Source organism: Agelaius tricolor, unplaced genomic scaffold (genome assembly GCF_023055355.1).
Source record: "Agelaius tricolor isolate 1412-34295 unplaced genomic scaffold, bAgeTri1.0.p SCAF_2, whole genome shotgun sequence".
NCBI classification, from domain to species: domain Eukaryota; kingdom Metazoa; phylum Chordata; class Aves; order Passeriformes; family Icteridae; genus Agelaius; species Agelaius tricolor.
The window spans coordinates 59,990,672-60,062,760 of NW_027269262.1; positions in this window are offsets into that span (position 1 = coordinate 59,990,672).

A 72,089-nucleotide genomic window follows, 5' to 3' on the forward strand; every position below is an offset into this window, starting at 1 on the left:
CACAGATGCAGCTGAACTGCCTCACATCCCCCACATAACCTGAACAGCTAAAACCACTGTCCTCTGGGGGCAGCTGTGTCTCAGGTTAGCAAACTGATGAATCAGGTCCTTCTTCAGGTGAAAAAAAATTATGAAATACGTAGACATTATGATAACAGAGCTGCTGTAAATACTTGAAATGCTTTTGTGAAAGGTGATTAATTTCATTTTGACAGAGAGACAGAAGTGAGCTAGAGACAAGCATTGAATTTTCACACACCTTGAGGATGCTTGTATGTGAAAAGTTGAAGTCCACAGCTGATTTAAATTCTTTTGTTTTTGATAGTTCTTGATATCAGATTAACCATTGTTAAATGATGAGCAGAACTGTGAGATTGGAAATTAGGCTATATATATATATTTGCATGTATAAACACACATTAAATGTATCAATTCAGATGTATGCTCTTTTGTCTTTGGTATCCCTTGAGGACATTACTCTACAGTTATGCTGTCCTAGATCAAGTGAAAACAAACTGTTTTATTTCTTTAGTGAATAGAAAATCAACCAGGATTTTTCTAATTATTGGACTCCATGAAGTCAAGAGAAATCAAATTAAGTGCACAAAAACTGTGTCTGTTTGTATGGTTCAGCATTCAGTGGATGAAAATGTAACAGCCACTGTTGAAAGGTACGCAAATTTAGATTCTCAACTAAACTTGCTAAGTGAACACCTTTTTTTCTTAGGTGCTTAAAAAGTCAAACAATTTTTTAAAAAACCTGTCAGTTGGAAATGGTAAATCCTCAAGTAAAAAAGTTTTACTGGATCTGACAGCTTCTGAGATTTATAGGCAATAAATGAAAATCACCTCTTTTCAGATTGATTGCTATTTTTATAGCAATTTTCATGAAGCTAGATGAAAGAAAATTGAAAATCTGCCGCATATTCTCTAGTTTTGTGAGATACCAAAAATGTTGCATTTTGTATTTTCATGACTTTTTTTCCTTTGTGTCAGTAGGGACAATTTCTCTCACACGCTTAATCTCAATCTTCTAAACAGAAGGCAGATAATTTATCTAAAAGGCTAAAAAGTCTTTGATTAATAACCATGGGAATTGCAGGTATTAAAATCACCCCCAAGTGACCCCATATTGTTCCATGAATCCATTAGAAACTTATTCCGAATTACAAAGAAAAATTAATTAAAAAGTATAAGGAATACAGAGCTCAAATAAAGTATGCTCCCCTGAGTTCACATGAAGATCTATATGCATGCAAAATGTCATAAAATCAGATTTAATTTACAGTATAATTTTATTCCTCAACAACAAGAGGAATACAAGATCAGCAATTTTTGTATTTTTTTATTACTATTGAGTTCTTCATAACAAGCCTTCCCATTACAATGACTCTTGCATTAATGTCAGAGAAAGAGGGATTAGAGAGAAGAGACAAATATACTTTGGAAAGTTGGAATTGTAGCAATGGATGAATCCCATCTGGTTTGGTTGAATAGAATAATAATCTGTAATGTTCTGGTCTTGACTTCAGTGGATGAGCAAAATTTTAAATGAGTTGTAAGGAGCTTTACAAAGAATTTTTGCAAGTTTTACTTATGTATGTTTTGTCCTAATTTTATAAATATTTTGCTTATGCTTGTTTTTCCCAGCCTGTTCACTTTTCTAAGTAGGTCATGACAATTTTCAAATGTTTTTTAGATGTTTGGAAAACAAGCTAGGTGCCAAAAATGGGCTTGTGTTCCCCATCTCTCCTGTGCCTCACGCTTCAACATTACAGAGGAGTGGTTCTCAGCCCTGTTCATTTTCAGGAGTGTGCAATCAAAATGCTTTCTATGCTTCCTAAGGGCCTTACAGGGTTTTCTTAGGGTCTTGCAAAAAATTGCAGACTAAGTGTGATGTCTAATTTGTAAGCCTCTTTGAAAATCCTGGCCAGACACCCATGAGTTAAATCACTTCATTTTGTAAGTGGCTGTGACGGTCTTACTAGGGAAAGAGCTTGTTTAAATCCACCCTGCTGGGGCATTTCTGTGTGTGAGTCTTTCAGTGCTGTCCTGCACAGAAGGTGGCATCTTGATTCTTGGTCATTAATGCCTAAATATGGTTAAAACTACCCAAATCCTAAAGAGTACTAGTGAATAATTAGCTTGAACACTAAGAACAAAAAATGTGTCTGGTATTTGCAGACATGTCAGAAGTGCAAATACAAACCAGCTGAAAGAATACTGCTGCAATACTTCTGGTGTAGTGTGAAAAGTATTGTGAAATCACAGAAGAGTTGAGGTTGGAAAGAACCTCTGAAAATTCATGCAAGGTCAGCTACAGAGGGTTGCTCAGTCTATGTCCACTTAGGTTTTGGATATCTCCAAGTGTGAAGACTCCACATCCTCTCTGGGTGATCTATGCCAGTATCTGACTATTCCCACAGTAAAATAGTTTTTTCATATGTTTCATATGTTTCAGGGGGATTTCCTTCTATTTCAATTTGTGCTCATTGCCTTTTGTCTTGTCACTGAGCACTCATGAGAAGAATCTTTCTGACTCTTCTTCCTTCCTTCCCATCAGATATTTCTGTATGCTGATAAGACTCCCTGCACTGTCTCTTCTCCAGGATGGCCAGTCACAGTTCTCTTATTCTCATTGTATGTAAGATGCAGCAGCCCCTTAATAAATTTTGTGCATTTCACTGGATTCTTCTCCAGTATTTCCAGTGTCAAATTTGCACAGCAGACAGCAGTGACTAAAGAGGAAGAACCACATGCCTGCACCAGCTGGCATTCCTCTGCCTAATGCAGCCCAGGATAGCTCTCACCTTCTTAGTGGCACGGGCACAGTGCTGTTCCTGTTCTGCTGGTGTCCAACAGGACCCCCAGGACCTTCTCTGCCAAGCTGCTTTCCAGAGGGGTGCCTCCCCAGCCTGTGCTGGTCCTGGGCTTGTTCCTTTGCACTTCCCTCACTGAACAGCATGAGATTCTCAACATGTCACTTCTCCAGCTGTTGAGGTCCCTCTGGATGGCAGCATGACATCTGGGGTATCAGCCACCCTTCCTAGTTTTGTATTGTCTGAAAACTTGCTGAAGGCTCACTCTGTGTCAGTGACTAGGTCATTAATGAAGATTTTGCAGCACTGATAATATAACACTTTGCATTATCTATGTCTGAGTACACAACTAGTGCTGTGGATCACAGCCTTTTGAGACCCAATAAGCAGATATTTGTGTGCTGCACTATGGCTGAAGACCAAGCAAGTATGCACAGGTTATGGGATGAATTGCTGGATGAATTCAACAATTTCTTGCTTGCAAAGCTTAAAGGTTATAAACATATATATAGTAAAAGCCTGTGGTTTTGGGGTTTTTTTGTCAATGCTGTCATTTATGTTATGAAAAAAAGTGGTACTTTGGAAGCATGCTAATTCAGAAAACAAGCATACAAAATTTGTCAAAACAGGTGCTATTTATATAATTAAGGATTGTGAATTCATTATCTTTTTTTTTACCAGACTGCTCTGAACCCAGAGCAAATTTCTTTTCATTCCTTCTGGTGCATGTTATAATTCCTATCTGGATCTGTTAGAACCATGCTTAGAGTTATATGTCATGATGCTTTCATCCTTATACTGAAAATTAATTTGAAGATGCAGCCCCACTTAAGCTAGACTAAATTGCTTGCAGGGTAAGATGTTAATCAGCAAAAGCCAGAGTGCCAGAATCTGGGTCATTCTTAATAATTTAGGATTAGACTGTGTGGCCCATGTGAGTCAACAGCACATTGTACCATCCCAGAAAAAGGAGGTTTGTGTGCCCTAATGAGCTTGCTCCTTGCTGCTGGTCAGCAATCCTTCTGGTCATGTTGTTCCAGACACATACTGCTGGCTGGCTCTAGCACACCAAAAAATGGAGGAAAGACTGCAAATTTTACCCAGATCACAACCACTTGCTCTCTACTTCCTCTCATCCCTGACCCCAGAAAGAACAGTAATTTCATTTTTATTTGGAGCCATATGCTGAATGCCCCCAGGATATGACACTCTGAGAGTTAGCAAGGCTTCCAACTCTCAGGTGTGAGAAGTATCAGAAATGTGGCATGTCCTGGACTCAACCTTAGTGCAAATAAATGGCAGAAAAATCTAGCTGTACCTCAATTGTTGAGCTGGTGACACGCTAGAATGTCAATTATCCTGAAATCCACCAGAATACCCAGTCCACATTTCTGACATCCAGGAAGGCATAGGAAGTAACACTTGCATTCTGCTCACCATTACTTGCAGAGGTTACAATTACAAGGTTTTGTAAGGAGTCCTCATCAGCTCCAGTTAAGGAAATTCTTTCTTTAATTTCCTCAGTGTCAACCCATGGCAGTGTTTGATTGTGGTAACAATCCAGAATGGACCTTGGATGACACTATTTCCCGGAATCTGGATGTGTGACACCATCATCAACAACATCTTGTGATCTGTGCTCTACTCCAAATTGACTGACTCATTTTATATTATTTAGAATAGGCCAGTAAGGAGCAGGGAATGAATGTGAACAACATACAAATCAGCCATACTTCCTCTTTTTTCACCTTGGCATCAAGGGACAATGAAATTACTGCAAACTATGGGTGCTGCTATTAGGACTGAGAAAATCTGTGTGGGGAGAAGGAGGCAAACAAAATTAAAACTCCATGCATGACCTCCCCTATATTCTCCGTGTCTATTTTTTTTTTTTTTTCTTTTGTGAGAAATCAAACTCAGCTTTCAGACAGATAATCACGTGCATCAGACATTTGACCATCTCAGATACCTATGAATTGGGAAATGGTTCTGGGGCATCTCCTCCTCTTAAAAACTGCAGGCTCCAGAAAGTTGTGAAACAACATGAATGAGGACAAGGACAGGGAAAGTTAAAAAGGAAAAGGAAAGTTCCACATTCTGATGACTGAACATCAAACTGACAAAAACCAAATGTTTACTCAAGACAGAAGAGATAGCAGCTGCCTGGAGCATTTTCCTCGGGTTTTCTAAGAGCTAAAAATAATGCTGTGTGTTTTTTAGCGCCAAGTTAACTACAAAACAAAAACCCATAACTGTTTCAACTGCTTTGCACGTGCTCCCTCCTCACTTTCACAGGCACGGCATCCCTCTTCAGATTGATTTTTAGCTGCTTGCAGACTTGGCTCTTGAGTAGACTCTGTTTCTCCTCCTCCTCTTAGTCATGTTTGTCAGGAAACTTTGAAGTTGTTTTGTGTTTCTGCAGCACCACTGCCCATTACCTGGCCCCTGAACAGGCTGCAAGGACAGGCAGCATTCTGAGCCATCTGGAAAAGTAAATTCCAATAGAATAAAGCCCAGGGCTTCAATGCACAGAATAAAAAGCTTTCCCTGACTCAAAATACAGCCCTAGTTTCTGTATGAAGTCCATTCCTCTGCAGTCAATTCTTATTATATAACAGTCAGTTGAGTGTTTCTCCTGTATATCAAACTCAGCTTTCAGAGGACTTTGTTCAGATGACTCTGAACAATAGTTATTTACTGGATGTGCCTTGGCAGCCTCCCTCTAAATCAGCAGAAAGAAACAGTTGCTCTTTTTTCTCAGTATGGGCACCACTGTGTTTAAGTGCCACATAGTCATTTTCGCTACTTATTTTATATTGCTTTTGAATGAGTCTGTGAATCCAGAACCTTCTACCCTTATTTCTTTCTGCAGCATCAGCATTTTAATCTATTGCACTGACAGTAATGTGTTGGCTTTCATTCCAGGATCCTGATTGTGAAAACTCCAGATGTATGAATGAGGGCAGTCACCTTGAGAAGTATTCCTGAAGTCTGGCAAGGACAGGCTGCACAATCTGTGCTGTACCACAGCGGCTGAAGATTTTGGCTGCCATCCTCTGCAGGGAAACGAAGGCACAGAGATGCTAAAGGACACATCCCAGTTTTATAATTCTCTACATGTTGGAAGTAGGACAGGTAAAGACTCCTTGTAAAATGGGTTCACTTTTAGCAGTGATCTGCTTGAATCCTCCATAGTTTTAAACCTCAACATCTCAAAAATCCTTTATGTAGGACCCTGCCTTAGGAGACACAGACATTATATCTGAAAGCAACTAAATCCAGGCTGGTGCCTGGCAACCCTTTTGAAGCAGTAAAAGCTTTCAGTTCAGTATCAGCTAGAAACAACTTGCAAACTTAAACTGCAAGGTAACTGTGATATTCAGTACTGAAGTATTGCCTAGGATGGATTTGTCCTACAGTGGGAGCTGCACACTTTGAAACTCTTCTTTCCTAGAAAATACTGTAGCCATGTCAAAAGCTCCAAAAGGTAGGGATCATTGCGTCCAATGAAATTATTTTTTAAGATCCTTTCTGTCTACTTTGGTGTCTGCCCTCAGAGAATTGAAAGGTCTGTGTCCCACCAGGTAGAAAATTATTTGACTTTGAATGGGAGGCAGGACTTCACATGTACCCCTGTGTCTGCTGTTGTCTTTTCATTGATGGTAGGTGTCTAGTTAAATAGGGGGTATGATGAAGATGAAGATGTAGGTGGATGAAGGTGACTCTACTAAGGCAGTCCACAGGGACACTGTCTTCCAGGTTTTGTTTTTTTATGATACCTTGTTAGTGCCAAGGTGCTTCAAGTGGAAGGCATGTAAATAATCTCTCCGGATTTTCCTAAATTGTATTAAACTTAGGAAAAACAAGAAATGCACTTATAAACAAAGCAGCTGAACAGACTCATTTCATTTTTCAAAAATAAACATACAACTGTAGCCCGATGGTGCTATGGAAATGGGAAGGACTTTTCTTTCTGATTTTGCTTTTCCTTATGCTTCACTGATTTCAATAATACAGTGAAAAGAGAAAATGACTTTACATTTGTCTGCTATGTGGTGCTGGCTGTCTGTGACTTACACAAATACAGGCAGCATTAAAAATTATCATGAGCAGGGCAAAATTTAGTGTTGCCTTGAGCTTTTTGCATGATGCAGGTTTTACAACTGTTTGATTCACTCAGACAATTACCAAATGTTTTGGTAAACTGTGTATCATGTTTGTACATAAAAAAATGACCAGGCATAAAAGAAAGAGGGGAATGAATTACATATAAAACAGACTGAGTTGCTGCTGTGGAATTTTCCAGTGCAGCATGAAAATCCTATTAGGATATTTATAGGAGCTGAAATAATACAACTTGGAGAGTTTTCCACTGGGCAAAACAGTCATTAGCCTTGATTCCTCTTTTTCATGTACTTAACTTTGAGCAATCCCGTTTCTGTTCGTCAAAGGAGGTGTTTTAACTTGAAGTGTGTGAGCAGGAAGACTTGCATAACAAGGATATAGTCTTTTAGGCTCTAGAGGTTTTTGGGGGGTTTTTGTTTGTCTAGATTCTTTTTTGTCATTGTTACTTTGTTTTGGTTTTCTAATGTTCTTAGTGCTTTGCTGACCTAGAAACTAATTCAAGGAACTAACAAAACTGAATAGCCTTGTTCAGTGAACCAGGCTTGCATAAACTCATTTCACACAAGAAGGAGTTGAAGATTGTACAGTACATGTGGATCCCCTAGACCTTTGTTTAAATATACTCTATGCAAATCACAGACTTTGGCTTCCTAAATTTGAACTCATGCTAGATGATTGGACAAAGAAAATTGCTTTGTTTTGTGTTAATCCAAAGACAATTTTTGGAGCTGTCAGCATTTAAGGACAAACAAGTTTTACTCAGGCAAAAGGTTTTGAAAAGTTAAAAACAACCAAAAGGTAAACAATTGGTTTTTTTATTACTTTTTGTTTTCCATGGAGAACATTCTATGGACTAGAGTATGACAAGAGTTGACTTTAAGAGAAAGAAATATTTGACCATATGTTTTAGTTGGTTGTTGAATAATTTTCCCTACCCAGTGTTTTCTTCCTTACATGTAAATTCTGATGATTTTATATTTGCTTCTACTACTTTTGAGAAGCAGTTATACAATCTAACAGATGATTCAAGAGTTTGTATTTTTCTCCCATACAATTAAATATTTTCAGAACTCCAGAATTCCCAAGCATCAGAACTCAGACTGTACATGAAAATGCCAGCTAAAAAACATAGTGGAAAAGCTCATTTTTGCAAGGCTCTCCTTTATTTTTTTTTTCTTTTTTAGAAGATGAATGCTGTGAAATGCTCAGCATCACTTTTCCTGAAAAAGAAAATGAAATTCAGGAAGGTGGATCAGGAAAACAGCATTCTCCTGCCACAGGTCTGTATGTCCTGGCATGTATATAGTTGAGACTGAGTGTGATGTGTGCTCTGTAACAGTGATACAATAGTGCAAAAGCCAAAACTCTTCTGTGGCACTTTCTCGTGAGATTTTAATGGACACTGGATCTGGCCTCTATGCTGAAGTCCAATCTAATGTGGACTCCTCTGAGTGAAACACTGTTTAATTAGTCAGGTGATATATTAGGATAGATGTTCTCAAGGTACAGATGGACAGGAGCATGCATCCCTCATCAGTCTCACTGCACATTAGAATCCTGTGCCTATCCATCCTTGCTGCTCCCACCCATGCCTTTGAACTTCTACCATTAATACTTGTCCTCAGTTCCAGCTGAGCTTCCTTGAAACTTATTGCCTAGAGCAAATGTTGCACCTTGAGATACAAACCCAAAACCAGCTTTTGCTCTCTTAAATCATTTATGCACTGATGTATTTCTAAAATCAGACTCTGGAGAGTGAATTCTGCAAAATACACTGTGATACTTTTGAAGGCTGTTGAAGGATTTTACAAATATATTTGGGGATTTATTCCTTACAAACTGTGTAATCTCAAATTAAATAGATACTGTATTAAGGCATCAAAGCAACAGCTTTAATCTGTTTTCCCCATTTCCATAGTTTAAGACCTGAGCTTTATCAGAAAGAACTGCTGCTAATGACAGCCTAACTTTCACTATATATTTTCTCTTGTTTTTGCCTCCTGTATTTATCCCCCATAACCTGTTCAACCTATTTGTAAAGAGTGACAGTTTGGCAGGTGTCTAAGAGAGAAAAAGAACAAATTAATTTGTTTTGTACAGCCAATCTACATATCTGAAAATCTGCACTGTGGAAATGGTACCTGGTAACATGGCAGAAAAAAATTACTGATGTTTCCCTGCACTATGGATCAGATGGAAGTTAAAAAATATTTTTGTAAGTGCATTTGAATGATTAAATGTGTATGTGTCCATGTGTTAATTTATAGGTTTTTCCAAGGTTTGTGACAGACGGCACTGAAATTCATGTTCTTGTGGCTGTCTGTAAAAGTGATCTTGATACTAATATGATTTTCCCCTGCCCACAGAGCTGGCAAGTAGGGAACTTTGCCCCACAGTTCTCATTTGCAAGTGTGGCAAAGGCCAAATTGCTTTATAACTTCCCCCGGTACATAGCAGGTCACATTTTGAAACATCTACTGCAAAGCTCCTGGAGCACCTTTTATTCTGCCAGTTTATTTGGGGAAGGTTCTACAGGGCAGCATGCACAGCCTTGGCAATCCAGAATACCTTACAGGTTGTTCTTTATGCATAAGGTTTGAAACAGGTGAGTGAGGATACCATATGGGGATATGTGAAATGAAAATTTATGGAAGAACAAAGGGACTTCACCCTTATTTGTAGATTCTTTGAGGCCTATGCTGATGTATTTCAAACCCCAGCATCATTTCAAGAATACAAATGTTGAGACTGTGTGATTAGAGAAGTAGATCCTGTTTTCTTGTGTGCAATTTTTCTTGTGTTTAGCTTGACTCTAATGAGGGTGAACTTTTGCTCATTTTGTTTTGAATCTGTTTTGATGGTGTTTTATAGTACCCCAAGCATCTCAGCCATGCCAATGGGGCTTTATAAATAAGTTATTAATTATTATTTGCGTGTATTAAAAAGGAGAACATCTTCAGAAGCAAAAAGTATTTTCCCACTTAGAATTGCTTTACTAGAAGAAGTCTGATTAGTAAAAGGTTTCATTAATATTTAACTGCTTTTAGGATGATTTAACAGCAGTAATCAAACAGAGAAACTATCATTATGGTATCTAGCTCCTCTCTAAAGGCTCTACTAGCAAGTTCTCTGCAGGACACAGATGGTCTGTGGGCCAAGGTTTCAGAACCAAAGAACCAATCAATTAGGAGAAGTGAGACAACACCATTCAGTCATTTTGGAGAGCTCATTCTTTCATTCACAGAACTCTGACACTGGTTTCTCTTTAAAAAGAATAGCCCCTTTAAGAAAGACTTTTAAAAGCAATCATTAAAAGCAAGCAATCATCAATTCTCACTGGAACAAAATTTTATATATCTTGAAGTTTCTGAACAGAAAAATTGTTTTGATGTTGTTTTGGGTTTTGTTGTATGTGAAACCCAGGCAGGAAAACAACGAGTGGACTTTCTGCTTTATGAAAGCAGAATAAAGTGCTAATCAGCTCAAGGCACCTATGTTGGAAAGCTTCTATGCAAATCACTGTTTGGTTCACTAATAAATAAAAGGAAAGATTTAAACAAAAATTTGATTTATCCATTTTGTACTAACTCTCCACAAGCTGACCTATTACAATTATAAACAATGGGTAAATTAAAAGAAAAGGAAAGAAAAAGTAACAGAAGAAAAGGGTAAGGAAGTAATAAAGAATTCTTAAGAAAATAGAAAGCATTAAAGTATTCATATTAGAAAAAATGCGAGTAATTTCTTTCAGAGACTACCCAAAGTATTTTAAGATTCTGTTTTCAATGGCTTCCTTCTGTTTGGCTTTCAGTTTGTTCCTGTATACATCTCATGATAAGTTGCAAGCCAATTTGACCTTATAACATGGTGAGTATGGCCCAGCATCCTATGGGATCAAGGAGTTATAGGTTCGTTTCCACACTGCTGTTTCTTCTACTTGTGTGTATATTTAGATTCCTGCTCATGGTTCTTTTACCTAAATTAGAGTAGATTTGAATACAACAGAATATTATGAAGTTTGGGACACTTTCCATATTGTTTTACTTTAAGTGGTTCTTGCTGTCACAATGGGCACAGACCATTTAACATTGTGCTTTGTCATGCAGGAGCCTAACCTGAGAGTCTGGATTGAGAGCAGGATATTTTTTTCCAAGCCTGCCTTAAAACAAGGCAGTCCTGCCTTCCCCAAACTGGCCATGGAGGATGATTGCCCATGGCTGCTTGTTGCACAGAATAATGTGCTATTTTGGAGGGAGTCTTCACTTTTCTCCTGCTGCATTCTCCTCCCTGCATTGTACTGTCACCTCTGACAGTCAGCAGGACTAGGGCCCAGGCAGCCTGTGAGAAACCTGCTCAGGAAGGGGAGAGTTTCCCAAGCAGCTGTCTCTATACCTTTCCTTCCTTTGGGGAAGAATCAGTCATCTTTCTCCAACTTAAAAAAAGTTGAATCTGAGTGTCCACACTAGAACGTAGTATTCAAGCTGTCTGACCAGGTGATGTAGAAAATTAACTCACTAATTTCCTAAATGTTCCCCAAAAAGTAGCATCAGTTACTTTCTCTTTCGCTCTCTCTCCTCTCTCTCACTAACAGTCATGTTTTCAACTGCTTAATAATTCAGACCCATTTCTGAAACTTATGGTATCTTAGAAAAACCCTACACTATTAGTATGCACTTCTGTTTCAACAATTACTAATGCTTTACCTCTTGCTTCTGTCATGAACTGATTTTTCTTTGGATGCTGAAGATGTTCCTCAATTTCACTTTTTAATTTATCCCTATAATTTTCACTGGCAAGACGCCAAGGAATAGGATGACCCCCTCTAGAAGAAATAGTGTTGACTGTCTCTGAAGTTTTCTTGGCATTATGGTCCAAATCCCACATTGGCTCTGGATCAGCTATTCAAGGTAAGGAACAAAGAGTACACAAGAAAATAATGGATATTAAACATTTTCCTTGGCTTTGAATGCAGAGGGATTTTGCTTTCTGAAAACTAAGTGTTGAGTCACTTTAACCTGGTGGGATTCTGATATGCCCAGAAATTTTTCCCTGGATTTGTTGTCCAAAAAGCTTTTTTTCAGGAGGAATTAGTAATCTGAATCTTTCATTTTTACATATTTCACTTGCCTAATCTTAATTACCCATAGCAGAGTTACAGGACGTAGAAGGAAACCTTTGGTAGCTTTCCTGGGAGAGCCTCAAGAAGAGAGAGCTGAGCTGTGCCCTGCAGCCATTGCCTGCTCCTGTATGCTCCCAGATCAATAACAAAAAAGGTGCAAAGCCAGTTGGCCACCAGGGCAGCAGCATCTCTCCCCACTAATGAGGGTGACCTTTCCACCCACTGCTTCACATGACTGAAATCAGGGGAAATTAGTTTACTCAGACCAGAACTTATATAACTGGTGATGCTCAGGCTGAAATTCCTGCTCATGGTGTGATGAATGCATTGTGGATCTATTTGAAAAATTGTAGAAATCAGACTGAAGATAAAAGGATTGCAACTGAACCAGCTAGATCCTCTGTAGTTTCTGACAGATAGGTGAAGAATAATGATGTCTCCAAAGCGTCTGTCCTTCCGTTTGGAGAATTACACATTTAACTGTAAAAAATCACTGCTGCTGAACCAAAGGTCCTGCTGCTTACACCATTTACAAAGGCCCTTAAAATCATGGACGAGAACACAGTTCTGTGAAGAAAGGGAGACTGCTGTGTGGGTTGAAGGGTAACATTTAAAAGCTTTTCTCATCCCAAAGCAGCCGCGTCACTTCTCATTGGCTGCTATACTCAAGCTTAAAAAAGGGACCTTGAGATATTAATTATGTATCCAGCTAGCTATTTAATCAATTCACTCAGTACTAAACTCTTATATAGTAGCTAATATATTTATGGAATGCTGTAAATATTTTAAATAAAAATAAAGGGAAATTTTATGCCACTTTTACATTACCTTATGCAACAAAAATGTATCATCAAAGAAAAAAAATCAGTTTAAAGTGTTACATTAAGTTACAAACTGAAATGCACGCTTTTTCTTACACAGGACTACTGTTTTAACTTGAAATATAAATGAGCATATTATTTATTATAAAGGCAAAATGCAAAATAAAAAAAGGATTCAAGGAAAAGTTCTCCTTTATCTTTTTTAATCCATGAAGTCACCATTTTTTAAAGGTAAGTTTTAAAAGGAATTTTTCCATAACTTGCCTTTCAGAAGTTATCTTTTAAAATTTTCCATAGATAGCAAATAGTCTTAGTGTGCGTAACTGGTAAAACACATTGTGATGATTTTTCCCTTCAAATACTTTAAAAAAAACCCCTGCAGGAATGCACAATGCAAAAGACCTAATTTTATTTAACCCAAATGCAGTTATATCTGGAACTATACAAACAATAAATGGCTTTTTGGTAACCGCTAGAAAAGTTTACATTTTTTTGTTCTATAGAGTTAATTCCCACAAATGGTAATTTAGAAAAAATATAAGAAATTGATAGAGTCACTATACTTTAACAGTAGTGCCTTTATTTTTTACCCTTGGGATCTATTGAATCACAAAAGCTTTAAATACTTCAAGTTTTCTACATATGGTAAATCTGTGTCTGACCTTATTGGTTCATAAATAATGAGGATACATAGCATTTTTCCCTTTAAAATTCACGTCTTTTATGAGTTTAACATAACAATGTGTTCAGGGCACTAGACTACCTTAAGGGTTGTCTTCAGGTGAATGTGTAAAAATATATCCTTATTTTAGTTAAGAACAAAATCTATAGTTTGATGAAAGTATGTCCTAAAACCTCATTGTTAAAAAACAACACTAAATGAACAATTCAGAACAGAAAATTTTCTTGGATCAAGAAAAACAAGAATAGGATTTTGACTTAGATATTGGCATTTGATGTATACTTCTCAGAGTGACAGACTGGAGGAGCCAAAAGCCAGCTTCACTTTAATCTACCATTGCACAGCCAGAAGGTCCCTTGAAACAATGATCAGAAACAAAGCTCTACTCTGTACATTTGATATTGTATCCCACTTCTTTCTTGAGAGCTTTCCAGGCTCTGCAGCTTTCTCTGACCAATACCTACTAGGTGTTTCTGATAAATTTAGAAACTCCAAACATAAGCTGATAGACCATAACTTATAATATTAGAATACTTTTGGTAAGTGGATGGTGTCCTCCTGCATTTCCAAGACCTTTCTACTGGCCATTATGTCTTTTTCAAACTTTAGTTGAACTTCTTTCTCAATAAATCTCATATTAAATAGAGTACATTCTGGTAGCTTTTCTCTTCCCAGATATCTCATATTTTGGGGCTTTTCAAGGACAGTAGCACCCATCAGTCTCTTTCTGAATCTGCCTCTTATCCCAAGGACATACTGGTTTCCCATCTTGCATTGATTGTCTTGTCTTCAGACTGTTCCACCAGGGTAAGAACCATTGAAGTTGGTCTTTACTGCCCCTGCTCTGGATGAAGTATGCCTTGGTCCTTAAGCAGATACCTCATCCACTGTAATATCCAGTGATGCAGGAATTTCAGACCAACACACCTAGAATCCATAGCTTCTCTGCACACTGTATCTATTTTACATTTATACTTGGTTTCTCAGACTGCATTCTAGTGATTTATTATTCCCAGGGAAATTTGGAGAGATTAAAGAGGTGACAGGTTACAAGGATACTTCTCGCAAGTTATCAGTCAGCTTTGGGCCACAGAGGCCCAACTACAGGAAAATTTCACAATGCTTGGCTGGCTGCACTTAGGACTGCTACAGAGGTCTCCTGAAAACTTGTTAATTAGGTATAGCCAAAATCTCTGGCAATCTCAGATAGAAAGCACGGATGTGTACGTGCAAATTAAAACAAATGTAGAGTATATAGCTTCCATAAAACAAAAACAATTAAAGAGTTGTGATTTTTTTTCTGCCCTGTGAAATCCAGAAAAAAACCCCAAAACAAAATGCATCAAAACAAACAGAAATTGAACTGTAAATCCATATCACAACATGCCTTATGAGAGAGAAATGTATAGCAGTAGTGTACAGGTGTGCCACCAACAAGAGGTTTCAATTGCATTTCTCCTGTGGAGGAGACTGCAGACAGTGCGTGAGGTGCAAAATTCTGCTTATCTACCGAGTTTGGTGAGCACTGCACAGTGACCCTGCAGCCAGGATCATCACCTCTCAGCCTGGAATGTCGTGTGGATATGCCTGGAATGTTATGTTATGTGTGTCATGTGGGAACATGGACCTTTGTTCCTCTTGGCTTGACCAACATGTTCAGTGTGTGGGTTGCTTGCTCAGCGCATGACATGTAACGGAAAGGCCAAGCCTGTCTGTCACAATCCAGGAGGCGCGTGGACACATCCAGGAAGTGCAGGGCCAGTGGAGTGTCACCTCTCTCTGATGGCTGCACTGACCCCTGCCACTCTGTGTGACCAGCAGTGCTGGTGGGCTGGCAGTGTGCTACCCTGCAGCTGGGCTCAAGTGTGCGAGGTCACTGGGCAAAGGAGGCTGAGGACACCTGGCCGCAGACTCCCAGCAGGACCGCTCTGGTTGTATGGAGCAGTGGGATGGAAAAGCCAGCAACTCCAGGCCTATCAGTACCCAAAAAGTTTTGATAGCTTCACCAAAAGGTTTCTGAGCCCCAAACAAAAAGATGAAGTCACATCACAGCACCTTCAAGAGTCAAGCATGGCACTTAATAAGTCCAAGTGCTGAGTCTTGCATTTTGGCCACAGTAATCCCCTGCAGCAATAATAAGCTGGACAGCGCCCAGGTGGAAAGTGACCTGGGCGTACTGGTCAAGAGCTGACTGAACATGAGCCAGCAGTGTGCCCTGCTGGCCAAGAAGGCCAAGGGCATCCTGGCCTGCATCAGGAACAGTGTGGCCAGCAGGAGCAGGGAGGTCACTCTTCCCCTGTACTCGGCACTGGTGAGGCCACACCTTGAGTGCTGTGTCCAGTTCTGGGTCCCTCAGTTTGGGAAGGACATTGAGAGGCTTGAGCACATCCAGAGGAGGGCAACAAGGCTGGTGAGGGGCTTGGGACACAAGCCTTGTGAGGAACGACTGAGGGAGCTGGGGGTGTTTATCCTGGAGAAAAGGAGACTCAGAGGTGACCTTATTGCTCTCTGAAACTTCCTGAAAGGTGGCTGTAGCCAGGTGGGGGTTGGTCTCTTTCTCCAGGCAGCAATTGACGGGAGGAGAGGACACAGCCTTAAGCTGGGCCAAGGGAAATACAGGTTGGATACTAGGAGAAAGTATTTTATGGAAAGAATGATAAAGTTCTGGAATGGTCTGCCTGGGGAGGTGGTGGAGTCACCATCCCTGGATATGTTTAAAAAAAGGTTGGATGTGACACTTGGTGCCATGTTTACTTGAGGCTTTAGGGCATGGGTTGCACTCAGTGTTCTTGGAGATCTCTTCCAACCTAATGATTCTGTGATTCTGTGATTCTATGTTCCCCTTTGGGCATTTCCCTCATCATCAAACAATGGTGAGGTGTTACCTCCTAAAACTTGAGCCCTAATATAGTTTGCCTCACTTATTTCTCTTCCTTATCTGTAAAAGCAAAGCAAACTAAAGGCAGCTGACAGCCTTTATTAAAATAACAATATAAATCTAAATTTATAATAAATAACCATTTAAATATGAATTTAAAATAAACTTTTAAATTTATATATGAACTCTATCATAAAAATTAAAATCATGAGTATTATTTTCCAAAATTAAAGTAACAATTATGCATGATTTGGGAGTAAAAAAATATTTTTACCATATTTTTTCCCAATTCTTTTTTTTCAGGATGAAATTAAAATATTAAGAAAATTGATTAAAAATCAGAAAAAATCTCTCTACTTATAATATTTTTTTCTTTTTTGAATGAATGAATGAATGATAAAAAAATTTCTGAAATCTGAAACATGGAATAGATAATGAAATAGCACTTTTAGGTTTATAGTTGTTGCTAGATATGAGGATAATTTTCCTGAAAATCAGCTTACTTTCTAATTTTCTTTGTTCAGACCCCATTATGTTTTCTTTACTAGGTTTTGGACAACAAAAGAAAAGGAAAGCAAATAGCTTAGCTGCTCTCACATAAACGGGTGCTTATGAAAAACACTGTGTTTCCATTCTAGCTGCATTAATATGGTACAGTGCTTTTCCTCTTTACATACATTTAAAAGGGAAAGTAAAGTCATGTCAAGGATTTTTTTTCCCCTTGCTGTGGAAAAGTGACAATACAACTGACAAGCAGAACTCCACTACATAGTTGACGACTGTCAATTTTATAGTTATCTTCAAAAATTTCTACCATAGCCCTTTTATCAAGAAGTCAGCCCTTCTATCTCCCTGCTCTGGTGTATTTACAACTTAAAAAAATTTCTAAGGTATTACAAAGAGTCCTGTAATGACATCCATATGAACACTAGTAGTATATTATGAACTCAGAAATATGGGGAATGTCCAAAGTGTAATCCTGTTTAATGGTATGCGTGGTACAGTATCTTTAATTATATGTGTTGATGCAGAAACACTGTTACAATAAAACAAAATGATGTTGGGATTGAAGCAATCCTATGACATCTTTTAGACTTCTCTTAGTGGAGCTACTTCATCTCAACTGGAGTAACTCACTTAAGAGGCAACAGTCACAGATGGAGCTGACAGCAATGCTGATTTACATAACATAGTTCTGTGTGTGACACTCTGAACTGGGGATACACTGATAAGAGGAATTGATTTTGTATTAGTTATGTGAGGAACTTTGAGAGGACAAGCTTTGCAGAAGCGGTCTATAAATCACTAGGAAAAAAAGCAAAGTCAGCAAGCAATCTTCCTTGGCTTTATATTTATTTGTTATTTGTTTAATATTTTAGGGAATTCTGCAAATCAATGGACTGGTGCAGAGCAGTTCTCCAAAGTCCTTTTTGAGATGAGTAAACAGTTGTCTGGGTATAGCTCTTGAGATCTTTGTTCCTCTTTGTAACAAGCATATATATACTAAGACCAGAATTTGGCAGTGATTTGAGAACCTAATGGAACTTAGACATTTATCTTTAGTCTTTAGGTACTGTATTTACATTAGGCACCCTGCTTGCATCTTTAGGTGTCAAAGTGTTTCTTCAAATGTGAAAATATTTTGTGAAGGTTTTTGAGGTGCAATTTAGTGAAGTTCAATGAATATATGAATTGATTTTGAAGTTCATATCCATTTGTGCTGACCGAATTCATCCCATCAATGTTTGTGGAAAGAACCAAAAAGATATTTGGGTATTCATGTAACTTTGAAAAAAAGCAAAAATGGGACAGCCCATTTTTAGTGTGTTATTTCTTGTTATTCATTTTTTGTTCAGGTTACTAAAAATCATTCACATAAAAACTAAATGTTAAATTATTATACACACTCACAGACCTTCATTTATGGTCACTACTCTGCCACATACGTGCCTGTCTCATGTCCCCTGTGGTCTTTTGACAGGACAAATTTGTGTTGGTGCCTAATCTCTCAGTGAGTGTCTGCTCTGTTATGTGCACAAAGTATCTGGCCTCAGGTGCTTCAACATGAATCACTTTTCCCATTGACTTGGTCACCAGCCTATCTGTGACAATAGGCATATTTTCAGTTGGAATTAAATGAGCACAGGTGCTATGAACCAAGAAAAAGATGTCCTAAAGTGTGTTACTAATTATTTATACACTTCATCAAAGGCTCAGTGCTCTTGCTGTGGAACTCATAATCCTTGTCTAGCCATGGCCATATCCATTTTTAACTTTTCCTTTTTTTTTCATAATAGTATTTTAGATAAAAATAATTGGGTACTTAAATATTTCTAAAGCTAGCAATTAAAAAATACTTTATTGCATAACCAATATATCTTATGATGAATACATTATGGCAAAAGAAGACTGCCAAGCAGTTCACAAATTAGAATCCAAGTACAAGTGCCATGTTCTCTGCATACTCCTTAAAACAGCCCAAATCTCTTTATTGTATTATTGATATCACTGATGAGACAGTAGAAACATGGTCATTTACTATGAATTCCATGTTCTGTAAATCCCAACCAGAGGCAAAAATGCTTTTAAGCTGGATAAGTCTCTATAACAAAAATCTAAAACTGTTTTCATATCAGGGAAACCAATTCTGTGTTTACAAGGAAGGCAAGGAACTGTGGCACTCTCCATGAAGTAGATCCACTCCTTGTGGGTCCCTTCCAGCTCCATATATTTTGTTATACTATGACAAGCACAATTATGTGTTATATTTTTTACTTGTTATATTTGTTATATTTGTTATTTGAGTCCACCAGTTGTATCATTATACATGCATAGTTATATTCAGCATAAGCTCCTGACCTGTAATGGCTGGGTTATTTCAAAATGTTAAGGAACAAAACTTACCCATCAGTGGTCTAAATTGCTATCAGAATGAAAGAGTAATTTGTGATAGGAAAGGATTTTGAAACAAGGTGAACTCACTCTCTCACCTTCTGTAAATTGCTGCGGAGCAATTACAACAGACCTAACTATCTGAGGACACAGTAAGGATTTGTGGGAGATAATTAGTAATATGAAATATTCAGACTACATAATTCCCACTTAAAATACCTCAGGTGGTCTGCAAAACTTTTTGGAAAGGCTAACAGCTGAGGGCAGTTTTCATTTAACCACAACTGCACTACCCAGGGCTCTGTAAAAGGGCCTTGATATGTAAAAGAGTAACCATATTCAGTCTTATGATAAGAATATTTAAATGCACTGCAAAGATGGGGCATGACTCGGTATCATAGTTGCAAGAGCACCCAGCAGGTCAAAACTTGAGTCTGACATCTGCTTTCAGGATTACTAATGCATTTTTTACCACGTGTGGTACATAATAGATAGGAACTGTCTTTGAAGGCTGGGTTAGACTCCTGTTCCCAGGCCCTCTGTTTCCTGACCCTGTGACTCTTATTTTCTGTGGAGCAGATTTGGCTGAGCAGAGAGGATAAAGTGTGTTTCCCTGCAGTATTTCTCCTCCCTTCAGCATTACCCCAGCAGTAGCTCTCTTTAGCCTGATAACACTGCTGGCTGATGACTCTTCTGGCAAAGAGGAGGATCAAGCCTGACTGTCTCCCATTCACTTGGGCATAAACCATAAGGCTGGACTGGGAAAGAAGAGCTAAAATCAGCCATTCCCCCCCGATCTTGCATTGCAATTGTAAAAGTCACTTTTTGGACTGAAAACTGGTATCTCCCTACCTTCAGGAGGGTAGATGAAGTACTTCTCCACAGCCCTGAATAAGGGGAAAACATATCCTTTTGCTTAGAATTTTGAACTGGCAGACTTTGAGCACCACACATTGCACAGTCTGTACATGTATGTGATATTGTATCTTCTCTTCTTAGCCTTATTGGAGGGGTTTGCGTTCTGTTCTAATATTCTGTGTCCCCTTGTGCACTGCCTAGAGACCTTAAATGCCTGTTGGGCAGAAAGAGTCCAAATACTAGAAAGATAGAGATACCATCTGAGTTAGCAGCCAGAGCCACATCCCCAAGAAGCAGCATAATCCCAGCTCCTGTGAATTCACTAGGACTGACTTCATGAGGTTGCTTCAAGCACCAGGCATGGTGCTGTCCTGCACACCTAAACATCAGCTAAGCTGATGCAGTTGGTGCTTTAAAAAACATAGAGAGGTTGGAGGTAACACTTAGGTTTTACTTAAAGTATGAAGAACTCTGAAATATAACTACCTACCATGAAAAAAGGCTAACTTCTGGAAAACTTGCTCTTTTCTTATGTAAACCATGAGAAGGCTATTAGAGTTTTCCTCTTTTTTTTTCTAGTCTCCTTATAAAAGGAGTGGTGTGCTTAACTAGACACACAACCTGTCAGGGTTAGAGTTGATCTGTAGTTATGGCTACTAATTTTCAGAGAAAAAATTCTGAGGGGAAAAAATTCATGCTAAAAAGGAGAACCCATTAATATAAATATATCAGGACTTCAGTATTTCACAGGAGAAATTTTTTCTGGGTTCATTAGAGGTTTTTATATTGGCTTCAGCCTAGTTTCCAAAGGCTAAGCACAGCTTCAGGTGCTGTTTTGGAGGAAAGGCAGTGCAATGCTGTCAGAAGGACTTCCAGGATGATGAACGATTTTGGCAGAGTATGCAATGACTCCCGGAACAGCCTTGCTAAACATCCTGACACAAAAACATTCCTTCTTGCATTTAAATATGGTTTGGTTTCCTCAGGTATTACTCATCATCTTTTCATGCATGTAGTGATCTTATTTGAAATGATAACATTTATGATAAAACATTATTTCATCTCACTAAAGTATACGTCGATGAACTCTTCACATTCAATCATGTGAAGGATTATGATTAAAAATTAAAACACATATTTTCATGATTAGAATCTACTTCTCTCTTGAGTACTTACGAACTATGTGACATTTTTTTTATGACTGGGGAAAAGAGCTTGCCACTGGAAACAGAGAGTACTCTAAGGAATCTTCTGGACATCATTTTCTTTCAAAGTTTCTTAGTCAAGATATTTAGCACATTTCAAACAGTTAATGAAGAATTAAGCAAGTACCCCTGGCTGTCCACTTACATTTTTCTTGACTAAAAAATCTTGAGGCAGAAGGTTATGCTAGTAGAAGATTTGTCATGAATTATTTTGACTTGAGTGAATCATTGGTATGAATTCACGGATGGAGTGTGGTATGATGGTCTCTACCAGTCACACACCTCTGTATCTGCTTGGTGTGTTCCAGTTTCATTTCTTGATGTGACATAGAAAATAAGAACTATTCCAAAATCCTCTAAGAGAAAGCCACAGAATTTCCATCACAATAAAAATCTGATTATGCGAATTTAATGGCACAGATTCAAAATATGGATTCCTGTCTGGACTGTCATAAACATAACACACTCTTGGAACATGATGGGTAACTGAACAGTTTGCACAGCATACATGTATTTTGTTTGGTTTGGGGTTTTTTATGTAACTGTACTGTTCCCATTTTATGAGTAAATTTTTTTTTAATTCTTTTATCTTGAGTTATCTTTGTGTTTTTTGAGACTGGAAATAATTTCCATCCAACTGAAAAACCGAGTTATAAATAACTAAAGATCCAGTAATGTTTTTTCTCTTTATTTTTTTTTAATTAAAGACTCATATGTAGACAGGTCCAGTGGAAAAACTCAGGCTTTAAATAAAATATGTAACCATAAGCAATTCTTTATGCTTCTGATTCTTTGTACACGATAGCCAATTAGTCTGCTTGTCTGTATCTGAATGACGCAATTTGGAATGCTGGAATATTACCTTACTTCCTGATGACTGAGAGCGAATTTTCAAAGTGGTGCATGAGATACAAGGGTGTAAATCCAGTTAGTAGCTAATGGGATTTTTCTGCACCTCCTGTTTGCCACACTGAGAGAACCAGCCTTGAGATTTTCAATATCTGTATTTGTCCAGAGATGACATCTTGTAAATACAGACCCTTCTCAATTGGCCAATGACCTGTGTTTGATGGGATAAACCCATAACTACTGAATTGATCTTTCAGATATCTAGCGCTGTCTCCTAATCCTTTTCTGTTTTCTACTCTATTCCTCTCTCATAAGAAAATGAGACACCTCCATGCATCACCATGAACATCAAAGAAAGTGGGACACTGACATATCAACTTGAGTAGTTTCTAATTTCCCTGGGTAAAGAAACTCAGGATATGCTTACACACATGCCTCCCTCCAAGAATACAAATAGTCCTATTCAACTAGGTGGGATAGGGGAGCATGACTAAATGTGTAGAAAGGAGCAGATAACATTTCAAACCCTTAAAATATTTCCTGTCATAATAGACCTGATAGACTTTACTAATCTGGTTGCTTACCAGAGGTATTTTCATTCTGTATTAAATTAAATTCTGTCTGTGTGACTCCTGCAGATGCTACAGAAAATTGGCTGAGGCAATTAATCATTAGCATCTATGTCTTCAGAGTCATCCTTAAACATTTTCTGTTTCTTGTTCTTCTAATTCTTGATATTCCCTTTGCCACAGGAAAGTCAAATCTTTTATTTCTTGAAAAAAAAACACCACATCACAAAAAGATCTTGATGAAACCAAAAACACTGAGTTTCCAGCACAGGAAGGACATCGACCTTGTTGGAATGAGACCAGGGGAGGCCACAAAGGTGCTTAGGGAGATGAAGTACCTCTCCTACTGGGATTGTTCAGGGTGACCTAACTGAGGCCTTCCAGTACCTGAAGGGAGTTTACAAGAAAAATGCAGAGAGATTTTGCGAAAACGTTTAGTAACAGGACAAGGAGGAATGAGTTTAAACTGAATGAGAGTAAGCTCAGATTAGATATCAGAAAGAAATTTCTTACTTTGAGGGTGCTGAGGCAGTGGAACAGGTTGTGCAGAGACGTTCTGGATGTCCCATCCCTGGGGGTGTACAAGGCCAGCCTGGATGGGGCTCTGAGCAAGCTGGTCTAGTGGAAGCTGTCTCTGACTAAGGTGGGGGGGTTGGAAATAGACAATCTTTAAGGTCTCTCCCAACCCAGGCCCTTCTATTGATTCTATTAAATAGTTGCCATTGGATAATTCATATTTTAGAGAAAAAAAATCCAGTGTATTTGTTTTAAATGATGTATAGCAAAGACATATTGGGAACATACATAAAATAAATGAGTGACAGGTATACCTTGAAATATATGTAGGCAGGCTTCCCTCATAACTCCTAATGAAGGACTTAAACTTTCAAGTGAGACCTAAAAATTTCACTGAACCTGACCAAGGTTCCAGCTCTAAAAGTTAAAATCAGTTTATTTTACACATTCAGAATTTTTTAATTACTTTTTTGCAGAGCAAAGCATCTTTCTTTAAAGTATTTGCATATTTATGCTTATTAATAATTTCTTCTTTTGAGGGAAATGAAATTTGTTTGTTCTAATTTAATTTCTTTTCAACAGAATAGGGAATTTCTTTTTCAGATCAAATATCTGAAAAAAAATTCATGTGCACCATGTACACTTGCTGTAAAAATAACTCTTGTAAGAACTGTTTTGCTCATGCTTTAGAAAATACTTTTTCTAGGAACTGTGGAGTAAAACCTATTCCTTAACAGTAAGAAGAAAGTATAATGATAATATCATGATAAAACTTGCAACCATAGTGTTTCCAGCAGTGAAATACTTCTTCTTGTTAAATCACTGTGGTTGTCACGACCCTCTATTTTTCAAGTTGGTAAACATTAGGTCACTCTTTCCATCAGCAAAACTATTGTTCTGACACATAGAATGTATTCCCAAAATGATTCAGCAAATCAGCGTCAATACCACTGAGATCTCCTGGTCCTCAGTTCATCCTGACTACATAAAACTTCCCTAAGTAAAAAAAAAAAAACCAAAAACAAACAAACAAAAAAAAAAAAGTTAAAGGAAAAAATGTTGTTGCATTCTTCCTGAGCTTCCTCAGTATCTTCTTAGAAAAGTAATGAAGTAAGAGGACTGCTGTGAAAATTTTCTCCGTATTTTCACCCAATTCTTTAGGATATTTGCTGGTAGCTTAACTTCTTGTGACTTCTGTTTCATCCAAGGTTTGAGGAGGTGGTGAAAACATGAGAAAAGAGGAAACAGGGTGCAAACAGCTTAGAGTAATTCATTGAAATTATGCTTCTAATAACAATGATAAATGAAAATATTCAATAATTTTGAGACATCTGTCTGGCAACTAGGTGCTCTGGAATTGCACATGATTGCAGATGTTGCTGATGATTACCTGAGAGGAAAAAAAACCAAACAAAATGCAGAGATTTTGGGGAAGTTAAAAATTATTAGATATTTTCTTATGAATGTCAACTTAAAAAGAAGAAAAAAATAATTGGGGATTGGGGAAAATGGGTTCAAACACTATAGAAGGTTTCTGATCAGTCCTGTTCAGTTCAGTTCTGAGGTCTCAGCCAAATAACCAGAGGCTGTTTCATGGTTATACATCCTGCAATTACAGTATATCTTGTCAGAGCTCCCCTTGATATCAGTACCTCAAAGTTTCAGGCTGAACTCTGCCTCTTTGGGCACAAATTTATGGTGATCACAAGTAACTCCTCTGAACCTCAGTTAAAGGACTATAATGGTTTAAAAAGAGTGCTTTTCTGAACAACCAAGGTCTTTGAATAATTATTAGACTGCAAAAAGTAGAAATGAATCAGCCACCCAAATTCCACAGCATAATACCAGAGGAGATATAATTTGAGCCACTGTTTAAAGCGTGGTTTCTTTCATGTACCACTCAAAAGACTTTGGAGGGACCTAAAAATTACTTTTCTAAACTTAGATTATAATATTCTGGTCTTCAGTGTGTAGTAATTAATTATTGAGAAGGTTTTCACTGGTATGAGAGAATAATTCTCATTCACTGGACACGTCTGCTGTTCTACAATGACCCAGGCTGATTTTGGGAGCCGTGCAGTGCCTGGTGTGATTTAGGACACACCTCAGCAGTGTGAGTTGGGAAGCTTGGGGGCATGGAGTAGCATGGAGACACCACTGCAAGCTGAACAAAAAAGCAGACTCAATTATTGTTGACAGATGATTTTATTATGCAGATGGCAGATTAGCTTAACAAGGAACTGATATAACAGAAGGTGACTGCCACTTTATTAAGCAGGACAAGACCCAAACCAGCAGATACTCTGGCTGTAACTGCTTCCTAAATCTTCTTTAGTCTGAAAATTCTCTGTGCCTGTCCAAAGGGCTTAGCTTCTCTGGAGGTTTCAGCTAGGTTTCAATGTCCCTCAGAGCATCTCTCTCTTTAACCATATCCTAAATGCACTTAAGACATTAATGTGCTCTATGATTAGTTTAAGAAAGAGTTGAAATTAAAAATATTTTACCATTTGAGTGATAATTAGACTAAAACAAATGGCAGTGCTTCTTCGTGTATTGGTACGTGTTATGACACCAGACCTGTTATGTCCTGTCTACAGAAAGCAATTTTTCAAAGGGCTTTGACTTGTTAATTGTTGACTTAGAGTTGCCCTCCAAAGGTAGGTCATGTCTTTTTGAAGGGCACACAGATATCAGATGCCAGCTATGTGGTGAACACAGGAAAAGTGCAAGAGTGATCCTTGACTGTAACCAGACTTTCTGTGCTTTCTGGTATCCTCTAGTGACAAGAAAAAAATCAATATTTTAAGGAAGGGCATCTTAAACCTCTTCCAGAGCATCAAAACAAAGGAGAGCATCCATAAAGGCAAATGAAAAAGACAAAGTGAAAGAAACATGTCAAAACAGTGTTGTTTACCCAAATCTTCTACTGAAGGTGTAAATTGCTAGTCTGACACAATTGCCTGTCTCAGCTCCTCTGGTTAACAAAATAAGAAAGAGGGAATACATATATATACATATATATATATATACACATATATATATGTATATGTATATATGTATTCTGCCCCAAAATATAATCTATGACCCTTAAGAATATAAGAAATATTTTTTTAAGTGTTATTAAGTGCCAATAGTGGTAAAAATGTACTTGTAAAGTGCTGAAAGACTACTTTTTGACTTATTTTTTAGACTTTTTAGTTAAGCCTGTCTTGACAAAAAGATTTATTTTAAATTCTAGGGAAATATTTTAAGAGCAGGGTTAGTTACAAATTGAAATGACTGCCCAAGGTGGCTGCACTTTTAGGAAGAGACAGGCTTAGCAAAATTAGTCTTCTCATATGTAGAAGTATCGAGTACAAAAATCCCTGAAGTCTTTCTTGCTATGAATTCCCCCAGCTATTTCTATATTATTTAAACTATTGAGAAATAGTTGAAAATTATTTGGTAATGGATTTATTTTCTAAGTGTTATGAACAGTTGACTAGTAGGGCAACTACACTGCATCTTTCAAGAACTCAGCCCTATCAAAGCTCCAGGATCTTTTCAGCACTGTATGTCCAAGTCTCTTAACTTCTCTCATACTTTTTGAGAAAATCAGCTAAACCAGATAAAAAAATTTTATTTAATTTATTCCCAAGCAGGTAGTCTCAGAAAACTGCTCCAATAATTGCAGAGATCCTGTTAGTTTGCATAAAAACAGCCACACTCAATTAATGTGGATCTGGTTACCCGTGCAAACATGAACTGCCAAGTAATTTGTCCTGAGGTATTAAATCTGAAAAGACTGGCATCACAACTTAAAAACAGTTTATCTATGCCTTACAGACCGATGGGTAGGGAGCCACTGGCTGCTTACAGATAGTGGTCTCTTTTTGCAAACTGGGAGATGTAGCAGGAGTTGCTTGTGGGCCATGACCAAAGGGCCAAAACAAGGTCTAGAACTCATAGGTCTCCAAAGAACAAACTTATTCAGGTAAATGTTGAACAGTTTAGACAGATGGTAAGACTCACTTTTTTTTTTTTTTTTAACAGCTTCAAGATGTCCCTCTGAGAAACAGATATTTTCTTGTGCACCCTAAAATTGTGCTTAGCGGAGATCCTCCATCCTGCAGGGAAAGTGCTCATGTATGATGATTGTGATGATAGCAGGAAGGAACTTGTGAAAGCAGATTATATCCAAATGAGAGGGGGTTGTTGGATGGATGAAGTTTTTTATAAACTTTATTTTAACACCCGTATGTGCTCACTGGGTTTAGCCCTTGCTTATGAGGCTGGAAAGGAAAAAAAAAATAAAAGATTGCATTTTGCTGAAGATCATATTTAAAGAAGAAAGAAAAAAATTCTCAAACAAGTTCTACTTGTCTATTATAATTGCAGAAAAATCCATTCTGTCTTTGATATGGCTCATTTCAAATAATAAATAGATGTTTTTCTCTGGAGATCTAGTCAATATACACTTTCCTTTGGTTGTACAATAAAGAAAAAAATGTCATGCTATGAGAGTTATAGTTTTCCTAATTTTCCACAGTCCTGGCAGGTATTGATTGTGCACATATTGATATTTACATGAATGTAATCAAGCAAATGTAGTAGCTGACTAGTATTTCTTACTGAATATGTCCCATGTATGTGTTATTTGAAGTATGTGAATTGCTTCTATGATTAATCTGTCCATAATGATTTTTGTTGTACAGTTCTTTGAAGAGTGAAACATGGCTTGTGAGGTGAAAAAAAATGAATCCAGGATTAAAAATCCAGAACAGCTCCATAGGGAAACCCATCCTCATCCATAGAGCAGTAGGACCCCCAGTCACCCCCCAAAATGTCTGGGTAGGGTATGCTTTGTGAAGAAGGGGCTATGTGCTGCCAGCTGAGTATCAGTGCTGCAAAGCAGGCACACTTCAGTGGTGGAAGTGCCCTGAGATGGTCCCTGGCCCTGTCTTCTCTCATTCTAATGCCTGTGGTAGGTTTCTACCAGTGAAAGGCAGAAATACTCTTTGGGTTGGCTTCCTAAGTAACAGCCTCATGTTCTGAATCTCAGATCAGTATTTTTGAATGGTCAGCGGGTTTTTTTCAAAACTACTGATCCTAGGTTCAGGTAGTTTCATGGACACAAAGCTTTCACTTTGTAAACTTCCAGCTTTCCAGGTGCTATAAAGAAAAGCAAATTGGATCTAGAAGTTCAAAAAATACCATAAGGCAAGAAATCCTTCATTTACACCATTTTTTATTGCTTGTGATATTATTTGTTAGAAATCCACTCTTATTCAAAAATTCATATGCAGAGTAGCTGTGGCTGTAGTCAAGCTTACAAAAGCTCACAAATGTCTTTGAATATCAGCCTAACTCTCTTTCATACAGGCCTGTCAATTAATGGACTGTAAAGACACATAGTTGTTCCATGAACATGTCTTATGCAGCTTAAATGTTTTGCAGAAATGAGAACAGCTCCAAGTATTTTTCATGTCACTTTGCTGCAATAATCAGTAAACACCCTTCAAGAAACCTGCAAATGTTTCAAAAAAATAAAGACTATTTCTCATCACAAACTGTAATTACTTTAATTATAGGATAATTATATAAATAATGTGTTTGAACACAGCTTTTATTTTTTCTTTGTTTTCTAAATATTATCATCTTTCTGTATTTTCTGATGTGTAAACGGGAAACATTCAAGTTTAAATGAAGAGTGGGTGAACTGCTTGCAATAAAAACTGAGAAAATAAAATGATGATTAAGCTATTGAAAACTACAAACTAACAGATAACTTTTAAGTAAGCAGGTGTACTTAGCCATCACAACTTCAAAATGGAAAATACATTTGAATTACATTCTAAAACCTCTGTATATTAAGAGATCCGGTCCATCATTGACAACCATGTCAGAAAGTTCTGTATGCAGTTAGAAATCCATATTTTACTTTCAAAGTGTCAATAGAAGGATAAAATACCTCCAGAGATTTTCATTAGAGCAGTGATTTGGGATTATATTACTATAAATACATGTCTGTATATGAACTGTTTCCTTATATAAAGGACCAGGAAAAATAAATATCAATGGCCAATTAATGAGAGTGGATACAGATACCTTGCTTTATTTTGGTTTGTTTTAGACACTCCATTTTTGACCTTGACTTTTAATGATGCATATGCCACCTAGCATGTTAGATGTGCAAATGTCACATATTGTGAAAGTCACAGTCCTTAACATCATCATACTGGGGAGATACACCTGCACAGCACATAAGTGAATAAATCCACAGGTTTAGTTTCACAGGCCTAATAGTGATTGATAAGTAAACTCCAAATGATCCAAAGCAGAAATAGATAAACTTTGTTTACCTGCATTTAGCTGCAACTATCCTATGAGCTCAATGTACAACAGAAATTATATATACTGCTGCTTCAAGCTGTCCTGTATAATACAGTAAATTCTCAGATGACTCTTATACAGTGATGCCAGAATTTCCTGCAATCAGTTCCCACTGATATTTAAATTGCTCATATTAACCAAGATTTTGAAATGGTCTCTCATTGGTTGTTCTGAAAAATCAAGATCTCTGTGTAGTACAATGTGTATCAATGTGCTTTCCTAGAAAATTAAAAAATTCTGATCAGTGCTAAGAAACATGAAATTTTTTTCAAATAAATTAATTAATCCAGCTAGTGAGTAGATGTTAACACTACCAGCATAGCTACAGTCCTAATTATTTTGTTCTTTAATGGCATCAACAATATTTTGTAACATAATTGCAAAAGTTCCACGTATTGGTCCTAATTTCTAAACTGAGAAAACACAGTTTTGCTACTGCTGTCAATATCCATATGAGTTATAGGTTTCTATGCTTCTGGATACATTTTTGTGAACTCAGTTTTATCCTAGATGCAAAGCTTGCACGGGGGCAATATATTTGAAAGTCTTTATATATGTGTGTGTATGTATTGGCAGGGAAGTCATTCCCAAATGGATAAAGTCACAGGTTACATTCAAATGGAAAAAATTCTGGCTCCAATTCTGAGCCATAAATGATGGCTTATTGCTTATTACCAATGTTTGGAAATCTTAATGCCAAAACATATTCCTTGCTACATTCTGTTTTATTGACACCTCTTCAGATTCACAGGGGCTTCTGCACAGTCACACCAATGCAAGTTTCTGCAAATCTCTGCAGAGATCACAGTTAGATCCCACAGTGACAAATCTTCAATGTATGCTTTAGAACTGACAGCAGACCTCAAGCCAGTCTTCCTTTACTGCAAAAGCAAGGGATTTCTTCACTTGTGAATGGAAGCTGTTCATGTTTTTTATGGAGAAGAGACTGTCATACTCCAGACATGCTTTTGCAGTTCATTTGCATGGGTCCTCTTGCTAAGAGCCTTAAAACTCAGATGCAAGCAGTGATTTTCCTTACTTTTCATTTTAGGGAAACATGGAAAAATGCAGAATGGGTCAAGCAGGAGCCTTCCTTGGCCTTTTGGAACATGCCCAGCTCCTGAAGGCACTGGTTTACACTAACTGGCATTGCTGGCATAAACAAATATTTACAGTTTATGTAGGAAAGACAATCACCTATGGTGTCCTTCTGCTGCTCTGGGTGTACAGATAGCCATGCCTCAGGACACTCCAGTATTGCCACTAACAGACACAATAAAACAGAGGAAGAACAAACCCATTTCAACAGCAACAAGAATCTCTTCACTAGCTGAGATCTCTTCACTTGTGAGTGGAAAGCACAGTGAAATAAATATCATAAGAATGGCACTAAGGACAAGATAGACCTATTTATATTTAATAGTACTTGGTAGACTTCTGTGGCCTGATTGCAGTGACATGGTGCATAAATGATATCATTTCATTGGATTAAAAGGAGTTTCTCACTTATCTAGAGTTAGCCAGCAAATCTGAAATAACCAGATTGTACCACTATTTATTGGGAAAATTCTTACTCTAAACATCTGAGTTTATCCCTTCAGGCATAGTTAGGCCATATGTAGTCATAGCATTTCAAATTTTGCTTGGAGGATAAATATGAGGCTAGACAATTGAAAGAGAGTTTTTTATGCATCCTTACAATTTATGTTTTAGCATATAATGAGCAAGTGTTCCCATGTATGATGATTAGGTACTTATTTCCTCTGCAAGCCAATGGTCATGGATTTTCTCATCATAAACTCTGTACTATCATTTCTTCTCTTGTTCTTTGTATTCACCTCTCCATTGTTAAACAATTAAGTAGTAGAGTCTGTTAATATTATGTTAAAAAATTCATCCTATTTCACGGGTTTTTTCCAGTCTTGTTACACTATTTTCATGTGACAACATGGATGAAAACACTTAGCAAAACAAAAGACATGCAAAATATCAGAAGTATGACATTTGTAGATAATCTTCAAAACCTATTGCCATATGAATTAAAGAATGAAAAACATCAACACCTTGTAGCTTCTAAGAGTTTTTTCTTGTATATATATGAACATTTGTTCTGCTTTAAAGGATGTATGTGTATGAAGTATTTCTCAATAAAAAGCATCAAAATCATGCATGAAAGGTCACTCTGAGCTCTCTTAAATGCATGGTATCATCTGCTACATGAAATTAGGAAAGCTAGAACGATAAGCAGTTTCCTTTAATGGGAAAAATTGGCAATTTCTCCAACAAATCGCTCTGTATGATGGCAGTAGAGCTCAGAGAGGGGGGAAAATTGAGGAGAATTACACTGCAGAACCAACATCTTTTCCAGCCCTATGAAAAAGAGCTGTTCATTAGACCAGCTATTCTCACTGCGTCTGACAAGTGCATATCCATGCTAAGGATTTTTTTTTTCCCTTCATATTTAGGTAAAATGTGAATTGTTTATCATTTGCAAGCCTTCACTTAGTATTACTCTCCTTGTTTTTTTCTTTAAAAACACTTATTACATTGTAAATGCAACATATGTCGTTTATAGCTGAAAAAATAATTCTGCTCTTAGTTTGTTCTTTGATGCTCAAAAAACAAGCTTGATGCTCAAAAAACATGCTTAAAATATCAGTATTGTTCTGAAAAATAGATTTAATAAATTATTGGGCGTTCACATAATGTATAACAATAATGCTGTATATTCACATATAAAGGAAAAGGTTTTTTTACCAGGATATTAGTAGATACCATGCAATAATAACAGCAGGTGTTGTCCTCCCCTGGCCATAGATTTTATGGCCTCTCACACCTACAGATCTCAGATGTGACCAAAAAAAAGAATTCTCTTTCTCAGTAAATAATGGCAATATCTGTTTAGGCAATGCTAAAAGCTCTTGGGTTTTCTTATTCCAACAATTCTGAGTTAACTATATCTCCTGGCTCATGCAAAATGTCATGTCTGGATTTATCAGCTGGAATAGGAATCTCAGAACATCTCAATGTAGCTGTTCTAGAAAACGAACTACACAATGCATCATGATCATTTTTCTCATGAAAATAATTAAATATAACTGGTTGAAGCCATATCTTCCACTGTCAAAATTTAAAAATTAAATTTTTATTTAATGGAATTGCATCTAATTCAAATTGGGGCTCCAAAAATCACATAATTCAGAGATGATGGTAAGGTCTTGGAGAACTTCAAGGTAAATCCTGTATCTTTATATTTTCCTCAGTCTTTTCAGAACATCTTTAAATTTAACCACTTTCTTTTCAGCTGCAGTATATAATTTGGCCATGACTTACTGGAGCCTGATTTGGAGTAGATAAACCATTCAACATATTAATGCATTGTATAATGGAACTACCTTAATGCAGGGAATTCTGGTCTTTCAAAATGATGATGCATAGAGTGCTGAAATATGGTTAAAGGACGGAAAAATTATTAATCTGAATTCAGACAAAAATGGTAAATTTGAATGTGTAACTAGAACAAGGATATGAGTGGTCAAGTTCTCAGTCCAGAAATGTCATCATTCAATCAACAAAATGGAGTTCCTGCTAAAACAGTATAAGAAAATGCCAAATTGTCAGTGAGACCCAAGATGAGACTATGGAAACAAGAAGTTACAGTTTTTTACAGAGAAGACAAGCCAAGGAAGCATTAACTAACATGTGGGTTTAATAAAACACATAGAGATGCTAATCCTTATCCCACAAAAGACATTGGCAATTCTACAGCTAAGTGTAGATTGCCCAGATCATTCTGATAAGGCATGCAGAAGTAGTATTTAAAGAAAGGGAATTATGACACTTAAATTTAGTATTTTATGTCAAAACACTCATTTACTACTGCTATTAGGAAACCTAAATCAAATTGGCTGTTGGTTCATGACTCATTCACAAAACACTCTTGATTGGTGTCAATACATGAGTATTTTATGTCTTTGATAACTGGTTTAGCTGAATGATTTTTAGTTACTCTGCTCTTCAGGAACTGCTCATTTTGATTAATCATTATTTGTGGGATGATGTTGGTCATACAGTATATTTTCTGTTTCTTGATTAGCTGACTGAAACTTTAACAAAAGATAATGAGTTATGACTAACAAATGAACTGTGAATAATAATGAACAATGCATTTCAGGTAAGAATTTGGACAATATTATGGAATCACAGACCGTGATTTGAATACTGTGAGTATTGGACAACAAATATTTGGAAATACCTTCTCTTATGGTGGTAAGAGTAGCAGTAAATCTATGGTCAGTCATTTGTGTGATGTGTATTTCTTGCATCATTCTAACTCTAACTCTGAAGTAGATGCATCAACTAATGCAACCTCTTTAAAAGATCTAGAGAAGCTCAAATTGGAAGTGTTTCTAAATAAACTGCTGAGCGTCCTTCTTAGTTTGTTCTTTTACATTTAAAGTGTCCCATAATTATTGCTTTTCAAGACTCAATAAAAAACAAATCACCTGTGAATAACATCAAAATCAGTTTTTAAAAATGACACACAACCCATTAGTTTTTAACAAAGGTTGCAGCTTCTCTACTGGCTTTAGTCTTCTCAGATTACATTCGTGGCATTCTGGTATGTTTGCAATAAATACCAAATAAAGAGCTCCTTTTGCTACAGTAGTTAGCTGCTTGCAAAATCTAATTAAGGCTTCATACTCTTTAACCATTAACATTATTCATTTAATAAGCACTAAATTAGGCAGACATATGTGTCATATATCATCAGGAAATCAAGCCCAGAAGGTCATGACTTTTATGGCTTTCTGTGACATTTGAGTTACAAAGACTAAATCCCATACACTCAATTATCTTTCTCCTGTTTTTTAGGGCCAAGTAAATCTAAGAGAGTTGAAAATAAACTTATTGGGGTTCCCTGTGTTAAGGCTGAAATAAAACAGGGATTAACTTTCACTGAAAGCAAAACTAACTTGAGCATTGTGTTCCCTTACAGGATCAATTAGAGAAACAGATGCAGACCTTGCTGTAGTTTTATAAAACCCATTAACAGGTAGTGAAATTCATTCTGTTCCTAACTAGTCATCATGAAAGATGCTATACCTGGATTTTCTGCACTTTTTTTTTATTTTACCCCATGGGTGCTGCTCTGAAATCTAACCATTATACGTCAGAAGGAACCTCAAGGCACGCATAGAGAAATTTCTTTCATTGGAGTGGGAGCTGCAGTGTTCGTTTATTTAGGAGGTAAATTTAGATAGCACTATTGCAAGAGTGAAGTCAGAATTGAAACCAAACCCTTCCACTGCCTGCATTTATTGTGCTAGGCTTTGTTTAGTCAGGTGGATTTCATTCCTGCTCTTCACAATCTCTGATGTTTAAAATGGTCCCTAGAAAGACAAATCAGTTTCTCTTTTCATATAAAAAGTTAATACAAACGCCAGATAACTTTCAGAGACTTCAAAGGAAAATGATAAAAAAAGCTTTGCAGACACAGAAGAAAACAATCCTCAGCACTCTTCATCCTCTCCTCATTTCCTCAGCTCCACAATGAACAGGCATGCTTAAGTAAATTTGGCTGAAAAAGCCCAACTGAATCTTCAGAAAGCATTTTATGTTCAATTCAGTGCTGGAAAAAATAAGAGTGGACATTTTTCTAATCTCAGCATCAAAGCAAGTACCCTACTGTTTCTGAAATGTAACCCTGGAATTCAATGAATATAAATACAACTGATAAAACACTCTTATTTTGAAAGCAGACTTGAATGGGGTTTTCTGTATCTAATTTAAAAATAAAAATTATTTTTGCACAATCATGCAGTTCCCAAACAAGGAATACAAAAATCCAGCATGATGCGTCATTTCTGTGTTTAACCAAATGACCTGCCTCACTTGTATATCTCATTATAGAATATATCATTCAGTTTCTTAGGCCTACTTCCATATTATGGTGAGTATTTTGCATTTTTCAGCAAGGTACAGTTAGTAGTGTATTTCTAAAATGGTCCAAGAGCAACACTCTTCAGCCAGCATAAAGCAATCAACACTTAAGATGACACAGTAGAAAAGAAAAAAAAAAAGAGTAAAATTATTCTATGACTCAAAATGTGACTTGGATTAACCAGTCTTTTTATAAATTAAGTTTCTGTTTGCAAGCAGGAACAAAGAATTTTAGAAAGCAAAGTGGGACATCTAATGTTGCTCATCAATAACTAGAAATCACCCTTTTTTTTCGATCCTTGCTAAATTCTGAGGCTTACCCATTTTCTGCATGTAATCTGAGTGTTCTCCCCACTCTCAGAAACATTCTTGTCTGAATTGCCTTAGGGCCAAAGACCTGTAGGTGGGGACAAAACAGATACTGACACTTCTTTTTCCTTACATCTTTTGGTAAATCTGAAATTACAAATTACACTCATTATCCCTTGCCCTTATTTTCTGAGCTGTGCTCCTCTTTTCTCAGGCCATCACACAGCTCCAGTCACCCAAGAGAAATAGAAATGTCTAGGAAAAAGTCCTGAGAAAGCACAAGCAACGATTTTTTCCTTCACTCTGGCAAAGTCTGGCAGCAGTCTAGAGAGAACTGTGACTTGGTCTTTGTGCTATTTATGTGTGGTGGGCTGACCATGTCTAGACAGCAGGTACCCCCAACCTGCTCTGTCTCTCCCCCTTCCCAGCTGAACAGCAGAGAGAAAATAAGATGAAAAATTTTTAAGTTGAGATGGGGCAGTTTACTAAAGCACAAGCCAAAGTTTGCACACACACAGGTAAAGAGAAAAACAAATAATTTTATTCTCTACTTCCCACCAGCAAGTGATATGCCGGGCCACTTCCCAAGGCAGGGCTTCAGCACTCCTGGCAGCTCCTCCAGAAGGCAAACAGTGTAATAAACAAATGCCCCTTTCTCCTCCTTTCCCTTTAGCTGTTGTGTTTGAGTTGATGTCATTTAGCATGGTCTATCCCTTTGGCTAATTTGGCCCAGTTGTGTCCCCACCCAGGATCTTGTCCGACCCTAATCTGCTGTGGGGTGCAGAAGGGTGAGCAAACAGCGCTGATGCCGTGCCAGCTGCTCAGCAGTAGCCAAAATACTGATGTGTTATCAGCACCTTTCCAGCTACCAATGCAAAGAACAGCACTGTGAGGGCTGCTGGGGGAAAATGAACTCCATCTCAGCCAGATACAATGCAAAGTTGTGCTGCTGAATGGCTTAAAAATAGATTAATCATAACTGTTTGTACAGCTCTGCCTGGTGTTCCACATGGAAGGGAAGTTGCAAATTGCTTAGATGAAGGAGCCCTCTACTGTAATATGCTTTGCAAAGAGGAGATGTAGAAGAAAGGGGGTAGAGCTGGAACTCTCAACCATTTGTTTTGAAGAAGCCAGAGGACAAAAGCCCTGAAAAGGTGACCCAAATGTGACTTTGCTACTGGAAAAATCCACTCTCTATCCCTAATATTTCTCCCTTCTGTCTCCAGACCTTTGCTGAGTTTTGCCCCAATTTTAGGATGTTAACATTAATTTTCCCATGCAGAAAAGTTGTTATTATTATTATTAATTATTATTATAAAAACATCATTATTTATATAATAATTATTATAATAAATGCTATAACAATATCATTTTATTAATCTAATTATTTAATCAAATTAAGATGTGATCCTTACACCTGAAAATACATTGCCTTTATGGTATGGCTCCCCACAGAGTCTAACAGGGCCCTACATGGATAATCTGCATTAACAGTAATGGTCATTACCTGCTCAAATGTCTCACAGACTAATGGAAACTAGATTCCTGCATGTCTCAGAGAGTTCCTCCAAAATTCTGGTTTCCAGTGACACAAGGACGCTTGGAGCTCAGGCCACTTGTGGAGTAGCTTTTGCAATGAGGACAGAGCTGGTGGCCCTTTCTGACACATGTAGACCTGTGAATGGAGATGTAGAAGTCATTTCAGCTGCTTTGCTTCTCTTTCATTAGCTTTCCATGTATACATGTACCTATATCTAATAACGTGTTTACATGCATATTTACATATTTATATCTCTGATCATACAATCATGCATGGGAAAGTCAGCATTTATATATTTATATTTATACATTTATATTTATATAAATTCACACATTATATATTCACTGTCAATGTGACCATTAGCTTAGTTCAAAGAATGAAACTTTCACTGATGTTCTGGTCTGACATCTCCTAATGACATATTCATGCATAACCCAGTGGAGAAATCAATAACTAAGTCATGACTTACATTTAAATACACATTTCTTTGTATCCTCTTTAAAGCTGATTTTTTTTTTAAAACCTTGATATAAATATCATCATCATGCATTATCTTGGTTGTCAGAGTGTGCTGAACTTGCTGAACATAAGTCATATTGGCAGCATTTGCTCCCATGTTTTTTATATAATATGGAGTCCTGGGCCTGACAAATATTTGACCTGGAGACTATCTAGCAATTTCTGATATTTCAGAAATATCACACCAAATAATTAGGGAAAAATATTAGATTGAGGAAACAGTTGGAAAAATCAATTTGAGCAATGGTGGATGAGGAAAACATGGTGGATCAAGAGGCTGAGGTCTAATTATGAAGGGGAATACATAAGACTTTCTTTGCATGTCTAAACTGTGTGATCAAGGAACAGCTCTCAGCTCAAAGGTCCTGCTCTGCACTTCAGCTGCAGTCCAGGTGGGTACGGGGATGCCTCTAACTTGTGCACTGTTCTCTCTGTTCAGCTCTCCTGAAAGAGGAAAACCAAAAGCCACACAAGAAAAATGTGAAAGTTTCACAAAAAACTCTTGGTCCCCAATGCTGCTGAGCAGTACCAGCTATATAAAATACTGTTGCTTTCCATTCTTGTATGTCTAAGGAGAGATGTTTTATACACAAAAACCTCAACAATTGAAGAATTTGTCTGAAATTCACATGGTGACATGCTTTGCTTTTCACAGTAGCTCTCTGTTTGCTGGTGCAATGATATTTTGCTGTTTTTAAAAAAAACAACCTATGTTTTTCATGAGAAATACCTGCCTCTAGATAATGTCCTTTTTTTTTAATATATGTTAGTTAAAAAACTATTTGTCATTCCAAAACTGAAATTAAGGAAAGGAATACCGTTGCGTATTTTTTTTCCCATATTTTGGGAAACATTAACATATCCATGCTTTCAAGTAAAGTGACACCTGGCAAGAAAGCATTGTCATGTCAAGATGCACTTCCTACAGATCTCCTAAAAAGCCCCAGAAAAACAAACTCAGACCTAGAAAAATTACATGCCTTTGAAAAGCATACCTTACAGACTCTTTAAAGATCATTTTTGAAGATTTCCTCTTTAATAGGTTTTGGAGTAGCTGTAAAAAAACCTACATATGATCCAAACTATATATGCTGCATCATTGCAAATCATCTGAATTTTCAAAATTGAAATCTGGCAGAGAAAGGCTGGGAATATCTCTAAAGACCATATTAAGTGAAGCACAGACTCATAGCATTACATAGTTTCATTGAGAAGGGACTTTTAAAGAATATCTCCTGCACTTTCTCCTGCAGTGAGCAGGGACGTCTTCAGCTAGGTTCCTCAGGGACCCATCCAGCCTGACCTTGAATTTTTCTAGGGGTAGCCCAAATACCACTTCAGAAAATAGTTTAGATCAGTAAAAAAGGTGTTCAGCTCCTGGTCAAACTTGCTCCATTAGCTGAAAGACAGTTCTTGAATCTTCATACCTCATTTTGCACAAATACTGTGATATTTGTCTAGTAAGGATTGCATCTGAGATTGGTGATGAAAAAGTCTTCAATTAAAACAGAAGTTATAGTAACTCAAAGTGGCTAAATAAGTAGACTCTATTCTGTTATGAAGAATTAACTTCTAGCAACAAAAACCTCTACCATATTACCATTGTGAAATCAAAATGTAATTGCACAGGATCATAGTGAACTCCATAAATAGTGTGCTGCATCACCTAAGATTTAAGGACATGAGAGTCCTAGCAAAATTAAATTCTAAATGCTTTTCCAACACTTATCAAAGAAGAAAATTGTATTGGGGTTTGGCCAATGAATTCTTGCTGCTCAGACTCTTTGCCCAGCAAATCACACAATAATTCTTTCCAGACTGTGATGAACTTAAGAATAAGCTGCAGCTCACTGAAAAATATATATATGAATTCTTACACTTTACAAATAATTCCTTCAGAAAATTCTGGCATTTCTGACATGATGTAATCTTTTCATTGGCAGCAAGTGCACAATGGCAGACAAAATGTACCACAGGCATTTATGTGCTATGCCAAAATAACAAACAAGGCTGTGACTCGCTGTACTGAATATGAGCTTCCAGTAAGTGTTGTTAATAAGTCAGTAAAGCCTCTGTGGTATTGAGGTATCAATAAGAATTCAAGGGGTAAAATGTATGAGATAATATCAGTCTATCATGTTTTTTACACTCTTGGGTGAGAAAAGTCCTGGCCTACTCATGCCCCCAGAGCTGGAGTTATCAGCATTCCACTTCTCACCTCCAAGGTCAGGATTAATTTCCTTTTTTCAATACTTTTACCTATGAAGAATGAACTAAATAAATGGAATCGACAGATAAAGTATTTTATGAATAAATTAGGAAGTCTTTCCCTCCTGTCATTGTCACCTCTTGAAGTGACAGATTAGCTGCTGATCTGAAATCTATCAAGTGAATTCTTGAGCTAACGTCCTCCTGCCCTCCCAGGAGAAAACCCTAGCTAAATAAAAAACAGCTATAAAAAGGTCTTTCTCATAGAAAGCTGAAGACACAATCTTTGAGCTGCAGGTCTCACTCCACCACACAGATTCAACCCTTATATAGGCATTTTCTCCTGTGAGCAGTAATACTTATCCTTTCAGAAAAGCAGGATTTGCAAAGCCTGACAGACTCTACAGACCTCTTTATTAGTTGACATTCACCAAGTTTTAACTAAGATCTAAATCTATGTTGTTTATTCACACAGAATGTGCCTTTGGTCTTTATTGCTAATTAATTCTTTTTGCAAACTCATCTGCCTAACGTTTAAAGTTGTTTTACAAACAGGAGGTTCAAAGTTGCTGCTGCCTCTTCATCTTCAGTGTACCTAGCTTGGCTTACGTGTTGTGGCACATATGGAATGTAGCATCGTTCATTGATCTAACACACTCAAAATGCGTAGACACCAGGGAACAAATTAAGGGCAAAATCCTCCTCTCAGATCTGTTGTGCATGGATCAGAGATAAGCAGTACAAATTAGAGCTTTTCTCAGCTGCAATGCACAAATGTTGTTTCATGAGTTCCCCTCTAGGCTTCAAAAAGAGGTTGTGCTGTTTGTGCAATGACATCCTCTTTGGGCCGGGCAAATCTCCAAGGGTGTGTGGTCTGGCCAAAAAAAGACCATTTTATCTTTCAGGTCTTTGCTCCCATTAGACATTTGCACACACACACTTCACTGAACATGAGATCGAATCAATACAGGCAGACCTGCTAAGGAATGAAACATGAGCTCTCAATAAAATAAATTAAGAAGGAAATATGTGTACAGTCCCCAGCCTGATGAAGAATTCAAATTGCCTCAGAGTGTTTTTACAGGTTTACACATAGAACTTGTTTAATTTTCTGTTAATTCCCTGTGTTGTGTGCTTATTGCAGTTTACTTTTACTCTAATTAAAGTAAAATATTAGACAAGGTTGCTGTGTTTATCATTCATCAGTATAGCCAGGAGAAAGACAGTGCATGGGTTAATGATGGATTTTCACCTCCCTTTAATGTTCACAGTGGCTGTGAATTTAGATTTCCGTATGATTAAAAGGAAGGTTGTACTGCATGCTGAACTACACGTGAAGCATGTCTGCTCTGTCCCAAATGCTATATCGTACTTGGTTGTCACTGAGGTAGGCTCTCATCAGGGTACTCCTGCCTGGGATCCAGGGCATGACTATTCCTAGTGAGACAAATACTGTGATATTTGTACCCATGATAGGTGTAACGTGTTTAGTTGTGTCAGCCAGAATATTGTTTCTCACACACTGGGGAGAGCAATCTTGTGTTTGTCTTTAAAATAAGATGCTCTGAAACAACCAAATATATTAAATGCATTTCCAGATACAGCATCAGTGATTGGTGCACTGCTAGGGAGGCATTCACAGTGTTTATGCTCCAGTAGTCTGTTCCCAGGAAGAGATCCATCATTTCAGTGCTCTGAGGCATCTGGGCTCCAAGCTCTGGGAGGGGTTTGGGACTGCTGTCTTGGAAATGGGTTTGATGGATATAGTGCCTAAGATGTGGGAATAGTGACCACTCCAGTTTCTAAAGAAAATTCTCTAGCTCCTGTGAATATTAAGAATAGCTGAAAATCAGATCATAAATCCAAGGACATGTACAAAGTACAAATTAGCCTTTACACTACTACCTGCTTTAAGCAAAAGGCATTTCTTCTTGCCTCTTTGAATGCTCCTCATTGAAATCTTCACAACTAGTCTGGCTTCTTGGTTTGTAAATGTAGTTGAAATTTATTTGGATTCTAAGATTTGCATCTTCTGTATTTACAAAAGACCCAAAGCCAGTATTTTTTTTTAACATGTCACTATTGTCCTGTACTGTCAATAGAAGATTTTTCAATACTAAGGCTTTTGCATTTTTCTCTTTCAGCTTTTGAAAATCTTTTTTTCCACTGGGACAAGTGCATGACTAGATAGTGTTTTGATGCCTTTGCATGATAAAATGCTCCTTAGCCAAGAACAGAAATACACCCTTATCTACTGACGTTGCTTATGAAAGAAATACAACCATCCAGAAAGATAGTGTCTTTTGTTTTTCTAAATTGTTTAGTTGGAAAAGAGACTTGTATATCAGTGATCCAGTGATATACAGGTAAATGTGCCACCCTGGCCTTTCTCTGCCTAGCTATCTCTCCGATTCTGGAAATTACTGATCCAAAAAACTAAAAGTGGAAGGCACAGTTTCTGTGGGTGAAGCACAGCACTTCAGATATCATCACAGAGCCTATTCACCAAATTACTGCAGATAAGAGACTTTTCTTTGCATAAAGGGCATTTACACTCTTCTCAGAATTGCATTTTTATCCCCAAAGACTGAACAGTATGATCAGGAGTTCAGTATTTGGCATACCAAAAAGGAGAGGCACAGTCTCATTCAAATGTACTTCCAGAAATTTAGAGTGCTCTTTTTTTTGTAAGTATGCACTCAGACACTAGATGAAGAACTACAGATTTTCCTTTGCCTGTAAACTGTTCAGAAGATGATGATCATATCTAGCTCATACTTCTTCATACAAGTGTATTTTTGTTCAAAATGCTACATGTAAATGAGTTCAGGAAAATCCTCTGGCCAGGTGCCAGTGAGTGAATATTGAGTCTTCAATACCCTATTTTTATAACTGGAAATCAACAGGGTTTTATATAATTTGAAATACTAACTTTTTCATAGAAAGCAAATGTTTTGAAAAGAGGATGGCCTGAACACTGACAAAGGATGTTCACCTGGCCATATTTTAAGTTGTGAAAATTCAGCAAACCCCCTTCAGTTTGAATGTCAGTGGGTGAATAAGGCAAATTCTAAGTATTTTAAGAAGTTTTTAGAGTGTAGAAAGCATTTCTAAGGTGTTAGAAGTGCGAAGTACGTGTTTTTAAATAGTGAAATCACAGGGACATAGTCTCACTCCTGAAGTCTCCAAAGCAGCCCTCCTTTATAGGGCTAGCTGGATGTGTATTCAAGTTGACAAAGGGAGCTATACACCAATGAATAACAAACATTTGAGACAGAAAAGAAAACTAGTGAAAAAAGAGTGACTGCAAGTCTTTCCCAGTCGCAACACTTTCTACAGGAATAAATTTCTGTATTCTGCAAGTCTCTATACTATGTCTGAGGTCCACCAGGGTCTACCACAGTAGGTTTCTACTCCTAAATATTAGGTTTGAGGACAAAATCAGCACCACATTTTTTTCCTCCCTCTTCACAGGAATAGGTGTCCAAAGACAAGAAAGACGCTGATATATGGTGATGAAGCTTTGGACCATTGTAAAGAAGAAGCATAAAAAAACAAGCAAACATCAATGCTAGCAAAATAGAACCCTTAGGAATCATCTAAAGGTCATAGAAAATGAATAAATATTAATGCACTTATCATGCAGAATCTGGGAAATGTGCTGTTATGACTGAAATATTATTCAAAGACAAGTATTGTAATTAAGGTTTTTCTTTACCCTAGGCAGTGATAAAGAAATGCTGGGTTTATCCTCAGCCTTTAGCCAGCAAGTGTTTTTTTCTCCCCTGCTTAATTCTAATGTGAGTTCTTAATGCAATAACCCTTTTTGACTGAATGAACAGCTAGTTAATACTTCAAAAGTGTGGCATTTCTGTTGCTAAGCATTTAATTTCCCCCCCTCCTTTTCTCTTACTTCCAGGTGCTTTCCTGGACTCCAGTGCTTGCTAGTTTGTGTAACCCCGTGATGTCAGAAGGCCTAAGAGCCCCTAGAGCTAATACAAAATGTATGAGCAGTACCATATCTTGAAATTCCTGCTGTCGGAAGTGCCGGCTCGGAGGGGAGACAGGAAGCCTGAAGGGAAGAGGCAAAGAGAAGTCCCAAAGGAACAAGAAATGGGGAGAGGCAGGGAAAGAAAAGAGAAAGACAAGACAGCTGAGAGCATAAAGAGCACAGGGGATTGGGAAGACTAAAGATGACTGGAGCTAAGGGCTCAGCACAGCACAGAGGGGCTGGCTGCAGGGAGGCAAATCTCGCTGAGCCGTGCTGACAGCGTGCAGGGGGGCACTCACAGCCAAGCACTGATATTGAGCAGGTGCCCATCCTTCTTTTCTCCCAGGACATTGGTCCTGGAATCCCTCCTCTTTCAGAGGAAGAAGTCTGAGCCCACCAAGGGATGGAGTGAAACAACTGCAGGCATCATGACTTCGTGCTGAAGGGCCAGTATGTCAAGTAATGGTGCACAAAAGGCTGTCCCTTCCCACACCCAGCCTGTGCTCACAAGTGGAACTCACACATGTAACAGGAGCTGTAGGGCACACACAAGAGATGAGCCTTCTGACACAAAAGCATCAGCAGCATGGGTGTATCAAATTATCCCACTTTGAATGACAATGAGGACAAACAAGTGCTCCTGGCTCTCTGCTCTAAGTCTGGGCAGAATGATGTGGCACACACTCGGGGCTTGCAAGCCTCCAGCACCAATTGGGCCCCCCTCTCAGCCACAGGGCTGCACCTGGCAGACTCCAGTGCTATCTTCCGTAATTTTTGCTGTTTTCTTCAATGCTAGTTTTGCTTGTCTTGTCATAGTGAGAGAATTAATACTGGCTATGTGTATAATGTAAGCTCTAGGAACGTTCATAGAATTGCAGAGTAGTTTGGGTAGGAAAAGACCTCAAAGTTCATCTACTTCCAACTTCCCAGCCATGGGCAAGGACACCTTTCATTAGACCAGATTGATCAGAGCCCCATCTAACCTGAGCTTGAACACTTACAGGCACAGAGCATTCATAATTTATCTGGGCAACTTGTTCCAGTGCCTCACCACCCTTACAATAAATTATTTTTTCCTGATGTCTAGACTAGACCTTCTGTCTTTTAGTTTGAAGCCATGCCCTCTTGTCCTATCACTACATGCTTTTGCAAGTGTTGTGTTGGGGGACAGTGAAACTGTCTGGAAGGGGCAGAGGCAGTTTCAAACCTATGGTGTTTTTGAAGGCTTGCAGCATTCCACTTTCTGAAGCTGAGATAAAGCTCAAAATTGTGCTGTTATAGCACAAATATTCCAGTGAGAAACCACAGCCAGAAATACACACATAGATGAAAACTTTCTGCACATTTATGTTTGGGGAAGAACTATTTCTATATGGGATGTGGCTCTCTTTTACCACATTATTAGCAAAACTTAAGGATCACTTATATGAAAAAGACAGGAAAAGTGAGACAAAGAGTAAATTGTCTGTGAAATTGCTGATGCTCTTTTGGGGGGCTGACGTTACAGGAGGATACTCAAAAGTCATGTTTAGCTGTCTAAATGCACTGTTGCCATTAGGTCCTAGGACACTGATTTATTCCATTGGCACCTTCTTTCTTCTTTTCTTCACCCACTTTCTGTCCTCCTTCTTTTCTTCACCCAATTTCTGTCCTCCTTTCTCCTTTAGTTGAATGTGCTTCTCAAGGGTTGGCTCAGAATCCCTTGTATATTCAGGCAAGCCTTTTTGGCCTGCTCTGCTTACTCCCAATTTCTGAGAAAAAAACAGATTTCAAAGTAGATGGACCATCCTGAAGTAACTCTTCTATTTTTGATGGGACATCTGCCATCAGCTCCCCAGAACAACGAGAAAACTGGGGCCCACAAAGTGGTAGCAGGACTGTATTGCAGGGTTGTTGCAGAGGAGCCAAGAACTGCAAGGTTTTCCAGGGCCACACGGAGATGTGTGACACCCACACATTGAGCAAGAGATGTCTGTGTGCACAGGGTGCTTCTTATTTGGGCTGTGCTGGAGGTAAAGCACGCTGGAGGAGGATGCTCTCCATCCAGCCTCACGTGGACTGGGTGATCCCCAGATCTGAAGGTGCCACAAGACCTGATTACTCTTATAGGTCTTGTTACAAAACAATCAAAAATCAAGGCCTCTCTCTTGTTTCAGTGGCTTGTGAGGAGCTGTGCAGTGCCAGGCTTTTGGAAGCAGAACTGTGGGGGTCTATATAGCAGAGTTTGCTTTGGATGGTACCATTTCTGCTCTCCATTGCAACAGGCCAGAAGGAGCCATTTGCTTTTACAGCACAGTGATGTGATGCACATAAACAGAAAACTCTTTAAATTTGCCAGGGCACATGGATGAAGCTCATTCTCTAAAAATGATGAACACACTTTTTTGTTCAAGTCTTTCTCGTCCCAGATTTGCTCAGCTGCTGTCTTTGGGATATATGATGTATGCCCTGCTACTCCCTGAGCATCTGCTGTGGGGGGCTACAAGAGGCAGAGAAATGGACTAAAGGGACCTCTAGTTTGAGCCAGTATGTTCTTATGAGGCAGCTCCTGCTTGCACTGTAGGTATTCCAGCATTTTGCTGCCTGTGCAGCAAAATGAGGGCTCAATTAGAGCATGAGAAAGTATATTCTGCTTGGCTGCCAAGACTGGTATACGTACAAAGAGCACTGAGGGCACAGCAGCACTGGCTCTACAAAATGCAAATCAGAACCTATTGTTGCTGAGGACCCTCTCAGTATCTCCTCTGGCTTTCAGCAAAGCTAATGCTCCTGCCACTGTGTGCCCATTGCTACCCCTCCTCGTACGCTGTGTAACTGATGCATGCCTACATTTTCATATAGACCTGCACCCTTTCCTCAAGATCTGTCGGTTCCTCTCTCTTGCTGGCCTCCTGGTATCTGCATATCTCAGGATCAGCCATCTCTGGCTCCCCCAGGCTACATTTGTACTAATAAAGCAGACAGACACGTGATGTGGCCATGTGTGTGTCCATACGGTCAAGTCACTGGCAGATCCCACTGCTCTTTTGGTCAGGTTCTTTCACCAGTAATGCTAGACACAGCTGGGAGGTAGCACAGGCCACAGATGATTCCCATGTGACAATTTGAGGCTATTTTGGAGTGTAAGAAAATATACAGGGTTTTCTGTTTTTTTTTTTTTTTTTGCCTGGATACTAAGGGAAAGAGAAAAAGGCCCTGGCCTTTTTTATCTTAACAGAAGGAACATAGTCTGGGCCTAGATCTGAAAGAACAGTCAAACTCATAGGGAAAATAAAGGTAACCTGGATTCTCTGAATTTTACAACCTATGTAATGGTACATGCATATTGCTTGCTCTCTAACATTATAGAAGACACCATTGATCAGTCCAGAAACTGGCATAAAGTGTATGATTCTGATAACAATTAAGTTTTCAAAACACTGAGAGGGAGAGTGAGGGGGAATGTGGGTTGAGAAGTAATAACTTCATGGAGTCTAGGAATTGCCACTTCATCCAATCTCATAATGTGCAGACAAAACCTACAGTCTACATCTAATCACAAGCCACTTAGCCATCCCAAGCCACTAAATTCTTCCAAAAAGACTAGAGAATTTCAGGTCCTTTGGTGCAGAAGAACAAAACCTTAAAAATCCCAGTGTGCCATAGAAAGGGAGAACCTGGAGGGGAAAGTGCCCAGATGATCTGCAGAACAGTAGTTTGGTGCAAAGTATCTGAGGCAGAGGATGGGAAACTCACAGATTTCAGAGTGGGAACTTAACAACATGAAAAAGACATTCTGCTTGCATAGTTGGAGTTATCCAGCCCCATATAGTTATCAAAGCTGCCAGTCTGGTTTTTTTTTTCTTTATTTAGCAATTTCATTTGATGCAAGGGTGTGTTATTTAGCAATTTCATTTGATGTTTGGGTGTGAGACTGTATGTGCTTCCCTGCAGCTGAGTTTTGCAGTCCCAAACTATCCTGCCTAGTTCAGATATGCTCACCTGCTTCTGATTTCTGGGTCTTCAGCAGCTGCTCTCTTCAGGAGGAAGAGTGGTGCTTCCCAATACTGTATACTATGCTTTAAAAGCAAAAGTGGGGATAAAGACAGAAATAATTCAGATTTCAGGAGGCTTCTGATCAACAGCAATGCAGCATGCATGTGATGGCATCCCTGGCAGCACAGCAGCTGGATGCTCCTGTTTTGCACAAACAAGGCAGCTTCAGCTACAGCTCTTGTTTAGCACAACAAACAACACAGCTTCAGCTACAGTAGAACTGATCCTGCATACCTACTGCAAGCAGAACTGCTGAGTCACAAACCAGCTGCACCCTAATAGCTCAAAAATCTGGAAGCAGAGCTGATGATTACAGTCTGAAGCTGAATATAGGACTGCCTGCTCAGGTAGAAAAGCAAGCAAGAGAACAGAAAAGCCTGAGGAGTGAGACCACATGGCTTCACCTCATTCAGCCCACTGTGATTTCAGGTGTGACATAAGCCATTTCTTGGTGGAGGGCAGCATCATCCTGGTCTTGTAAAGTAAAGCCATAAACTCCTTAACAGAGAAAAAAAGGGAAAGGTTTTCCTGTGCTATATGCATTACCAGTCAGCATTATATACATTCTCAGTCAGTCAGCAATGACTGACTCCAAACAGCAAAAGAGAAGAAAGCTAATGAGATGCTGCTAGTTTAGCAGCACCTTATATAAATTTAGCCTAACACCCTATAGGACAGTTATGTCATGAGCAACTTTTTCCTCTGTGTCCTTACCTTGGTGGTAGGGGGGTGAAATTGCCTTTGCAGCTTGAATTGGTTGCTGAATTGTACCAGTTGTAACCAAGGTCGTGATATCTCTGCCAAACATCCTCAGTATCGATTCTTCATTTTGTTTTGTTTTGGAAACATAACACAAGAATATAATGAAAAACAGGAGGGTGCCAGGCAAAGCTGTTTGAAGCATGCAGTACTGCTGCTTTAAGAGACAGCTGTGCAGTGCAGAGAATGAGCAGTGTGCACAAGTCTAGAATGAGCTGGGCTACAAATAAATTATTAAGCTTTTCCAGGAGATGGACAGGACATTTTCACCTAGGCTGAAATGTGTGTCATCACATACAGCAAGAGGATAAACATGCCTGGGCCACCTTGATGAAAATTGATAGTGACTTACACATCCTTATTCAAAACCAGTCGTATCCCCATTAAGGCATCCTCAGACAGCAATTTTCAGAATAATCCTACATAACTCTTTCCAAGCCTTCCTAATCATTAGTTTGTGTTGATTGTAAAAAGGCTTTATTGTGCTGAGTCAGAGATTCCATGTTTGTATGCTGAATAAGAAGAAGGAAAACATTTTCAAGTCTGTCTTTTAGTGTGTCTTTTTGTAGTTACGTGGCTGTGTAGCCTATGAAATGTGGAGATTTTCTTGTGGCAGATCCCTGCTGTAGAAAGTCATGATGTAAATTTTAGCTGGCTGGTTTGGTCACCTTAGGTTTTTTTTTTTTTTTTTTTTTTTTTTTTTTTTCTTTTTTTCATGATAATATGATTTAATATCATGGCAAAGTTTTCAAATTCAATAAATCCATAAGAACTATTTGGGGGAGGGGGGGGGGAGGGTGAGGGGAAGAAGTCTGAGATTACAGTGTGAAAAGTTCATGCAGTTCATGCCCCAATCCTCTCACAAATGACTGACATTATTTTTTTTGCTTCCCATTGAGAACAGTAAAAGGCAACATCACAGCATCAGGATATATTTTTAATTATTGTTTCAGATAGAAAAGGCAACCAGGAGGAATTCAGACTCTCCAGTTCTAGGGATATGGATTATAAATCTCTTCCAGCTCTTAACCTTGCAGCATTTGTTGTCCCAGTTCAAATTTCTTGTCAATCTTTATGATGCCATGAAAAGAGCCAGCATGTTTGAGGCACGCATGGCAAAAGATCATTTTATTTAAAGTTAAATGATTGTCTTTACTTGCACCACCTTTGAACCCCCATTTTACAGTACTGCACATAGAAATGGGAAGGTGGAATTCACCCTTTTGAAGTTTCAGTGTTGTTCAGTGGAAGGGACATTTAGAGGTCAGCCTCTTCATATACCTTCAAAGAACAAGGTTCAGTTACACCTAATCCCCCACACCTAAGCCTAAATTGTCCTTAAAAAATCTTCACTAATTGAAACCTGACCTGTTTCTTGTTATCTTGCTGTAATATGTTCATAAATCTTGTGACTAGATTGTTCTCCCTTACATATAATTTACATATACTGTGTTGAGAAGCAAGCTTATTTCTTCTGGGCCTCCCTCCCTTGGACTCAAGGGATGATAGACCACCTCCTTTTTTACAAAAAATAAAAAGAAAAACTTTTACAAGATTGGAGGTCATTATCAGCCTTCTTTCTTGTTTTTCTGTTTTATCAAAAAAATAAGTCTACTTCATTCAGCCTTGCCTCCTTGGCTGATTGTTCCTGCTGCTTTCCTCTACCTCCACTTGGTATACATCTGTCTTTAAGTGCAACACCCTAAATTGGATACAGTACTTCAACTGAGGCTTCTTCAGTGGCAAGTAGAGCAGAATAATTCCATTCCTCTGTCTTACAGCCAACAGTGTTCTTAAAACATCCCAGAATGCTATTTGTTCTTTTGAAGCAGCCTCATGTGCAATTGTGGCACATTGTAAACTTGAAATTATTTTTCCACCCAATTGCTACCAGACCATTTTAAAACCTCATCCCCAGTTCCAAGGCTCCACTTGTCCTTTACAAATCTCTGTTTTTCTGCTTTCAAACTGCAGATGCTAACCTGGCTTTGAAGTCCTGTGTAGTCTTTCAAATGCTGAACCTCTTAATTAATGTAGGTGCTCTCCCTGCTCCACTGGCCACATCAGCAGTGAGAGTATTGAACAGAACGTGGTCAAAAGCAAATTAGACTGCTTGAAGTGCCTCCCCAAGTTGACCACAAACTATTATTAACTACAGTTCATCTGAGACTTTTCACTGCATTCAAGTACTAAAAGCAAAGGGAGCTCCTTTGACAGCAATAAATAAATTATAACTTCAGTTTCAGTATGACTCAGTCAGACTTGCTACAGATGGAAAGAAATTTCACCCAAGCAGTTGTATCTCAGGTTGCACTAATACAAGTAATATTTTCAATACGTCTGCTGCTTCACTTCAGCAGAAGAAACATACCAGCTTTAGACTGGATAAGCTGCAGTGCTTTTAAAAGACATAAATGCTTTTAGGCCTGTAAGTGTTGGAAAAACACATGGATTAATTTTTGTGTCAGTGATCTTGAAAATCTGGACTTGGAAGTGCCCTGCGAGGAGTGAATGCACAGTGAAGATATATGTCATGTAGTCTATCAGAGAGAGAGCATGCTCCCTCTTTCTTGAGAGGTGCTTCCAGAAAATTTTGCAAGACTTTGACTCTCAGTTCAAGGCAAAATGAAATTCATTAGTTTTTTTGCAAATGAAAATGTTGGTCACTGTCAGTGAACCCTTGACAGAGAAGAAAGGTTACGAGCACAAACCAGCTGCAAAGAGTTTAGGAACTTGAGGGTAAAAATCAAGGGCAGAACCAACAAAATGTGCCTTGTTGCTGAGGTCTGCTACAGGCACCTGACCAGGGGGAGTTGTCAACAAAGCCTTCTTACTGCAGCTACAGGAGGCGTCCTGCTTGCAAGCTCTCAACCTGAGGGGGCATTTTAACCACCCAGATGTCTGCTGGGGAAGCAACACAAATGCCTGTGAGCCATCCAGGCACTGGAACAGGTTGCCCAGAGAAATTGTGGATTTCCCATCCCTGGAAGCATACATGGCCAGTCTGGATGGGGCTTTGACTAATCTGGTGCAGCAAAAAAGTGTCTCTGCCCAGGGCAGAGGGTTGGAACCATGCAAGATTTTAGGTCTCTTCCAACCCAAAAAATTCTGTGATTCTATGATAATATATTGCTACATATATTGCCCCTTTCCTGATACAGCATTGTTACTTTAGGTTGAAGACAATCTTTGTTAACATTGAGAAATTACTACTTAGTGTTTAAGGGTATGAGGCAATGTTAGGACGCCTCAAAAGGCTTTACTTCCTTGGTGAGTTCTTCCTTGATTCAGCAAGACCAGTGCTTCCTCACCCTGTCTTTTCCTAGAAATCCCTCCAAAGACTTAGGTAAAACCTGTGAAACGGGAAACTAAATAGTATTGTTGAGTCTTGTTCTGGAGAATATTTTGATTTACTCTGGAAGGGGGTCTGGAAATGCAGCTCTAAGACTGTGTATGCTTACAGAGAGGTAGCCTTTAAACAGCAGATTAAAGCCTTGACTTGTGTAATTTTTCCTTAGTATTGCCACTGCTCAAATCTGTAGAAATTTTGGTCAACACCCTCCCTCCTGAACCCTATTGTGAATGAAAATAATACAGTGACCCTGGCAGGTGAATTATCTTCAGTGGTCTGAGGCTACCTTGGCTCCCCACAGCACATTATAAAAGCACTCAGAGAGTCACAGACAAGAGAAACTGCTGCCCAGGTTTTTAAATGTCCACTCTTTAATCAATTCCTGGTTTTGAGTGCTCATTTTCAGGGAGTTGCTGATGTCCTCGTTAACCATTCAGTCCAATTGGCATTGATGCTTTCCAGTACACTACAAATTCAGGATGAAAGTACTTACTTAATCTGAGTACATAAAACCAGTGACCACTTCTGACCCTGGTACAAATAAGAAGTTGCATTATTATGAATCGTTATGCTTGCAGTTAAAGGCAAGGGGAGCAATTTATTAACACAAAACCATCACCTCTTCAATGGTACTTGTAGGAGCTGGAGTACTGTCCTTCTCCAGAGCAGAGGTTAGACTGGTGCCCATGCTGTAACAGCCAAAGACACAGGGGAAGTTGTGACCATAGGCTTTGTCACTCTAAAGAGAGGGCTCACTCTTAGTTCAGGTAACCACATCAATGTAAAGCACTTAATAGATACCCCAGGCTGAACAGTGTTCCATAATATCAGGTGCAGAGAAAATAAACAGTCCAGAGGAAATACATCTTCTTTTTGCATATATGTATATTATAAGCGCCAAAGGTTATTTCTCAATACTGATTCTAAAAATGATGCACCCAGCTGTTTAACAAAAAGCTGCACTGAAAAAGAGCCTCTCATCAAGAATGAAACGCAGCAAGAGGAGGATCAGGGGGCTCAGAGCTCCCCATGACAAAGTGTAGGAGAATGAAGCCGGTTTGGTTCCTCGAGGCTGGCAGATCTGGAATTCCCTTCATCACAAGCACTGTTTCACTTCACCTCAATGAGTCATGCTGGTGAATCCTGAGGTTAATTATTAGATAATTCTAATACACTTCAAAGACTTTTGGAGGCTCCTGAGTCTTCACAGTTTAATGTGTTCATTTATCAAGTGCAAGTAGGAGAAATGAAAAGTAATTAAATGATTTTTTTAAAGACTTTTAAAATTATCTATTATTTTCTAATTCCACTCATTGGACTATCTCTGTGATGCTGCAGAAACTGCAAAGTAGTACTAAAATGGATAACAAGGTAGAAATAGTTTAGCTTTTAAATCATGGTTGGCATTTGAATTTATTATTTGAAATCTTACAGCATCAAAGTTTATTTGGATATTCCTCAGGCTAGAGCAAGCATGCACTTAAGTCAGTGGTTATCTTTCCAACCAGTTTTAGTATCACAAAATGGATAAAGTTTAAAAGAACCACAGTGGGTCACCTGTTTCAATGTCCCTCTCCTAGCAGAGTCTTCCTAGAGCACGTAGCACAGGATTGCATCCAGATGGCTCTGGAATATGTCCAGTGAAGGAGACTCCATAACTTCTCTGGGCAACCTGTCAACCAGGCTCAGTCACCAGCACAGTAAAGTTCTTCTTCATGTTCAGGTGGAACTTTCTGTGCATCAGTTTCTGTCCATTGCCTCCTGTCCTATTGCTTGGCACCACCAAGAAGAGCCTGGAAGTGGTACTATATTTCCAAGATGTCGGCTATCCTCACCTTTATTTAGATAAAAAATATTTTCTGGCTTTCTAGTCCAACACCATTTCACAGGTACAGACCTTTTCTCTGAGCATCAAGATGCCTTGTCAACCATCAGCTGACAGTATTACACAAGCAAAATTGAGGAATAAAGAGAAATTACATTTAACAATAGGAACCAAAAATGTTTCTGTTTTTATTCTAATACCTCATATCAGTGAGGTGTTCATCCCCTACAGTGTCATTTATTCCAGGAAGAAAATGCAGTTAAAAGAATGAGTAAGATAAAAAAACATTTTTACTGAAATATAAAACACAGGTGCAGTCCTTTATGCATGTGGTCCAAAAAATAGTGAAGGGGATCACCTGATCAGTGGCAAGAACCAAAGAGGAGGAAATTTGCTTAATTTTGTCTTAGCAGAGTGACACAATGCTCTGCAGAGCAGCAGGCTGTAAAAGGAGATCTAAGGCCCTCACTTTAGAACCCATAGTTCCACAGAAAAAATTTGGTCCAGTTGGAATTTTACTGAAATGATAGCCTAAAAATTGAGAGAACCACAGTGGTACATAGCACAGACCTCTCCGAAAAAAGCCCAGGAATTGCAATGGCTTGGAAGCCTTCTGCCATCCATAGAAAGCTACTGAATTCTTACATGTTTTTTTGTTTTGTTTTGTTTTGTTTTGTTTTGTTTTGTTTTAAATAAAGAGCTAGATAGAAGAAAGCAGTCCTTGGGGAAATGCAATATAATTACATTTCTTCTTGTCTGATAAGTGCAAAATCAATTCTGCAGTGTTTTGCCTGCATTCTGCACTGTTCTTTAAAATGTCAGCAAAAGGTTTTATTACTATTTATTACTAGTTATAGAGGAAGGAGTTAGTTCATTCACTAACCTAGCAAGGACACTGTACAATCTAATTCCTTGTAAGAAATGTAGTTTTCATATTTACTACATCAGGAAGCAATACTGACATAATAATAGAGTGCAGTAGCTCTGAGGGAACTGTTGTGAGGAGTCTGTGAACTGAGACATCCCCTCAGCAACAGGTGATTGTAAAGGGAGGTGTTTACAGGCAGATAGAGAGATGTGGAAAGAAACTACTGATTCGTCTGTAAAAGAAATCAGGAAAGTGGCTGAAGGGTTGAGGATGGATGAAATCAGGAAAGAGTATCAGCTCAGATCTTCCAGGCACTGAATAATTACAGTATTTCGTCTTGTACATCAAAAGTCAGTACTCATCATTGAACAGCCTGGGCTTAAAATATAAGTGAAATCACAAAAATTGGATATAGAGCAGAGTTATATATTATTTACAGCATTACTGCTTTTCCTGTAGGTGTCATATCCATTGTGTATTTCTTTACTCCAATAAGGGATCTGAATTTTAAGAAAAAACAAAACCCAAAAGTCCCCTTTCATATACTTCTTGCTTTATTCCTTTAGGCATTTCCAAATGATACTCTCTTTTTTGTGGAAGTCTAAGAAATGTTCACTAGTTACAAAGCATATCAGATTCTTAGATTGATAAAGTATTTCTGAATGATGCATCACAATTAACACTAAATATGTTACTTATATTGCACAAGCACACAAATAGCATTATAGTTTTGTACTCAGTGGACTCCTTTCCTTAGCTGAGCAGACATAAATATCCATCAATACCTCAAACACTTTCTGACCATTATGCTTCCAAACAACTTTAAAATTCTGGGTAATACACAGATAAGCACTTTATAGGCAGGTAGGCAGCTCTAAATTACTAACATATGATTTCTACTGATCATACCAGCAAACAAAATATGCTCCTACTCACAGCTGGCAATCTAGTGCCTGAGAGAAACATTAAACTCTGATTCAGTTCCTTAGTGTGCATATCTCCAGATAGAATTCCTTTCTCTCTCCTTTACTCTGGTAGATATGGCAATATACCCTATTTTTATTTTTAAATCTCTCACATTTTGAAAAGTGCTTTAGTTATACTGAAATAATTTTTTTTTTTCCTGAAAAGTGGACTCCATTATGACTATGAGCAGTAATCTTTGAACTGTGGAAGGCATTGCTATTGCTCTGACTAATGACATAAAGGCTTAGCCTGAAACCCTAATCAACAACCAGGTCTCTGCACTTCTTCCCTTGTAATCACTGTGAAGGAACATCTTGAATAAAGGCCCACAGTGTCCCAAGGCTCTCTACTTTTACACAAAAATGAACAACAACTGGGGATAAAGCTACATCTCAAAAGTAAATATCATATAAGCGCTCACTTACCCGTAATAGTAACCTGGCCCCCACCTGGCATCTTTTGATCATGTCAAACTAAACTCCAGAAAGTATCTGAGCCTCTCAAAACTGCTACAAGCTTATATTGGGCAACAGTGATCAGAATGACATAACAAATGATCTACAGCACAGGGAATCAGACTGAATGCAGAAGTGTTTGTATCACCAGAAATTGATTTGATGATTATGTCAATTACTTTTGGCTCTAAGCTTCCTGTGGGTTATTTTATGATTGATCTTTTGGCCATCTGTGACTGTTGCCTTATCTATGCTTATTTTCAGAGAGATTTAATGAAGGCTTTGTTTATCATAAATCATTCAAAATTTTACCCCATGTGGAATATCTGCTTACACTGTTTGGGTCAGCTTTGATTATTCCTTCTCCCTCTCTGGCAATAAATGCTGTTGCTGAGCAATAACTTTAGTCACAAAAGAGCTCTCCCAAACCAATCTTGATTTGTGAGATAACAGAAGAGAATGCAATTTGCCAGAAAAACCCAGTCTATGCATTTTTTTTGCAGTGTACCATTTTTTTCCCCTGGAACATGTTTTTTATCTCCAAGTTTCTTTCAATCCTGTTGACTTACTCATGCTAAATAGGCTGCTGTAGCAACTTCTGCATGCTAATGTGTCAGATATTGATGCTATTTACACGATATCTCATTTAAGAGCTTAAACACACATCTTTTAATGTTGCAGCATTTACAGATTCAAAGATGGCAGAGAGAATGGCATTATGTCACTTACCATCATTCCTTGTTTTTCTGTGTGACAAAACAGAGTGGCTGCTTCACACTTATTTTATACTCTGGTTTGTTTTTTTTTTTTTTGACTAAGCATACTGGTAATATCAGGTTTCATTTTATTTCCTGGGAGATAACTGTGGAGTACACAAAGAAATGGATTAGCATTTTTTCTGCATTTGTTTGTAGAACTGGAAATACTAAATCTGGAAGGAGATAGAAGTAAAACCTCTAAGAAAGGAGTTTGGAATTAACTAGCTGCTCCCAAAAATATTCATTAAAAAACCACAAAGAGCTCAATGGTTTTAATTAAAAAAAAAAAAAATTCCTTTTCTCTCCTAATTCAGTATTATTTCCATGGTATGAAATGGCATTGTAATTATACTTTCCCTCTACTCTGTTGTAGAATCATCCAGGAAAACAGATCACATAAGATGTGAAATGTGAGGAGGGGCAGAGGCTTTCCAGCCTTCTGTAGTCATCACAAAAAAAGTGAAAATGGTACAACCTCCCCCTCACTTTTTTTTTTTTTTTTTGCCTTTGCAAATCACCTCTAAAGGATCCTGTTGTCATCCATTCACATCAACTGTGAGCAAGCTATTATCTTTATGGACTCAGGATGCCGGTTTCAGACTTGTCATCCCTAAGCAGTGATGCACATCAAGTACTTATTTATTTATTTATTTATTTATTTATTTATTTATTTAAATGCTTCAGCTTCTGAGACTCAGGCCTGTCCAACGTTCTGACAATCAGGGTTAATTACTGTAATGCTTCTCTGGCAGGTCCTCCTTAAAACATCTTAGTAATATTGTAGCTCATCCAGGATAATGTTGATTGCTACCTGCACAGAACTTTGTCAGCATATTACTTCCACTTTGTGCAGATTGGGCACTTGCAATTTGAAGTGCTCAAACCAATTTTTAGCACAGATAAGCAGCTTGAAAGACAGATTCTCCAGCAACAATCAAACCTCTGATCCGTGGCCTTCTTGGGTACCTTCCTGTTTGTTTGGTACTCTAAGACTTACTTCACTGAATACCTTACTGCTCCATCAGTCTGAAGGCAGCACAACACAACATCTTGTTTCTCATTTTGAATATTTATGTGACGTAAGCCTCTGTTTGACTAAGTCTGTCTAATTTAAAATACCCTAACAAAAAGCTTTTAGCCCACTGTCAGGAAGAGTCTTATTTTCTGTAAGGGTGACTTACAGAACCAAATCTTACTCCTTATTTTCTGTAAGGGTGACTTTGCAAAATTCCTGTACAGAACCCAGGTGACAGTTCCTTTGCTATCTACACCTCTTGGTTTGTCCATGCAAGCTCTCAGATCTCATGACAAGACCTTTAGACTAAGACAAACCCTGACTGACTGTAGACAAAGTAGGACAGATGTAGATCTCTTAAGCCTCCTGAGGGATGTAGTTAAAACATGGGGGGGTCCTGCTGGTTTCAAACTGACCCTCTGAGAAGTGCTCAGAGGATGCACTCAGGTATCTTTGCCATGGAGTGGTTACCTGCAGCCAAAGAGTAGTGTCAGCTAAACATATGACAAGATTTAAATCATCCAGGTTTCGTTCATCTTGACATCTTCAGCATCTTTACATCAACACCTCCAAATTAGACAGCTTAGCCTTTTACAAGTGGGAATAATTAAACTTTTCAGAACAGTATGTCTGTAAGCCTGTGAGACCAGTGAAGATCTGCCTAAGCTAATCAGTGGGGAGGGCTGAGTAGAAGCCAAAGAAAATCAGGCTGTCACAGGTTAAAACAGCCCATGGGCTGCTATAAACTGTGAGCTATAAAAGTAGGCAGCTAGGAAACTCACCCAGCAGCTGGTAATAGCTAAATTTATCAGTGATTGAAAGTAAAAGTTAATTAATGTTGATTGCTTTAACTCTTTCTAAGGTAGTCCCTTTCATTTAGGGAGATTTCCATCTATTTTGTTGCCTTTTTGAGTGCTTTCTGTCAGCAGTGCTCAAACAAGGACTGAAGGTATGATTCAGAAGAAGCACCACTTTGCAACTTCAACCTTATGGCCCCATATTCAAGCTATGGACATGATTACATGCAAGGAATGGTATAAAATATTAAGTTGCAGCCCAGGCAGGTGACATTCTTATGCTAAGCTCCTCTTACAAGCAACCCATGAGTAGTCTTTGTACTTAATTTCCTGCTTATAAAATTCAGTTCATTGCATCCAAATCAAAAAAGAACAGATGACTAGCTGACTAAAGAGTCAGTGTTATGTAGCCTTGCAGTTATGCCAATACACTAGATCAAGACATTAATTCAAGTTGTAATTTTACTTCAACAACACTTAGCTAGTTACCTAGAGGCATGGGAATGACCCATGATGAATGAGAAATGTCTAAATAAATTTGTGGAGGCAGAAGAATTTAAACCAACATCTCGGTCCAAGGACAAATGGCTGTACCTGTGGATTTAATTGAGAACTTGAAGAAAAACTTCATTTCATGATGCATGTCCATTTTATAGAAATTTAATTTAACGATGACTCACTGTTATGCAACAACAGCAACAAAAAAGCTTATTTTTGACCACAGCTGTATTGTGGGAGTTGAAGATTTCAGGCTAAAATTCTCAAAATGAAAAAAATCCCAAACACAATACTGTTATTTCAAACAAAAATCCAAAGGCTGTAGATGCATAAATCCTGTAAGTTACTTTGAAAATACTAATATCAAATTCTAGAGACAATTTTGATAGATACTAAAGAAAAGTGGTGTGATCAAATCCCATTAGTACCCAACTGCAGGTAACCAGAAATGTGCTGGGGAGGTACTTCACTATATTTTAGACAGTACAAGAGAAAAAGTTAGAGTAGACTTAAGGAAAGAAGGATGGCCAGGTGAAGCATCTGGGGGTTTTCTTCCAGTGTTACATTGTGAGAGGTTAATGATTCTTACTTTTTTAAAGTAGGGTATCATTTTATGGTCAGCTTCTCATAGCATTTCTTAAGTCAGTTCCCTACTCACTGCTTCAGGTCCACTTATTCTTTTTGTTCCTTAATCATTCACAGTTTTAATACAATTGAATGTTCAAAACAGCTTGTATATGGAATATTCAAAGACTTGACACCCAGCTTATGCTGATGTTGTACAATACACATGAGAATATTATGCATGAAAGTAGCATGTCATGATAAATGAAGTTAGATACATTTTAAGTATATAAATATTACAATTAATAAGGCTGATTCTATCAGCTGTCCTTACCAAGGAAGACACTAATATCAGGAGGAATTTTCTTTCTTTATTCCCAATTGAATGTGTATCATATTTGCCTGTTTAGTGTCTTACAGTTATGCAAATGAAAGGAGTCCAGAAACACAAAACAAGAAGTTCTGCCCTAAATGTTTACTGCTTATCTGCTGAACACCAGTGCACATTCTCTTGTTCATTGGAAGGGTGAAACAAGACTTCAGTTTCCCCAGAAATGTAAGAAACATAAGCTAATAGGCTTCTTGAAAAGTTTGCAATGGGCTGAGAGTTTGTAATCTGTTGCTTGAGATCAGATGGTGTTTGGCAATCCCCCAACTCCTGCCCTTGTGTGTATTTTTGAATCAGTCTACTACAAGGAATTTCAGTAAAAGAAGTTATATCTACATATAATGGGGCTTAGAAACAAAGGAAAAAAATCTTTTAAGAGAAGGAAAATGCATTTGGAGAACTAAGCAGTGACAAAGGACTGAGTCCTCCTCATGGTTCTAGAAGGCCCTGCTTAGGGCCCCACAGAGCTTTCCTTTCTCAAGGACAAACAAGTCCAGGTCCCTCAGCCTCTACTTTGTAGGGCACGTGCCCCAGTCCCGACCATCTTGGCGTGCTTCCACTGAATTTTTCCCACTCAATCCATGTCTTCCTTGTACCAGGGTCTGAAACTGGATACAGGGCTCTAGCTGCCCTCTAGGTAGTGTTGCAAAATGGGGTATGATCACATCCCTTGATGTACAGGCCATGCTGCTCTAGCTCCAGCCCCGGATGCTGTTGGCCTTGCTGGCTGCACAGGCACACAGCAGGCTCCCAGCAGAGATCATCTCCCACCCAAGCACCTGCAGCTCCTATCTCTGCAAAGAGTAAGCAAAGTACTGGTGGCCGTGTTTTTCAGCCAGTAATCCTGAGCTCTGCCCTGAATTCAGCTGATAGCTCCAAATATGCTACCTGGAGTCTAGGAAAAAAAATTTAAAATGCTTATTTTCTTCTAAGTTGTGCTTCTTTAGCTTAATGCTGGGACAAGAAAGCGGCAATTTCTTTTGTCTGACCATATGTTATACTTTCTCCTAATTCATCCCACCCCTACAGAGTGTTTTTCCTGAGCTAGCAGACTCTAAGCAAGGCACTTTTAAGAAGTTATATTACACAGATTCTACACCCAGGAAATATTCAGAGGTACCTGAGGCTAAAATACGGTCTGTTGAGCTCACAAACTGGAAACACATGCTGCCCTGACAATACTGATTTTTTTTTATTATTATTTTTGGAAGCAACTGGACTCTTTTCATAGATTCAGCCACAGGAGTTACAGCTAAACCAGCTTTGACTCAGCAATAGTCTGCCTGGGATGTAAGGTACAATACCTCACTCTGAGCTGTCACAGCTCCTGGTGCCCGAGCTGTCCCTACAGCACACTGCAGTCACTTCTGTGCAGTGTGGGCACAGCAGCAGTTTGTATGAGATATATCTCAAGTGTGTTGTAATGCCTTCTGGGTAGCTGCTGGAACTAAGAATGAGCTAATATACTCTCTCTCTCTGCCAGACTTACTAGTTTAGAATGAGTGTTGTGAGGACTACAGCTACGTGTCTGCCAATACAGAGATTTGGGTTTTGCAGTTGGCTCAGAGAAGAGTGAGATCAAATCTGCCTGAAATATTACTCTGTACATGTACCCTACCACAATCTCACAGCTCAGTTAAGCTCTGTTGCCTCTACTATTGTTTTTTCCTTTCCAATTAATTTTAGGGTTTTGTTCATCTTAGAGGAACAAAGTGAGTTTTCACACTGCGATTTGTACTCTGTTAAACCAGAAGCTTATTCTATATCACAGTTTCTCTTTCGTCCTTTTACAGACATTTAAAGAGATAACTCTCTGAGCCAAAAACCAGAGACCCCTGTTAATCTGAACAAACCTACACCAGAACTTACACAAGTTGCCCTCTGGAGACTGAATTCTTCCTGCACTTTTATTCACACATGTATTGTCTTCTCCATCTCCCCAAATCCACAAATACCCACTCAGCTGATATGAGCTGCTGCTTTCCTTTCCTGACACACACAGGGACGTGTCTGCCTCTTGAAAGCTGTTAGACAGCTTGAAAGGAGGTGAGAGAGCTAAAATAGGGTCTGGGTACAAGTTAGCTTGTTACAGTAGGTCGCCTACACCACACGAGGAGGTGACTCATGAGTAAGCAACTCCTTCACGCAGGAGTAATTTTTGGAAGTATTTTGCAGAAATGGTTTTTTTTGCATTCTGTTCATGATGGGGCAGATCCTTGTGGCTCACACCAGTGCCACATCCACACAGGACTATTTATCCCCTGGAATATTGTGTTTAGCACACAAGCCTGATGTCACTGCTAGAAGTTGTATGAACCTGCTGGAACATAGCCACAGCCTCGTGTGAAAACAATGCAATGTGTCTCTATTTCTAGGAAGAAATTCTGTGGTGGATTTTAACTAAAACCAAAAACATTACTGCTTATAAGCAAAAAATCTATGGCTACCAACCAAAATTGCAAAATTCCTTTCCCCTCAAAGCATACAGTTTCCAACAAGAACAAAAAAAATCTAATGTTTTTGATGAATTTCATTCACAGAAAATGCACTGAAAATTTCATGAACTCTGCTTTCTGTTACTGGAGAAGAGCTGTAGGTTAGCGTTTGTTAATGAAAAAGGACATGTACTGAATAAATGCTGAATATTTAGCTGAATAAATGTTATTCCATGACCATAAGATCTAATTATGTCAACACAAATATTTTAGCACCAAGTAAAAAGAAACCTAATAAAATTTAACCAGCTCAATGAAAATCAAGTGACATTGAAGCTAAGGGGCAGAGAAGTTCAAATAAATAAATGACAAAAAGCTATATATTTCAATGCAGTTTCCTTTTGTTTTTAAACTAGCTATTATTATGTGTGAAATAAGTGCAATTTCAGATAAAAATAGATTTTTGCCTTTACAGTGTGCAGGGCACACAACAACACTTTCCAAAGATTTTTTTGAAAGCTGCTGCCACTTGTTAAATCATTTTTCCTCTTCCTAAGTAAATTCATTGGTTCTGGAAAATACTTGATGGTGTTTAAAATCCCACTGCCACTGAGTCCAAACAGAATTTTGACAACAGATTAAAACTTTATTTTCCTTCTGAAAATCTTGCCCATGAGAGCAACATCCTTTTATCCAAACATGTCCAGAATCAACTGCTTATTAAACTTCCTTATTTGAAGCAGAAAAAAGAAAGAAAAAAAAAAAAAAGAAGAAACCAACCCTGTACAGCCACAAACATTTCCAATTTTTAATTTCAAGGGTTAGACTGGGAAGATGTTCTAATCAGTCTCAGCAACCTTCCTGGTTTACATCCAATCATAAGCTTGATGCTGAAACACTGAGGGTTTGCAAGAGATTGCTGAGAAATGATTGAAACATTAAGAACTCTGTGTAAGGTGTTTTTCACAAAAATTTCAAATCAACAAGAAATTTGAAAAAGCCATGAGGCATTTGATGAGCCACAGCAGACAGATGAAGTTTATCAAGTGAATTTTTCTGAATTGTTTCATTAGCTCTAGACATGAACAGTACCAACCAGAGTCTGAAAAATTGGTCTTGTGATTGGTGGTAAGTTTTCAAAGATTTTGGAAAGATGGAGATGATGTTTCCCATATAAACAGAGACATTAAAATGTTTTGAAGCATTACTGCATAATAAAGATATGACCAGCAGGCAGCTCTTTCTTGACAATGAGAAGGTTTTTCAGCTTTTTTTGATTTTTTAGGGTTTTTTTTAAGATTTAACTTCCATATTGGCATATAAGTAGAAAAGTTTGTTTTGCTAAAAGCGGTATTTAAATAAGACTGTTCAGGAAATGGCAAGACTTAAAGGATCCAGGACTCACTTATGAATTTAAGATATTTCCAGCACCAACATATTTTGGAGCTGATCCTCTGTGGATGATTAAACAGCTGTTAATCTGTTTTGTCAATTTGGGAGGACAAGAATTTTGCTGCCCCTGTTCCCAGATGATGTTTCTTCCCTTCATGTTCAGTGAGTGTCTTTCTAATTTTTCCTCAGAGAGTGCTTTATATGATAGGGAGCTATATACTATCAGTTTGCATCCACAACTCTTCCTTTTTCTGTCCTCTACAGGTGCTGTTAAGAATTTCAGTAGTTCACTTCAAATTCAGTCTTGCTTCCAGATTTCATAACCTCATAGGATCAGGTGTAGCACTCCAGCAAGCTTAAATTCATGTCTGAGTCAGCACATGGAAATTCCCTCCGAACTCTGGGATTCCTGCCAGCATTTTCAGTATCACTTAGCAGCTTCCATCAAGCAAAGTCAAATACAAACATCAGCTTCTACAGGCTCTACCTCTCCCAGTTTTTGCAGAATTTACAGTTGCTCTATGCAGTGAAGGAGCCCATGAGATATAGAGTTGATGAAACAAAACTCTGGAGCAGACACAAGGCCTGTGTTCCTAACAAAGTGAGATTTGCATTTCTGGTTTTCCCTCTAATGCTTCTATTCATCTTAGATCACCGGCTTTGCTTTCTGTCTCATCCATTAGTCACACTAACTTGGTGTTTCTAGCATGCTCCTATAGGGACAAACATTCCAACTTCCTTCAGGGCTCATCCAACCTCTTTATATGCAGTGATAACTGCTGGGGGTAAGCAAGAAACAGGATTCACCAAACAGTTTCCTTCCCTTCCAGAGAAAACTCTCTTGTGAATAAAAGCTGCCAATTCTTTTAGTAATGTTTGCAGCCTTTATTATAAGCAAACCAGCTGAAAGCATTGTTATTTGAAAAATATTCATAGAAAGAAAAAAGCATCTACTTTTAATGGGAATAAATAGTGAGGAGATTATTCACTCTGTGTTAAAAAGCCTGTTTATTATTCTCCAAATATATTGGGGGTAGGAAAGTAGGGAGCAAGGACATGGTGCTCACAGATAACATGAATGTAGTTCATCTCCTAAGTATGATGCTTAGGTTATTGTGACAAATAACATCATGTGATCACTCATATGATGAAGGCAAAAAATATCTACCATGGCTATGAGTTTGCACATTTATTACAACTTAGAATTTACTTCTGATGAGACAAATACAGACTGTGTGTGTCAATCTAACATTGTCTGACAAATAGCAGTTGTATTCAAATATTTGGCGCAGGGGGCATTAACCCAGGAGTAGGCTTAACGTGTGTCCATTTGATTTATATGGAGGTCCATTTTTCATTCTGGCTCCTGACAGAGAATTCCCAAATGAAACCAACTAAAATAGCACCATAGAGAAGTATTATCCCCTGCTCAGGTGCTGGTTCTCCTTCATCACAATAATCAAGCTATTCTCAGAGGGTTCATCTAGCAAAGGTTGGAAATGAGATGTGTATCCAATATTCAATTCCCTTCTTTACTAAATGGGACTCAAACCCATCCACCTCAGAAGCTGCACCCCCAGAGCAGGATCATGGGAGAGATACTTTCATAATTTTTATTCTCAGAAAGCCATAAATAAAGCTGGACAGTAAGCCAGCAAGTATTACTTTCTAATCTAGCAATCATGACAGAAGACAGAGTCTATGAAGAAGGGAGGGTCATACCGAATGGTTCACATATTCTACATGAAATTGGTCATGCAATGCATGAAGCAGGTCTTCTCCTCCATCAGTTTTGCCTCCTTAGGCTATAAGATTATGGGCCTCTTACTCTGTTCCTATAAATGTTCAGTGATTGCATGGACATTGCAAACAAAGAGGACTGGAAACAAAGGGAAGCAGTGGATAGTTCTCTTTATTGCTCAGGAATATATTGTAGATGTGAGAGGGGAGGAGGAAACCCCAAACCAAACGCTCTTAACTTCCACTTCTGCTTTCAGAAAGGGTTTTAAATAAAAGTGGTCTTGGTTTACTGTACCTTCGTGCGGTGAAAGTCCCCAGAGTGCCAAGGTAGGTAAGTTTTTGAAGAGGAAGAATTCAAAGATTGGATTAGCAAAACTTTTCTCACGGGCTGCTTTTTGTAGTCTGAAATATGTAATTGCCCATTAACTATGTAGTCATCGCTGTCAAAAGGCAAGACAGGCTTTTTCTGTGGCACATCACCAACAAAATAATGCATTCCAGTTGGAACTGAATGGAAAAACTACAATGCCTGAACCCTAGAAAAAGTAGAATACCTGAGCCCTAGAAAAATCCATGCATATCTGCTCAGGTCTGATAATAAATAGATAGTAGTACATCAGTGATTCAAGGGACAGAAAACTGTCAGAAGGATCTTTTGTCTTTCCTAATGAAAACAAAAGTGAGTTCCCACTGGGCTGGAAAGTGGAGAGTGAAGAGTCTGTAGCAGGAATTTGGAGGAGTGTGAAGATTGTGCCAAATTAAAACCTTCTCAATCAGGTTGCATGGCTTGATAAGGTTGTAACTGAGATGCAGAGCAAGATCTCTGAATGAAACAGCCCTCTCTAAAATTGCCTATTTTGTGTCAACTCCTGCAATCATTTTTTGTTTATATGTCTATTATTTTCTTTTAGCTACATTGTCTACTTCTTCCCTCTTCTTCTCTCCTCTAGAGATGACCCCTTCTCTAGTCCAATATTTTACTTTTCCAGACCCAGAGACTTCTCCGATAAGACTATATTCCAGTCTGCAGGATATCTGCACTGGATGAAGCAGCTGTAAGATATGTAAGAAATGGTCATCACAGGGAGTCTAATCACCACAGCAACCACCCCACAACATCCCCCTTCACTTGAGCTTATAAATATTTTTCCCCTTGACAAGTTTCAGGTTCAGGTTTCAGCAGCAAGAGTGACTGCCTGGTTCTTGTGTCCAGGCAGATGTCTGCTATTATCTTGAGCTGGGGAGCGTTGGGCTTACTCAGTTATCTGAAAGAGCAATACAGCAGCCTCAAAGAAAGATGGGGGAAAAAATATTTTGGCCAGAAGCTACAAAATAGAAATTTCTAAAAACTCCATTTTAGGAAAACATCCACACAAAATTGACTTCCAGCTGTATGGATCCTATTTGAAGATGGGGCAGTGATAAAAGACAAGGAAGCTTAGCCACGTTAAGTAAACCACATAGGACCAAAATAGCATCAGCCATTTACTACCTTGAGCAAAATGGGCACAACACTTCTATAGCCCACTATTTTTGTAGTGCAGCAAAAAAAGCTGTCAGGCATGTCTCTCCCTCTCTTTCTCCAACTTGTTTACAGGCTTGTTTACTGAGTGGGTTTGCAGCTTCTGTCCTTTGTAGGCTGCTTCAGAGTTTATGTAGAGAAGGGATGTTGGCCCCTCTTGGCTCTTTCATCTTCTCTGGAGTGAGGGATTTTAGTGCTGTCCATGTTGTGGCACTGGGCTTGTAGAGTAGTAGCAGAACTTACAATACTACTTACTCTTTGGGTATGTTTTTAACATTGTGAACTATCATGGGGGTTTTATCTCTGCAGCACCTGCTTTGACAGATCCTTGTCCATGCTGGCATTCCCAGGGCAGTCAGTGCAGCAGAACCAGTCAATTCACTGTTTGTGGTTTCTCCAAAGTTTCTGCCAGGCTCTCAGCATGGCTTTTATAACTTGAGGGTATGAGATCAAAATAAGAGGTATCTGCAACTACATCAACAACATTTAAATGGAAAAATGCCATCAGTAGTGTCTTAGAACATCATAGGTCACTGAAGCAGACAGAACACTCAGGATATGAGTCTGTCATAAGATGTAGAGGGATAGAACAAAGATATATCAACGTGGATATTTAGGGAATGAGCACTGCAGAATATCTACAAAATGCAGAATATCTACAAAATTAGCATTCACAGTTTCAGAAATCATTAGTTTAAAGACCCTCTGATTCAAATAGCTGCAGAACTGATCAAACTAGGAAAAAGTACCAAACATCTGCTTACATGTTGGCAACTACTGTGTTTTTAGTCCATTTCTAAAATTTATTTTTGTCCCACAATATCACTCCATTTTTCAAAAGAAGCATTCCAACTCTCTAAAGCTCTCTAGTTTTTGGTGGTTTTAGAAAAACTAAAGATGACTGAAATTAAAAGTTTTTAATTAAAAAAAGGAAAAAACCAAGCATGAGAAAATCTATGTAGCTAGTCCATACAGCAGCCTCAAATACTTATGGGACTCCCAGCTCTCAAAGGAAAATTAACCCCATTTAGTTGAGAGGTGGAAGTTTCTTATTTGTATTTCTCGTCTTGTTTGAAATTTGCTTTTAGCAATACCTGATCTCAACAACTCAACTCACAGGAATGGAAACATGTATCTCTAGGCCAATGCAGCAAATCTATGCTGAGGTAATATATCGCATCAACTAGTAGAGGAAGGGAAAAGTACAGGACTTCAGATGAGCCATAATGCAATTGCATGGGACACTTGGTCAGACAGCAGTGGGTTATGGATGTGTTCAGGGTAGCCCTGCATAGAGATGTGTGCAGGGTAACCCCAGCAGCCCGCCAGCTGTGGAAAGGCTTTGGGCAAAAGAGGATGGTAGGAGATGCTGCAGACAGGACATTTTGTTTGACACACCCAGGGGTCTTCAGCTCTCACAGACTATTGCATAAGCAAGGTAAAATGGCTTAGTTAAAGCTACCAGAGCACACAACCTTGGCACATAAAATGATCATTAATCCTTCTACAGTCTCTCCGCTGCTACAGATCGGCCGCTTCTTAAGATATGCTAACTCAACCGCTTGAGATATTATATCTGCATCTTTAATTAAAATATTTCTAACATGACCACTGCTAGTGTTTACCTATTTCTTTGATTATAAAGGAAAAAAAGCAAATGTCCCTGAGTAAATTGCATGGCTGTCTGTCTCCAAATCAATCTTTTTCAAAAGAACTAAATAGAATTATTTTAGTAGGACTCCAAAAGGAAAAACATTGGATGCATCTGGAGTTTAAGAAACAACTCACAGTTCATGAGATATTATAAAATTTGATCACTACTTCTTGTCATATTATGGAACAGTTGTTGCTCAGATTGAAATTGGAGGTCATACATTTATTTTAAATTTGAAAGGGAAAAGCAGATATTGAATGAGATCTGAATACCTGTGTTTGAAAATTCAAAACCTTTTGCCTTTAATAATATATTTTTAAAATTAGCAATTGATGCTTATGTCTCAGCAGAAGACCAAAAGCTGATGTGAACCATGGTGACCTGTTTTAACACTGCCAGACAGAGAAAATACACTCTGTACATATTTTATTCTACAATTAAAGGGTCTCACATAGAGGATAAGCATAATGGTTTCATTTTAATCCATCTGCTCATTGATATATTTTCTCATCATTTTGGAGGGAAAAAATAGCAGTTTGTACTAGAGAAAAGTTTATGTTTTTTTCTTTTCCATTGAAGAAATTCATGTTAATTATTCTTCTGCACCTGCTTAATGGGGCTGAAGTAATGCAATTGTCATATTGTTGTAGATTGTTGCTTCGTGTAATGTATCACCCCTGCTGTTTCACTTGAAAAAAATTCTTTACTCCTTCATTATTCAGCAAGGCCTAATGATTATTCCAGCATTTGTACATGCTACACTGTTGTTTTGATTTTAATTGACTTCACTTTTTTAATTAAGTACACTAGTTTGAACGGTGTTGTTGACATGCATGGTTTTGTCTTTATCAGTATTTGCTTCCATTTGCATTCTGTATCTATTGGCAATTTATTTAGGTTCATTCTATGGGTGTATATAGATAGGCACTTTGCAAGGTTCATCATCTCATTTCACATATTATATGTATCTAATGGCCTGAAACATTTGAAAATATTCTAAAAGTATTAGCTTGAAATATACACTGCTTTTGCCAGTGCTTTTTGCTTTTAAACATTATGTTCATAACATAAATTCTCTTAAATGCTAGGATGGACCTAATTTATCTTTTATGCAAGTTGGCTGCATTATTTTAAAATTTTGCGTTTACCATAAAACTTCACTAATATATTTTTGAAATTCATTTGAGCTGGCTTTACATCTTAAGAAAAAAAGAAAGAAACCCTGTGTTGCTATAAGAAATTAATGCAAATACTAAATGGGTTTCTGAAACAAGACCAGTGTTGCTGGATTCCTACAGTGGAGACATTTTAGCTTTCCAAGGGGTAATTTTTCATCTAAACCGCAAAAAAATTTTTGTTAAGTCCTTGGACATTTTTCTTGTACTCTTTTATAACACCTCAGGTAACTGATTTGTCATAAATACCATCCTTTATAAGCATTGCATTAAACAAAGTTTTCCCACAGAATTAATTTTCTTCTTCCTCTCTAGTCCCAAGATCTGAAAGCACGTTTCATCAGTTACCACAGCACAGGGTGCTAAAGAAAATGGACTGGAGAGGAAATAATTTCTAATTATGATATTTAAACAAAAGTGGTAGACATTTCAGACGCTGAGAAATTTCTCAGTTCAAAATTAAAGGAACCTTAAAGATCACCTAATTCCAACCCTTCTGCCACGGGCCAGAGACACCTTTCACTAGGCCAGGTTGCTCAAATCCCCATCCAGCCTGGCTCTGGGCACTCCCAAGAATGGGGCATGGACAGTTTCTATGCCCATTCTGTGCCAGTGCCTCAGCATTCCCAGAGAAAAGAATTTCTTCCTAATATCGAATCTAAACCTGCTCTCTTTCAGTGTAAAGCCATGACACTGTTGCACTATTTGTACAGGTTTTAAAAACAAGCCTGGCTTAGTCCAGCTGACAGATGTCTTATTTTAGTGAGGAATCTGTGGAAGGGATAGCATGACTGTTTTGTCTTTGAAAACAGCACTGGGCGTGCCAGAGAGAGAAGCAATCCCTCTTATGTTCTTTTCTGCAAAATCCATTGACCAAGCACTGGCTGTGAATGTAACATGACTTCTTTCTCCCTGGAGCTGTGTTCAGACCTCCTGTCTCATTGTGTGTGCCTTGGTGCTGTTTGCAGAGCTTCCATCCTAGAAATGGCATGACTGAGAGACAACTCAAAAAGGACTCACAAAGTGTCTTGTTAGTGATGCAAGAAGCCAATTTCTATGAGTGCAGATTGAGCCCTACACCACTGACCATGAGAAGTAACAAGAGAGGAAAAGAAGAAAGGAAGAATTTCTGTGTAAAATAAAACACAAAGCACACCACTAAGCAAAACATAGCAGCCAGTGTTTCCAGACAGCTTTTCTTCTCCCTTTTTATGTGCATTCACCATCATATTTTATTTCTGAGATGAGCTTAGTGACTCCAAGTATTCATAAGTCATAATACACTTCTTTACAAATGGCAACATTAGAACCCTCTTTGCTCTATACATTTGCATTCCACTTCCTTGGGATCCCTCTCTTAAAATGTTTGTTTTGAGGCTTCACAGTCTAATTTTTAGCTTCCTATGTCACAAAAATTTTTTTTAGGTTTTTTTAAATTGTTTCCAAAATTTTTCAGATTCTGACCTCCTCAGGTTTGTAAGACCTGGTGTTTTGTAAGAAATGTTAAAACTGATGAGGCTAATGACAAAAAATTGATCTTTTGATGCTGTGTGATCACAAACATGGGGACTTTCTAGACATAATTTTAGTTCTACCTGCAAAACAATGCATCTTTTAAAGATGCTCATTTGTGGAGTGGCCAATAATTAAAATGAGCCAGTGACATTTTACACATC